This window comes from Bos javanicus, chromosome 25 (genome assembly GCF_032452875.1).
Source record: "Bos javanicus breed banteng chromosome 25, ARS-OSU_banteng_1.0, whole genome shotgun sequence".
NCBI classification, from domain to species: domain Eukaryota; kingdom Metazoa; phylum Chordata; class Mammalia; order Artiodactyla; family Bovidae; genus Bos; species Bos javanicus.
Genome location: NC_083892.1, coordinates 35,667,326 through 35,728,273, shown reverse-complemented (window position 1 = coordinate 35,728,273; position 60,948 = coordinate 35,667,326). Strand labels below are relative to the sequence as shown.

The window sequence follows — 60,948 nt, the reverse complement described above, 5'->3', positions numbered from 1 at the left end:
GTCCATAGTCCTTCTAGTTTCCTATGGAGGGCTATTTGGGTTGTTTCCAATTTCTACTGGAAGTGCAATAAACTGGATGGCAATAAACACTCTCATGAATGCCTTCTTAAAGTGCTTCTTGAACACAGAGATGGAAAGTTGGAATTACTGGGTCCTTGTACGTGCATTTAAAATTTTAATAGATGCCACCAAATTGCCTTTTGAAAGCAGCCCAACCCACTTACACTCCTGCCAGCCACATAAAAGTGTTTATTCTTCCCACTTTGCCCAACACTGGACAGAATCAAAGTTCCTAGTACTTGCTAATCTGCTAGGTCAAAAGTAGTCATTTTATTTGATTGTTTCCACTAGCCATTTGTGTTTCCTTTTCTGAGACCTGGACCAAGTCCTCAGATATTAAAATGACTTCTGATGAAATTTTGCACTGTTCCCTGGCTCTAGCAGTGGGGTCATAGCCCCAAGTCATGCTAACGGCAAGATGGAGAGGGGGAAGAGTGAGGGGCAGAGGGAGTGAAGAAGAACACGTTTTCCTCTCCCCCAAGGGCAAAGAAAGTGAAAAGTGGAAGTGAAGTCGCTCAGTCGTGTCTGACTCTGCGACCCCATAGACTGTAGTCTACCAGGCTCCTCCATCCATGGGATTTTCCAGGCAAGTGGGTTGCCATTTCCTTCTCCAGGGGATCTTCCTGACCCAGGGATCGAACCCAGGTCTCCTGCACTGCAGGCAGACACTTTACCATCTAAACCAATGGGAGTGAAACTAAGGAGAGGCCCCAGACTCCAGAGTCCAAGGTCTTGGCCAAGTGAGTTCTCTGTCCAGTTTTGCTAGTTCTTGGTGGAGGGCAGGGGAAGGGTAAGGAAGGGAAGTGTCCTAGGAACTGCTCTGAGTGGGCCAGGCATCCTGGGGTTGGGCCACCAGCAGCTCTTCCTGGTTGACACCCCCTGGGCTTGTCTTATCTTCTAGGTAGTCCACCCTCCCTGCAGCAACAGCAGATCCAGGGAGGAGGGGGGAAAGGGGGAAGGTGGAGCCCTGCAAAGGTGAAGCTATGTTCAGCCCCCATGCCCAGCAGGGCAGATAACTTCATCTGGTGCTGCTGTGCACACGTGCGGCCTCCCAGCTGCGATCCCCCTTGCTGGCACTGGCCCTGCTCCCAGCCTCCGCGGCGCCTCCGGACCCATGCAGCTGTTCAGGGTGCTGCGTCTCCTCTGGATGCTCAGGGCCTTCCTGGGGTCCACAGGTAAGGAGGCGCGGTGGGGGAGGGCTGCGGAGACCGTCCTGATGTCCCAGGGCAGAGTGTGTGTGTGTGTTTGGGGGGACTCTGAGGTCTAAGGAGCCTGAGGAGGGGTCCCTCAGAGCTCTCTGTGCGGGCAGAACCGAGGCGGGGGAGGGGAGGGAAGCTGGGTCCCAGGGGTGCTGCTCTCTCCCCTGGGACGGAGCAGGTTTGCAGGAGTCCGCGTGCATCAGTTGGATGGGATAACCTCTTTCTGGTCTTCCCAATTGGAGTCAGTTTTTGGAGCTCCCCTTGTCCTGTTGCTCCTGCTCCCCCAGCTCTGATGCTTCCTCCAGCGTGGATTCTCTCTCTCCCTTTGTGCGTGCCTGCTCAGTCACTTCAGTGTTGTCTGCCTCTTGGCGACCCCATGAACTGTAGCCCGTCGGGCTTCTCTGTCCATGGGATTTCGCAGGCAAGAATACTGGAGTGGGTTGCCATTTCCTTCTCCAGGGGATTTTCCCAACGCGGGGATTGAACCCATGCCTCCTGCGTCTCCTGCATTGCAGGCAGATTCTTTACCACTGAGTCCCCGGGGAAGCCCCATCCCTCCCTTTACTTCCGTCCATTCAGCCCTCCTGAGGGACCTGCGTCTGCCCTGGGAACCCCTCCTTTCTCTGGGGCATCTTCACTTTTGGTCACAGTGGCCCCTCCTCCAGCTCTGCCCCTGACTCTCCCACCCCGACCCAGCCCACGTTTCTGGACACAGCTGTCCTTGGCAGGGTGGTGGGGGGAGATCTTGATGGCTCCCAAGACGTTCTGAGTCTAGTTGAGGACATTAACCCCAGAGAGGGCAGGAGGTCTAGGTGTTTCCTGCTCGAAACTGCTGTGTCTGTCGGTCACCCTTAGCGTCTTGAGATCTTTGAGCCTCACTCTGGTGAGAGCGGTAACCTGTAAAATGGGGTTGAGGATACTGTATCTGTAGAGAGAAGGGCTCATGTTTGTAGACTAGTTAATCGAGATAGAATAGGTAATAGAAAATACATCTTTTTGGTACCTTTTTAAAAAGAATATTATTTATTTGGTTGAGCCGTGTCTTAGTTTCAGCTTGAGGGGTCTAGTTCCCTGACCCAGACCCCCTGCACTGGGAGCATGGAGCCTTAGTTACTGGCCCACCGGGGAAGTCTCAAAAACATATCTATGTTTGTTATTAACACTCACAGCTACACATTAAGGTCCCCCAGGACTCACGCCTGCCTGCCGAGGTATCTCTTTCTGGAAGTTTCCTTTTCTGTCCTGTCTCTCAGCCTGTGTGTGGTCCTCTCTCCTTGCCCCTCAAACTCAGTGAAGTCTGAGCTTCAGTCTCCATCTTCCCCTTTGGTGTTCTCTTGGCAACTTTCTGCTCTCCCTGGCAACCCTGTCTCCCAGAGTCCATGATGGGTCCCCATCCTCAGCCCAGGTTTGGCTGGGTTCTCTGTCTGTCTCTCCAAAGAGGAGAATCAACCCAGACAGCAGCGGGTCACAGGGAGAGGGGCAGAGGTGGGCCAGAAGGTGGGGCACAGAACCAGAAGGGCTGAAGACTCTGGGCAGCAGGAGAAGGTGGGAGGAAGGAGCAGAGTAAGGGGAACGTGGGTGTGTGAGGAGGAAGGGATGGGAGAGGCGATGGGAGGAGGCAGGACCTTTGCTGAACCTGCGTGCTCAGCACCGCCATTTCAGGACTGTGAGGTCAGTACTCAGACAAGGTGGCCAAGGAATCAAGGGTGTCTCCACTGAAACTTCCCATGGGGAGGCTGCCCTGGGGAGCAGACAGATGTTTTGGCCCTCATATATTTATTATGATTTTAAAACATATTTGTGTATTTGGCTCCGTCTGGTCTTAGTCGCGGCACATGTGATCTTTCAGTTGCGCCACGTGGGATCTTTAGTTGCGTCTTTCGAACTCTTAGTTGCGGCATGTAGGATCTAGTTCCCCAACCAGGGATCAAACCTGGTTCCCCTGCATTGGGAGCGTACAGCCTTAGCCACTGGATCACCAGGGAAGTCCCCAGATGTTGGCCTTTAGAACCTGGAAGGACCCCGGCCCCAAAGTGCTCTGATGGGGGAATAACTAGTGGCACTTCCTACCTTCTGTGACACGTACATGGAACATGGGGAAGTGAGTAAATATGTGGTGTTAAGGTGACGGGCCGACCTACCACTGAGTTCCTCTGTTCTACCGCCAATACAGGAACTTCAGCCACAGCCACATCCACCTCTAATGAGCTTTGGCGCACTGCTCTGAGGAATCCCCCACACTCCAAAGGCACAGCAAAGTGGCCACTGAACACCCCCCAAACTTCTCCCAGTCCTGATGCTAGGGAAAACATACCCAAGACTATCAGCACCTCCCCCCACTCGAAATCCCTGTCTGAAACATTGCTCAAATCACCCATCAATTCCAACCCCCCAACAAGCCCCACGTCCAAGTTTGTCTTCAAGGTTGAAACCACCCCACCTACCATGATCGTCTATATGGGCTCGACAGAGTGCACCAATCCAACGAGCCTCATAATCACCACCACTTACCCCACCACCACCTGCGTGAGCCAGACCCAAGTGTCCTTCCCCAGCTCTCACACCACCACACCTGGGACAGAGACACCACGGACAACCATCACCAGTACTTATGCCATGTCAACAACCAAGAGAGTCACCTCCGCCGTGACCAGTCCCCCCACAGTCACCACTGCAGGGAAAACTCCCACAACCACGGCCCCACCCTCCTCCTTTGTCCCAACCTCACACACAACCCCAGACACTCTGATCTCCTCTATGACTGGTACCACTAAAAGGGCTACCCCAGCTGCTGCAAGTGTCCACACAACTGTGTCTCCTACCCCGACAATCGTGCCTACCTCTGCTACTACCCCTTCTCTGACGACTAGGAACACCTTGATAACAACAGACAAAAGCTTCTCACCCGCCACCCATACTGTGAGCACTACTTCTCTTCCAGACATGGTCAGTACTTTTAAAACATCCACAGCCACCACTCCAGCACCCACTTCAACTGATATGTTAACAACACCTACAACACCAGTTGTCTCTACTGCCACTGAAGCAACCACGGGAATAGGTACACCAAACACAACTCCTGTGAGCACGATGGGCTCCGAGAAAACGACATTCATTCCAATGACTGACATTCCCACAGAAACTCTCACTGACTCAGTTACTTCAGTTTCTCCAGTCATGTCCTCAAGCAGCCCTGCCACATTTACCACATCCAAATCCAGCCCTGTGCCAACCAGCACTGATACACTCTTGACATCCACTACCAAGGGGCCACCCTCCACCACTGTGGCCATGACAGAAAAAGGTGAGACAAGGGACCCAACATCTCATGCTTCTTCCACCAGGAAAACCACATTTCTTACTACCACTGAGGTTTCTGCAGAATCTGTAACGACAGAGATTACTTCTGCAGCCCCAGTCACACGATCATATACTCTCACAAATACAGGCTTTTATCCAACTACTTCTACTTCAGTGACCACCAATACCTTGATATCCCCCTTAAGTAAGCATCAGTCTCCATCTGCTTCAACCAGAGACAGGAGCCCTTTCCTCACTCTGACTAACAGATTCCCTAATACCCACACGACTGCTCTCCTTTCAACACACAAGAGAAATTCCACTGGATCCACAACAGAAATCACCATTTCCACGGACATTGCAGAGCATGCCACCTCAACCAAAGACACTCTGCCCACTTCTTCCATGACAAAAACAAGTGAGATATTGAAAACCTACATGTTAACCGCACTCATGCAAACCGCAGCCCCGGCCACCTCCCTCACGGCCACTCTGCCCTCTGCCGCCGCCGCGCACACCACCGGGGCTGCCAGCACCCTCCTGGTGACCACACCCACGCCCACCGCACGGCCCAGCGCTCCGGCCCTCACCTCTTCCACCATCTACCCCGGCGCGAGCACCCTCACTTCCGCATTCACCTCACCCCTCCCGGCCTCCGCCGCGCCGCACACATCCACGACTCTCCCTCCCTCCTCGGTCGGGACGGGAGCCCCCAGCTCCGCGCCCGCCACCACCGAGGCCACATCCGCCGGGCCCGCGGCTCCATCCACCACCGCCACCTCCGCCGTGGCCCTCGGCTCCACACTCGCTCTGGCCAGCCCCTCAGCCACACCCACCCCCAGCCCCGCGGCCGCGCCCACGGCCGCGGCCACCCCCACCACCGGGATCATCTCCTCCGGCCCCACCACCCCCCGCACACACAGCACCTTCCCTGTCCAGGCCACCTCGGCCAGCACGCCGGCCGCCACCTCCATCTTCACCACTCCCCGCAGCACGGCGACTCCCTTCCGCTCCAGCGCCATTCCCGCCACATCGCTAGGCGCCTCCTCCCCGGCCCCCGGCAGCACCAGGGCCAGTACCACTCCGGCCGAGGGTGCCAGCCCACCTGCCCCGAGCGCCAGTGTGCCGCCCCCGCACCCCACCACCACGGGGACTCCTCCCAGTGACACCGCTAGCCAGCCTGTCGCCACGGGGGTGCCCTCTCCGCCGTCAGTCACATCCTCCGCCACGCCCAGCGGCACACTCTATGCTCCCGCGTCCACCACCTCCACTCCCGTGGCCACCAGTAGCCCCACCGCGTCCACGGGGGTGCCTCGCTCCCCTCCACCTGCCCCCAGCCCAGAGCCCGCCTCCGCCTCCACCCCGCACACCAGCCCTCTGCCCACCGACATGACCACACTCCCCACCACCCACACCACTGCCGGCCCCTCGCCTCCCGCCAGCACGCCCACCGGCTCCACCACGCAGCTCGCCACTCCCAGGGACACCGCAGCCCCGGCCACCTCCCTCACGGCCACTCTGCCCTCTGCCGCCGCCGCGCACACCACCGGGGCTGCCAGCACCCTGCTGGTGACCACACCCACGCCCACCGCACGGCCCAGCGCTCCGGCCCTCACCTCTTCCACCATCTACCCCGGCGCGAGCACCCTCACTTCCGCATTCACCTCACCCCTCCCGGCCTCCGCCGCGCCGCACACATCCACGACTCTCCCTCCCTCCTCGGTCGGGACGGGAGCCCCCAGCTCCGCGCCCGCCACCACCGAGGCCACATCCGCCGGGCCCGCGGCTCCATCCACCACCGCCACCTCCGCCGTGGCCCTCGGCTCCACGCTCGCTCTGGCCAGCCCCTCAGCCACACCCACCCCCAGCCCCGCGGCCGCGCCCACGGCCGCGGCCACCCCCACCACCGGGATCATCTCCTCCGGCCCCACCACCCCCCGCACACACAGCACCTTCCCTGTCCAGGCCACCTCGGCCAGCACGCCGGCCGCCACCTCCATCTTCACCACTCCCCGCAGCACGGCGCCTCCCTTCCGCTCCAGCGCCGTTCCCGCCACATCGCTAGGCGCCTCCTCCCCGGCCCCCGGCAGCACCAGGGCCAGTACCACTCCGGCCGAGGGTGCCAGCCCACCTGCCCCGAGCGCCAGTGTGCCGCCCCCGCACCCCACCACCACGGGGACTCCTCCCAGTGACACCGCTAGCCAGCCTGTCGCCACGGGGGTGCCCTCTCCGCCGTCAGTCACATCCTCCGCCACGCCCAGCAGCACACTCTATGCTCCCGCGTCCACCACCTCCACTCCCGTGGCCACCAGTAGCCCCACCGCGTCCACGGGGGTGCCTCGCTCCCCTCCACCTGCCCCCGGCACAGAGCCCGCCTCCGCCTCCGCCTCCACCCCGCACACCAGCCCTCTGCCCACCGACATGACCACACTCCCCACCACCCACACCACTGCCGGCCCCTCGCCTCCCGCCAGCACGCCCACCGGCTCCACCACGCAGCTCGCCACTCCCAGGGACACCGCGGCCCCGGCCACCTCCCTCACGGCCACTCGGCCCTCTGCCGCCGCCGCGCACACCACCGGGGCTGCTAGCACCCTCCTGGTGACCACACCCACGCCCACCGCACGGCCCAGCGCTCCGGCCCTCACCTCTTCCACCATCTACCCCGGCGGGAGCACCCTCACTTCCGCGTTCACCTCACCCCTCCCGGCCTCCGCCGCGCCGCACACATCCACGACTCTCCCTCCCTCCTCGGTCGGGACGGGAGCCCCCAGCTCCGCGCCCGCCACCACCGAGGCCACATCCGCCGGGCCCGCGGCTCCATCCACCACCGCCACCTCCGCCGTGGCCCTCGGCTCCACGCTCGCTCTGGCCAGCCCCTCAGCCACACCCACCCCCAGCCCCGCGGCCGCGCCCACGGCCGCGGCCACCCCCACCACCGGGATCATCTCCTCCGGCCCCACCACCCCCCGCACACACAGCACCTTCCCTGTCCAGGCAACCTCGGCCAGCACGCCGGCCGCCACCTCCATCTTCACCACTCCCCGCAGCACGGCGACTCCCTTCCGCTCCAGCGCCATTCCCGCCACATCGCTAGGCGCCTCCTCCCCGGCCCCCGGCAGCACCAGGGCCAGTACCACTCCGGCCGAGGGTGCCAGCCCACCTGCCCCGAGCGCCAGTGTGCCGCCCCCGCACCCCACCACCACGGGGACTCCTCCCAGTGACACCGCTAGCCAGCCTGTCGCCACGGGGGTGCCCTCTCCGCCGTCAGTCACATCCTCCGCCACGCCCAGCAGCACACTCTATGCTCCCGCGTCCACCACCTCCACTCCCGTGGCCACCAGTAGCCCCACCGCGTCCACGGGGGTGCCTCGCTCCCCTCCACCTGCCCCCGGCACAGAGCCCGCCTCCGCCTCCGCCTCCACCCCGCACACCAGCCCTCTGCCCACCGACATGACCACACTCCCCACCACCCACACCACTGCCGGCCCCTCGCCTCCCGCCAGCACGCCCACCGGCTCCACCACGCAGCTCGCCACTCCCAGGGACACCGCGGCCCCGGCCACCTCCCTCACGGCCACTCGGCCCTCTGCCGCCGCCGCGCACACCACCGGGGCTGCTAGCACCCTCCTGGTGACCACACCCACGCCCACCGCACGGCCCAGCGCTCCGGCCCTCACCTCTTCCACCATCTACCCCGGCGGGAGCACCCTCACTTCCGCGTTCACCTCACCCCTCCCGGCCTCCGCCGCGCCGCACACATCCACGACTCTCCCTCCCTCCTCGGTCGGGACGGGAGCCCCCAGCTCCGCGCCCGCCACCACCGAGGCCACATCCGCCGGGCCCGCGGCTCCATCCACCACCGCCACCTCCGCCGTGGCCCTCGGCTCCACGCTCGCTCTGGCCAGCCCCTCAGCCACACCCACCCCCAGCCCCGCGGCCGCGCCCACGGCCGCGGCCACCCCCACCACCGGGATCATCTCCTCCGGCCCCACCACCCCCCGCACACACAGCACCTTCCCTGTCCAGGCCACCTCGGCCAGCACGCCGGCCGCCACCTCCATCTTCACCACTCCCCGCAGCACGGCGACTCCCTTCCGCTCCAGCGCCATTCCCGCCACATCGCTAGGCGCCTCCTCCCCGGCCCCCGGCAGCACCAGGGCCAGTACCACTCCGGCCGAGGGTGCCAGCCCACCTGCCCCGAGCGCCAGTGTGCCGCCCCCGCACCCCACCACCACGGGGACTCCTCCCAGTGACACCGCTAGCCAGCCTGTCGCCACGGGGGTGCCCTCTCCGCCGTCAGTCACATCCTCCGCCACGCCCAGCGGCACACTCTATGCTCCCGCGTCCACCACCTCCACTCCCGTGGCCACCAGTAGCCCCACCGCGTCCACGGGGGTGCCTCGCTCCCCTCCACCTGCCCCCGGCACAGAGCCCGCCTCCGCCTCCGCCTCCACCCCGCACACCAGCCCTCTGCCCACCGACATGACCACACTCCCCACCACCCACACCACTGCCGGCCCCTCGCCTCCCGCCAGCACGCCCACCGGCTCCACCACGCAGCTCGCCACTCCCAGGGACACCGCGGCCCCGGCCACCTCCCTCACGGCCACTCGGCCCTCTGCCGCCGCCGCGCACACCACCGGGGCTGCTAGCACCCTCCTGGTGACCACACCCACGCCCACCGCACGGCCCAGCGCTCCGGCCCTCACCTCTTCCACCATCTACCCCGGCGGGAGCACCCTCACTTCCGCGTTCACCTCACCCCTCCCGGCCTCCGCCGCGCCGCACACATCCACGACTCTCCCTCCCTCCTCGGTCGGGACGGGAGCCCCCAGCTCCGCGCCCGCCACCACCGAGGCCACATCCGCCGGGCCCGCGGCTCCATCCACCACCGCCACCTCCGCCGTGGCCCTCGGCTCCACGCTCGCTCTGGCCAGCCCCTCAGCCACACCCACCCCCAGCCCCGCGGCCGCGCCCACGGCCGCGGCCACCCCCACCACCGGGATCATCTCCTCCGGCCCCACCACCCCCCGCACACACAGCACCTTCCCTGTCCAGGCCACCTCGGCCAGCACGCCGGCCGCCACCTCCATCTTCACCACTCCCCGCAGCACGGCGACTCCCTTCCGCTCCAGCGCCATTCCCGCCACATCGCTAGGCGCCTCCTCCCCGGCCCCCGGCAGCACCAGGGCCAGTACCACTCCGGCCGAGGGTGCCAGCCCACCTGCCCCGAGCGCCAGTGTGCCGCCCCCGCACCCCACCACCACGGGGACTCCTCCCAGTGACACCGCTAGCCAGCCTGTCGCCACGGGGGTGCCCTCTCCGCCGTCAGTCACATCCTCCGCCACGCCCAGCAGCACACTCTATGCTCCCGCGTCCACCACCTCCACTCCCGTGGCCACCAGTAGCCCCACCGCGTCCACGGGGGTGCCTCGCTCCCCTCCACCTGCCCCCGGCACAGAGCCCGCCTCCGCCTCCGCCTCCACCCCGCACACCAGCCCTCTGCCCACCGACATGACCACACTCCCCACCACCCACACCACTGCCGGCCCCTCGCCTCCCGCCAGCACGCCCACCGGCTCCACCACGCAGCTCGCCACTCCCAGGGACACCGCGGCCCCGGCCACCTCCCTCACGGCCACTCGGCCCTCTGCCGCCGCCGCGCACACCACCGGGGCTGCTAGCACCCTCCTGGTGACCACACCCACGCCCACCGCACGGCCCAGCGCTCCGGCCCTCACCTCTTCCACCATCTACCCCGGCGGGAGCACCCTCACTTCCGCGTTCACCTCACCCCTCCCGGCCTCCGCCGCGCCGCACACATCCACGACTCTCCCTCCCTCCTCGGTCGGGACGGGAGCCCCCAGCTCCGCGCCCGCCACCACCGAGGCCACATCCGCCGGGCCCGCGGCTCCATCCACCACCGCCACCTCCGCCGTGGCCCTCGGCTCCACGCTCGCTCTGGCCAGCCCCTCAGCCACACCCACCCCCAGCCCCGCGGCCGCGCCCACGGCCGCGGCCACCCCCACCACCGGGATCATCTCCTCCGGCCCCACCACCCCCCGCACACACAGCACCTTCCCTGTCCAGGCAACCTCGGCCAGCACGCCGGCCGCCACCTCCATCTTCACCACTCCCCGCAGCACGGCGACTCCCTTCCGCTCCAGCGCCATTCCCGCCACATCGCTAGGCGCCTCCTCCCCGGCCCCCGGCAGCACCAGGGCCAGTACCACTCCGGCCGAGGGTGCCAGCCCACCTGCCCCGAGCGCCAGTGTGCCGCCCCCGCACCCCACCACCACGGGGACTCCTCCCAGTGACACCGCTAGCCAGCCTGTCGCCACGGGGGTGCCCTCTCCGCCGTCAGTCACATCCTCCGCCACGCCCAGCAGCACACTCTATGCTCCCGCGTCCACCACCTCCACTCCCGTGGCCACCAGTAGCCCCACCGCGTCCACGGGGGTGCCTCGCTCCCCTCCACCTGCCCCCGGCACAGAGCCCGCCTCCGCCTCCGCCTCCACCCCGCACACCAGCCCTCTGCCCACCGACATGACCACACTCCCCACCACCCACACCACTGCCGGCCCCTCGCCTCCCGCCAGCACGCCCACCGGCTCCACCACGCAGCTCGCCACTCCCAGGGACACCGCGGCCCCGGCCACCTCCCTCACGGCCACTCGGCCCTCTGCCGCCGCCGCGCACACCACCGGGGCTGCTAGCACCCTCCTGGTGACCACACCCACGCCCACCGCACGGCCCAGCGCTCCGGCCCTCACCTCTTCCACCATCTACCCCGGCGGGAGCACCCTCACTTCCGCGTTCACCTCACCCCTCCCGGCCTCCGCCGCGCCGCACACATCCACGACTCTCCCTCCCTCCTCGGTCGGGACGGGAGCCCCCAGCTCCGCGCCCGCCACCACCGAGGCCACATCCGCCGGGCCCGCGGCTCCATCCACCACCGCCACCTCCGCCGTGGCCCTCGGCTCCACGCTCGCTCTGGCCAGCCCCTCAGCCACACCCACCCCCAGCCCCGCGGCCGCGCCCACGGCCGCGGCCACCCCCACCACCGGGATCATCTCCTCCGGCCCCACCACCCCCCGCACACACAGCACCTTCCCTGTCCAGGCAACCTCGGCCAGCACGCCGGCCGCCACCTCCATCTTCACCACTCCCCGCAGCACGGCGACTCCCTTCCGCTCCAGCGCCATTCCCGCCACATCGCTAGGCGCCTCCTCCCCGGCCCCCGGCAGCACCAGGGCCAGTACCACTCCGGCCGAGGGTGCCAGCCCACCTGCCCCGAGCGCCAGTGTGCCGCCCCCGCACCCCACCACCACGGGGACTCCTCCCAGTGACACCGCTAGCCAGCCTGTCGCCACGGGGGTGCCCTCTCCGCCGTCAGTCACATCCTCCGCCACGCCCAGCAGCACACTCTATGCTCCCGCGTCCACCACCTCCACTCCCGTGGCCACCAGTAGCCCCACCGCGTCCACGGGGGTGCCTCGCTCCCCTCCACCTGCCCCCGGCACAGAGCCCGCCTCCGCCTCCGCCTCCACCCCGCACACCAGCCCTCTGCCCACCGACATGACCACACTCCCCACCACCCACACCACTGCCGGCCCCTCGCCTCCCGCCAGCACGCCCACCGGCTCCACCACGCAGCTCGCCACTCCCAGGGACACCGCGGCCCCGGCCACCTCCCTCACGGCCACTCGGCCCTCTGCCGCCGCCGCGCACACCACCGGGGCTGCTAGCACCCTCCTGGTGACCACACCCACGCCCACCGCACGGCCCAGCGCTCCGGCCCTCACCTCTTCCACCATCTACCCCGGCGGGAGCACCCTCACTTCCGCGTTCACCTCACCCCTCCCGGCCTCCGCCGCGCCGCACACATCCACGACTCTCCCTCCCTCCTCGGTCGGGACGGGAGCCCCCAGCTCCGCACCCGCCACCACCGAGGCCACATCCGCCGGGCCCGCGGCTCCATCCACCACCGCCACCTCCGCCGTGGCCCTCGGCTCCACGCTCGCTCTGGCCAGCCCCTCAGCCACACCCACCCCCAGCCCCGCGGCCGCGCCCACGGCCGCGGCCACCCCCACCACCGGGATCATCTCCTCCGGCCCCACCACCCCCCGCACACACAGCACCTTCCCTGTCCAGGCCACCTCGGCCAGCACGCCGGCCGCCACCTCCATCTTCACCACTCCCCGCAGCACGGCGACTCCCTTCCGCTCCAGCGCCATTCCCGCCACATCGCTAGGCGCCTCCTCCCCGGCCCCCGGCAGCACCAGGGCCAGTACCACTCCGGCCGAGGGTGCCAGCCCACCTGCCCCGAGCGCCAGTGTGCCGCCCCCGCACCCCACCACCACGGGGACTCCTCCCAGTGACACCGCTAGCCAGCCTGTCGCCACGGGGGTGCCCTCTCCGCCGTCAGTCACATCCTCCGCCACGCCCAGCGGCACACTCTATGCTCCCGCGTCCACCACCTCCACTCCCGTGGCCACCAGTAGCCCCACCGCGTCCACGGGGGTGCCTCGCTCCCCTCCACCTGCCCCCGGCACAGAGCCCGCCTCCGCCTCCGCCTCCACCCCGCACACCAGCCCTCTGCCCACCGACATGACCACACTCCCCACCACCCACACCACTGCCGGCCCCTCGCCTCCCGCCAGCACGCCCACCGGCTCCACCACGCAGCTCGCCACTCCCAGGGACACCGCGGCCCCGGCCACCTCCCTCACGGCCACTCGGCCCTCTGCCGCCGCCGCGCACACCACCGGGGCTGCTAGCACCCTCCTGGTGACCACACCCACGCCCACCGCACGGCCCAGCGCTCCGGCCCTCACCTCTTCCACCATCTACCCCGGCGGGAGCACCCTCACTTCCGCGTTCACCTCACCCCTCCCGGCCTCCGCCGCGCCGCACACATCCACGACTCTCCCTCCCTCCTCGGTCGGGACGGGAGCCCCCAGCTCCGCGCCCGCCACCACCGAGGCCACATCCGCCGGGCCCGCGGCTCCATCCACCACCGCCACCTCCGCCGTGGCCCTCGGCTCCACGCTCGCTCTGGCCAGCCCCTCAGCCACACCCACCCCCAGCCCCGCGGCCGCGCCCACGGCCGCGGCCACCCCCACCACCGGGATCATCTCCTCCGGCCCCACCACCCCCCGCACACACAGCACCTTCCCTGTCCAGGCCACCTCGGCCAGCACGCCGGCCGCCACCTCCATCTTCACCACTCCCCGCAGCACGGCGACTCCCTTCCGCTCCAGCGCCATTCCCGCCACATCGCTAGGCGCCTCCTCCCCGGCCCCCGGCAGCACCAGGGCCAGTACCACTCCGGCCGAGGGTGCCAGCCCACCTGCCCCGAGCGCCAGTGTGCCGCCCCCGCACCCCACCACCACGGGGACTCCTCCCAGTGACACCGCTAGCCAGCCTGTCGCCACGGGGGTGCCCTCTCCGCCGTCAGTCACATCCTCCGCCACGCCCAGCGGCACACTCTATGCTCCCGCGTCCACCACCTCCACTCCCGTGGCCACCAGTAGCCCCACCGCGTCCACGGGGGTGCCTCGCTCCCCTCCACCTGCCCCCGGCACAGAGCCCGCCTCCGCCTCCGCCTCCACCCCGCACACCAGCCCTCTGCCCACCGACATGACCACACTCCCCACCACCCACACCACTGCCGGCCCCTCGCCTCCCGCCAGCACGCCCACCGGCTCCACCACGCAGCTCGCCACTCCCAGGGACACCGCGGCCCCGGCCACCTCCCTCACGGCCACTCGGCCCTCTGCCGCCGCCGCGCACACCACCGGGGCTGCTAGCACCCTCCTGGTGACCACACCCACGCCCACCGCACGGCCCAGCGCTCCGGCCCTCACCTCTTCCACCATCTACCCCGGCGGGAGCACCCTCACTTCCGCGTTCACCTCACCCCTCCCGGCCTCCGCCGCGCCGCACACATCCACGACTCTCCCTCCCTCCTCGGTCGGGACGGGAGCCCCCAGCTCCGCGCCCGCCACCACCGAGGCCACATCCGCCGGGCCCGCGGCTCCATCCACCACCGCCACCTCCGCCGTGGCCCTCGGCTCCACGCTCGCTCTGGCCAGCCCCTCAGCCACACCCACCCCCAGCCCCGCGGCCGCGCCCACGGCCGCGGCCACCCCCACCACCGGGATCATCTCCTCCGGCCCCACCACCCCCCGCACACACAGCACCTTCCCTGTCCAGGCCACCTCGGCCAGCACGCCGGCCGCCACCTCCATCTTCACCACTCCCCGCAGCACGGCGACTCCCTTCCGCTCCAGCGCCATTCCCGCCACATCGCTAGGCGCCTCCTCCCCGGCCCCCGGCAGCACCAGGGCCAGTACCACTCCGGCCGAGGGTGCCAGCCCACCTGCCCCGAGCGCCAGTGTGCCGCCCCCGCACCCCACCACCACGGGGACTCCTCCCAGTGACACCGCTAGCCAGCCTGTCGCCACGGGGGTGCCCTCTCCGCCGTCAGTCACATCCTCCGCCACGCCCAGCGGCACACTCTATGCTCCCGCGTCCACCACCTCCACTCCCGTGGCCACCAGTAGCCCCACCGCGTCCACGGGGGTGCCTCGCTCCCTCCACCTGCCCCCGGCACAGAGCCCGCCTCCGCCTCCGCCTCCACCCCGCACACCAGCCCTCTGCCCACCGACATGACCACACTCCCCACCACCCACACCACTGCCGGCCCCTCGCCTCCCGCCAGCACGCCCACCGGCTCCACCACGCAGCTCGCCACTCCCAGGGACACCGCGGCCCCGGCCACCTCCCTCACGGCCACTCGGCCCTCTGCCGCCGCCGCGCACACCACCGGGGCTGCTAGCACCCTCCTGGTGACCACACCCACGCCCACCGCACGGCCCAGCGCTCCGGCCCTCACCTCTTCCACCATCTACCCCGGCGGGAGCACCCTCACTTCCGCGTTCACCTCACCCCTCCCGGCCTCCGCCGCGCCGCACACATCCACGACTCTCCCTCCCTCCTCGGTCGGGACGGGAGCCCCCAGCTCCGCGCCCGCCACCACCGAGGCCACATCCGCCGGGCCCGCGGCTCCATCCACCACCGCCACCTCCGCCGTGGCCCTCGGCTCCACGCTCGCTCTGGCCAGCCCCTCAGCCACACCCACCCCCAGCCCCGCGGCCGCGCCCACGGCCGCGGCCACCCCCACCACCGGGATCATCTCCTCCGGCCCCACCACCCCCCGCACACACAGCACCTTCCCTGTCCAGGCCACCTCGGCCAGCACGCCGGCCGCCACCTCCATCTTCACCACTCCCCGCAGCACGGCGACTCCCTTCCGCTCCAGCGCCATTCCCGCCACATCGCTAGGCGCCTCCTCCCCGGCCCCCGGCAGCACCAGGGCCAGTACCACTCCGGCCGAGGGTGCCAGCCCACCTGCCCCGAGCGCCAGTGTGCCGCCCCCGCACCCCACCACCACGGGGACTCCTCCCAGTGACACCGCTAGCCAGCCTGTCGCCACGGGGGTGCCCTCTCCGCCGTCAGTCACATCCTCCGCCACGCCCAGCGGCACACTCTATGCTCCCGCGTCCACCACCTCCACTCCCGTGGCCACCAGTAGCCCCACCGCGTCCACGGGGGTGCCTCGCTCCCCTCCACCTGCCCCCGGCACAGAGCCCGCCTCCGCCTCCGCCTCCACCCCGCACACCAGCCCTCTGCCCACCGACATGACCACACTCCCCACCACCCACACCACTGCCGGCCCCTCGCCTCCCGCCAGCACGCCCACCGGCTCCACCACGCAGCTCGCCACTCCCAGGGACACCGCGGCCCCGGCCACCTCCCTCACGGCCACTCGGCCCTCTGCCGCCGCCGCGCACACCACCGGGGCTGCTAGCACCCTCCTGGTGACCACACCCACGCCCACCGCACGGCCCAGCGCTCCGGCCCTCACCTCTTCCACCATCTACCCCGGCGGGAGCACCCTCACTTCCGCATTCACCTCACCCCTCCCGGCCTCCGCCGCGCCGCACACATCCACGACTCTCCCTCCCTCCTCGGTCGGGACGGGAGCCCCCAGCTCCGCGCCCGCCACCACCGAGGCCACATCCGCCGGGCCCGCGGCTCCATCCACCACCGCCACCTCCGCCGTGGCCCTCGGCTCCACGCTCGCTCTGGCCAGCCCCTCAGCCACACCCACCCCCAGCCCCGCGGCCGCGCCCACGGCCGCGGCCACCCCCACCACCGGGATCATCTCCTCCGGCCCCACCACCCCCCGCACACACAGCACCTTCCCTGTCCAGGCAACCTCGGCCAGCACGCCGGCCGCCACCTCCATCTTCACCACTCCCCGCAGCACGGCGACTCCCTTCCGCTCCAGCGCCATTCCCGCCACATCGCTAGGCGCCTCCTCCCCGGCCCCCGGCAGCACCAGGGCCAGTACCACTCCGGCCGAGGGTGCCAGCCCACCTGCCCCGAGCGCCAGTGTGCCGCCCCCGCACCCCACCACCACGGGGACTCCTCCCAGTGACACCGCTAGCCAGCCTGTCGCCACGGGGGTGCCCTCTCCGCCGTCAGTCACATCCTCCGCCACGCCCAGCAGCACACTCTATGCTCCCGCGTCCACCACCTCCACTCCCGTGGCCACCAGTAGCCCCACCGCGTCCACGGGGGTGCCTCGCTCCCTCCACCTGCCCCCGGCACAGAGCCCGCCTCCGCCTCCGCCTCCACCCCGCACACCAGCCCTCTGCCCACCGACATGACCACACTCCCCACCACGCACACCACTGCCGGCCCCTCGCCTCCCGCCAGCACGCCCACCGGCTCCACCACGCAGCTCGCCACTCCCAGGGACACCGCGGCCCCGGCCACCTCCCTCACGGCCACTCGGCCCTCTGCCGCCGCCGCGCACACCACCGGGGCTGCTAGCACCCTCCTGGTGACCACACCCACGCCCACCGCACGGCCCAGCGCTCCGGCCCTCACCTCTTCCACCATCTACCCCGGCGGGAGCACCCTCACTTCCGCGTTCACCTCACCCCTCCCGGCCTCCGCCGCGCCGCACACATCCACGACTCTCCCTCCCTCCTCGGTCGGGACGGGAGCCCCCAGCTCCGCGCCCGCCACCACCGAGGCCACATCCGCCGGGCCCGCGGCTCCATCCACCACCGCCACCTCCGCCGTGGCCCTCGGCTCCACGCTCGCTCTGGCCAGCCCCTCAGCCACACCCACCCCCAGCCCCGCGGCCGCGCCCACGGCCGCGGCCACCCCCACCACCGGGATCATCTCCTCCGGCCCCACCACCCCCCGCACACACAGCACCTTCCCTGTCCAGGCCACCTCGGCCAGCACGCCGGCCGCCACCTCCATCTTCACCACTCCCCGCAGCACGGCGACTCCCTTCCGCTCCAGCGCCATTCCCGCCACATCGCTAGGCGCCTCCTCCCCGGCCCCCGGCAGCACCAGGGCCAGTACCACTCCGGCCGAGGGTGCCAGCCCACCTGCCCCGAGCGCCAGTGTGCCGCCCCCGCACCCCACCACCACGGGGACTCCTCCCAGTGACACCGCTAGCCAGCCTGTCGCCACGGGGGTGCCCTCTCCGCCGTCAGTCACATCCTCCGCCACGCCCAGCGGCACACTCTATGCTCCCGCGTCCACCACCTCCACTCCCGTGGCCACCAGTAGCCCCACCGCGTCCACGGGGGTGCCTCGCTCCCCTCCACCTGCCCCCGGCACAGAGCCCGCCTCCGCCTCCGCCTCCACCCCGCACACCAGCCCTCTGCCCACCGACATGACCACACTCCCCACCACCCACACCACTGCCGGCCCCTCGCCTCCCGCCAGCACGCCCACCGGCTCCACCACGCAGCTCGCCACTCCCAGGGACACCGCGGCCCCGGCCACCTCCCTCACGGCCACTCGGCCCTCTGCCGCCGCCGCGCACACCACCGGGGCTGCTAGCACCCTCCTGGTGACCACACCCACGCCCACCGCACGGCCCAGCGCTCCGGCCCTCACCTCTTCCACCATCTACCCCGGCGGGAGCACCCTCACTTCCGCGTTCACCTCACCCCTCCCGGCCTCCGCCGCGCCGCACACATCCACGACTCTCCCTCCCTCCTCGGTCGGGACGGGAGCCCCCAGCTCCGCGCCCGCCACCACCGAGGCCACATCCGCCGGGCCCGCGGCTCCATCCACCACCGCCACCTCCGCCGTGGCCCTCGGCTCCACGCTCGCTCTGGCCAGCCCCTCAGCCACACCCACCCCCAGCCCCGCGGCCGCGCCCACGGCCGCGGCCACCCCCACCACCGGGATCATCTCCTCCGGCCCCACCACCCCCCGCACACACAGCACCTTCCCTGTCCAGGCCACCTCGGCCAGCACGCCGGCCGCCACCTCCATCTTCACCACTCCCCGCAGCACGGCGACTCCCTTCCGCTCCAGCGCCATTCCCGCCACATCGCTAGGCGCCTCCTCCCCGGCCCCCGGCAGCACCAGGGCCAGTACCACTCCGGCCGAGGGTGCCAGCCCACCTGCCCCGAGCGCCAGTGTGCCGCCCCCGCACCCCACCACCACGGGGACTCCTCCCAGTGACACCGCTAGCCAGCCTGTCGCCACGGGGGTGCCCTCTCCGCCGTCAGTCACATCCTCCGCCACGCCCAGCGGCACACTCTATGCTCCCGCGTCCACCACCTCCACTCCCGTGGCCACCAGTAGCCCCACCGCGTCCACGGGGGTGCCTCGCTCCCCTCCACCTGCCCCCGGCACAGAGCCCGCCTCCGCCTCCGCCTCCACCCCGCACACCAGCCCTCTGCCCACCGACATGACCACACTCCCCACCACCCACACCACTGCCGGCCCCTCGCCTCCCGCCAGCACGCCCACCGGCTCCACCACGCAGCTCGCCACTCCCAGGGACACCGCGGCCCCGGCCACCTCCCTCACGGCCACTCGGCCCTCTGCCGCCGCCGCGCACACCACCGGGGCTGCTAGCACCCTCCTGGTGACCACACCCACGCCCACCGCACGGCCCAGCGCTCCGGCCCTCACCTCTTCCACCATCTACCCCGGCGGGAGCACCCTCACTTCCGCGTTCACCTCACCCCTCCCGGCCTCCGCCGCGCCGCACACATCCACGACTCTCCCTCCCTCCTCGGTCGGGACGGGAGCCCCCAGCTCCGCGCCCGCCACCACCGAGGCCACATCCGCCGGGCCCGCGGCTCCATCCACCACCGCCACCTCCGCCGTGGCCCTCGGCTCCACGCTCGCTCTGGCCAGCCCCTCAGCCACACCCACCCCCAGCCCCGCGGCCGCGCCCACGGCCGCGGCCACCCCCACCACCGGGATCATCTCCTCCGGCCCCACCACCCCCCGCACACACAGCACCTTCCCTGTCCAGGCCACCTCGGCCAGCACGCCGGCCGCCACCTCCATCTTCACCACTCCCCGCAGCACGGCGACTCCCTTCCGCTCCAGCGCCATTCCCGCCACATCGCTAGGCGCCTCCTCCCCGGCCCCCGGCAGCACCAGGGCCAGTACCACTCCGGCCGAGGGTGCCAGCCCACCTGCCCCGAGCGCCAGTGTGCCGCCCCCGCACCCCACCACCACGGGGACTCCTCCCAGTGACACCGCTAGCCAGCCTGTCGCCACGGGGGTGCCCTCTCCGCCGTCAGTCACATCCTCCGCCACGCCCAGCGGCACACTCTATGCTCCCGCGTCCACCACCTCCACTCCCGTGGCCACCAGTAGCCCCACCGCGTCCACGGGGGTGCCTCGCTCCCCTCCACCTGCCCCCGGCACAGAGCCCGCCTCCGCCTCCGCCTCCACCCCGCACACCAGCCCTCTGCCCACCGACATGACCACACTCCCCACCACCCACACCACTGCCGGCCCCTCGCCTCCCGCCAGCACGCCCACCGGCTCCACCACGCAGCTCGCCACTCCCAGGGACACCGCGGCCCCGGCCACCTCCCTCACGGCCACTCGGCCCTCTGCCGCCGCCGCGCACACCACCGGGGCTGCTAGCACCCTCCTGGTGACCACACCCACGCCCACCGCACGGCCCAGCGCTCCGGCCCTCACCTCTTCCACCATCTACCCCGGCGGGAGCACCCTCACTTCCGCGTTCACCTCACCCCTCCCGGCCTCCGCCGCGCCGCACACATCCACGACTCTCCCTCCCTCCTCGGTCGGGACGGGAGCCCCCAGCTCCGCGCCCGCCACCACCGAGGCCACATCCGCCGGGCCCGCGGCTCCATCCACCACCGCCACCTCCGCCGTGGCCCTCGGCTCCACGCTCGCTCTGGCCAGCCCCTCAGCCACACCCACCCCCAGCCCCGCGGCCGCGCCCACGGCCGCGGCCACCCCCACCACCGGGATCATCTCCTCCGGCCCCACCACCCCCCGCACACACAGCACCTTCCCTGTCCAGGCCACCTCGGCCAGCACGCCGGCCGCCACCTCCATCTTCACCACTCCCCGCAGCACGGCGACTCCCTTCCGCTCCAGCGCCATTCCCGCCACATCGCTAGGCGCCTCCTCCCCGGCCCCCGGCAGCACCAGGGCCAGTACCACTCCGGCCGAGGGTGCCAGCCCACCTGCCCCGAGCGCCAGTGTGCCGCCCCCGCACCCCACCACCACGGGGACTCCTCCCAGTGACACCGCTAGCCAGCCTGTCGCCACGGGGGTGCCCTCTCCGCCGTCAGTCACATCCTCCGCCACGCCCAGCGGCACACTCTATGCTCCCGCGTCCACCACCTCCACTCCCGTGGCCACCAGTAGCCCCACCGCGTCCACGGGGGTGCCTCGCTCCCCTCCACCTGCCCCCGGCACAGAGCCCGCCTCCGCCTCCGCCTCCACCCCGCACACCAGCCCTCTGCCCACCGACATGACCACACTCCCCACCACCCACACCACTGCCGGCCCCTCGCCTCCCGCCAGCACGCCCACCGGCTCCACCACGCAGCTCGCCACTCCCAGGGACACCGCGGCCCCGGCCACCTCCCTCACGGCCACTCGGCCCTCTGCCGCCGCCGCGCACACCACCGGGGCTGCTAGCACCCTCCTGGTGACCACACCCACGCCCACCGCACGGCCCAGCGCTCCGGCCCTCACCTCTTCCACCATCTACCCCGGCGGGAGCACCCTCACTTCCGCGTTCACCTCACCCCTCCCGGCCTCCGCCGCGCCGCACACATCCACGACTCTCCCTCCCTCCTCGGTCGGGACGGGAGCCCCCAGCTCCGCGCCCGCCACCACCGAGGCCACATCCGCCGGGCCCGCGGCTCCATCCACCACCGCCACCTCCGCCGTGGCCCTCGGCTCCACGCTCGCTCTGGCCAGCCCCTCAGCCACACCCACCCCCAGCCCCGCGGCCGCGCCCACGGCCGCGGCCACCCCCACCACCGGGATCATCTCCTCCGGCCCCACCACCCCCCGCACACACAGCACCTTCCCTGTCCAGGCAACCTCGGCCAGCACGCCGGCCGCCACCTCCATCTTCACCACTCCCCGCAGCACGGCGACTCCCTTCCGCTCCAGCGCCATTCCCGCCACATCGCTAGGCGCCTCCTCCCCGGCCCCCGGCAGCACCAGGGCCAGTACCACTCCGGCCGAGGGTGCCAGCCCACCTGCCCCGAGCGCCAGTGTGCCGCCCCCGCACCCCACCACCACGGGGACTCCTCCCAGTGACACCGCTAGCCAGCCTGTCGCCACGGGGGTGCCCTCTCCGCCGTCAGTCACATCCTCCGCCACGCCCAGCGGCACACTCTATGCTCCCGCGTCCACCACCTCCACTCCCGTGGCCACCAGTAGCCCCACCGCGTCCACGGGGGTGCCTCGCTCCCCTCCACCTGCCCCCGGCACAGAGCCCGCCTCCGCCTCCGCCTCCACCCCGCACACCAGCCCTCTGCCCACCGACATGACCACACTCCCCACCACCCACACCACTGCCGGCCCCTCGCCTCCCGCCAGCACGCCCACCGGCTCCACCACGCAGCTCGCCACTCCCAGGGACACCGCGGCCCCGGCCACCTCCCTCACGGCCACTCGGCCCTCTGCCGCCGCCGCGCACACCACCGGGGCTGCTAGCACCCTCCTGGTGACCACACCCACGCCCACCGCACGGCCCAGCGCTCCGGCCCTCACCTCTTCCACCATCTACCCCGGCGGGAGCACCCTCACTTCCGCGTTCACCTCACCCCTCCCGGCCTCCGCCGCGCCGCACACATCCACGACTCTCCCTCCCTCCTCGGTCGGGACGGGAGCCCCCAGCTCCGCGCCCGCCACCACCGAGGCCACATCCGCCGGGCCCGCGGCTCCATCCACCACCGCCACCTCCGCCGTGGCCCTCGGCTCCACGCTCGCTCTGGCCAGCCCCTCAGCCACACCCACCCCCAGCCCCGCGGCCGCGCCCACGGCCGCGGCCACCCCCACCACCGGGATCATCTCCTCCGGCCCCACCACCCCCCGCACACACAGCACCTTCCCTGTCCAGGCCACCTCGGCCAGCACGCCGGCCGCCACCTCCATCTTCACCACTCCCCGCAGCACGGCGACTCCCTTCCGCTCCAGCGCCATTCCCGCCACATCGCTAGGCGCCTCCTCCCCGGCCCCCGGCAGCACCAGGGCCAGTACCACTCCGGCCGAGGGTGCCAGCCCACCTGCCCCGAGCGCCAGTGTGCCGCCCCCGCACCCCACCACCACGGGGACTCCTCCCAGTGACACCGCTAGCCAGCCTGTCGCCACGGGGGTGCCCTCTCCGCCGTCAGTCACATCCTCCGCCACGCCCAGCGGCACACTCTATGCTCCCGCGTCCACCACCTCCACTCCCGTGGCCACCAGTAGCCCCACCGCGTCCACGGGGGTGCCTCGCTCCCCTCCACCTGCCCCCGGCACAGAGCCCGCCTCCGCCTCCGCCTCCACCCCGCACACCAGCCCTCTGCCCACCGACATGACCACACTCCCCACCACCCACACCACTGCCGGCCCCTCGCCTCCCGCCAGCACGCCCACCGGCTCCACCACGCAGCTCGCCACTCCCAGGGACACCGCGGCCCCGGCCACCTCCCTCACGGCCACTCGGCCCTCTGCCGCCGCCGCGCACACCACCGGGGCTGCTAGCACCCTCCTGGTGACCACACCCACGCCCACCGCACGGCCCAGCGCTCCGGCCCTCACCTCTTCCACCATCTACCCCGGCGGGAGCACCCTCACTTCCGCGTTCACCTCACCCCTCCCGGCCTCCGCCGCGCCGCACACATCCACGACTCTCCCTCCCTCCTCGGTCGGGACGGGAGCCCCCAGCTCCGCGCCCGCCACCACCGAGGCCACATCCGCCGGGCCCGCGGCTCCATCCACCACCGCCACCTCCGCCGTGGCCCTCGGCTCCACGCTCGCTCTGGCCAGCCCCTCAGCCACACCCACCCCCAGCCCCGCGGCCGCGCCCACGGCCGCGGCCACCCCCACCACCGGGATCATCTCCTCCGGCCCCACCACCCCCCGCACACACAGCACCTTCCCTGTCCAGGCCACCTCGGCCAGCACGCCGGCCGCCACCTCCATCTTCACCACTCCCCGCAGCACGGCGACTCCCTTCCGCTCCAGCGCCATTCCCGCCACATCGCTAGGCGCCTCCTCCCCGGCCCCCGGCAGCACCAGGGCCAGTACCACTCCGGCCGAGGGTGCCAGCCCACCTGCCCCGAGCGCCAGTGTGCCGCCCCCGCACCCCACCACCACGGGGACTCCTCCCAGTGACACCGCTAGCCAGCCTGTCGCCACGGGGGTGCCCTCTCCGCCGTCAGTCACATCCTCCGCCACGCCCAGCGGCACACTCTATGCTCCCGCGTCCACCACCTCCACTCCCGTGGCCACCAGTAGCCCCACCGCGTCCACGGGGGTGCCTCGCTCCCCTCCACCTGCCCCCGGCACAGAGCCCGCCTCCGCCTCCGCCTCCACCCCGCACACCAGCCCTCTGCCCACCGACATGACCACACTCCCCACCACCCACACCACTGCCGGCCCCTCGCCTCCCGCCAGCACGCCCACCGGCTCCACCACGCAGCTCGCCACTCCCAGGGACACCGCGGCCCCGGCCACCTCCCTCACGGCCACTCGGCCCTCTGCCGCCGCCGCGCACACCACCGGGGCTGCTAGCACCCTCCTGGTGACCACACCCACGCCCACCGCACGGCCCAGCGCTCCGGCCCTCACCTCTTCCACCATCTACCCCGGCGGGAGCACCCTCACTTCCGCGTTCACCTCACCCCTCCCGGCCTCCGCCGCGCCGCACACATCCACGACTCTCCCTCCCTCCTCGGTCGGGACGGGAGCCCCCAGCTCCGCGCCCGCCACCACCGAGGCCACATCCGCCGGGCCCGCGGCTCCATCCACCACCGCCACCTCCGCCGTGGCCCTCGGCTCCACGCTCGCTCTGGCCAGCCCCTCAGCCACACCCACCCCCAGCCCCGCGGCCGCGCCCACGGCCGCGGCCACCCCCACCACCGGGATCATCTCCTCCGGCCCCACCACCCCCCGCACACACAGCACCTTCCCTGTCCAGGCCACCTCGGCCAGCACGCCGGCCGCCACCTCCATCTTCACCACTCCCCGCAGCACGGCGACTCCCTTCCGCTCCAGCGCCATTCCCGCCACATCGCTAGGCGCCTCCTCCCCGGCCCCCGGCAGCACCAGGGCCAGTACCACTCCGGCCGAGGGTGCCAGCCCACCTGCCCCGAGCGCCAGTGTGCCGCCCCCGCACCCCACCACCACGGGGACTCCTCCCAGTGACACCGCTAGCCAGCCTGTCGCCACGGGGGTGCCCTCTCCGCCGTCAGTCACATCCTCCGCCACGCCCAGCGGCACACTCTATGCTCCCGCGTCCACCACCTCCACTCCCGTGGCCACCAGTAGCCCCACCGCGTCCACGGGGGTGCCTCGCTCCCCTCCACCTGCCCCCGGCACAGAGCCCGCCTCCGCCTCCGCCTCCACCCCGCACACCAGCCCTCTGCCCACCGACATGACCACACTCCCCACCACCCACACCACTGCCGGCCCCTCGCCTCCCGCCAGCACGCCCACCGGCTCCACCACGCAGCTCGCCACTCCCAGGGACACCGCGGCCCCGGCCACCTCCCTCACGGCCACTCGGCCCTCTGCCGCCGCCGCGCACACCACCGGGGCTGCTAGCACCCTCCTGGTGACCACACCCACGCCCACCGCACGGCCCAGCGCTCCGGCCCTCACCTCTTCCACCATCTACCCCGGCGGGAGCACCCTCACTTCCGCGTTCACCTCACCCCTCCCGGCCTCCGCCGCGCCGCACACATCCACGACTCTCCCTCCCTCCTCGGTCGGGACGGGAGCCCCCAGCTCCGCGCCCGCCACCACCGAGGCCACATCCGCCGGGCCCGCGGCTCCATCCACCACCGCCACCTCCGCCGTGGCCCTCGGCTCCACGCTCGCTCTGGCCAGCCCCTCAGCCACACCCACCCCCAGCCCCGCGGCCGCGCCCACGGCCGCGGCCACCCCCACCACCGGGATCATCTCCTCCGGCCCCACCACCCCCCGCACACACAGCACCTTCCCTGTCCAGGCCACCTCGGCCAGCACGCCGGCCGCCACCTCCATCTTCACCACTCCCCGCAGCACGGCGACTCCCTTCCGCTCCAGCGCCATTCCCGCCACATCGCTAGGCGCCTCCTCCCCGGCCCCCGGCAGCACCAGGGCCAGTACCACTCCGGCCGAGGGTGCCAGCCCACCTGCCCCGAGCGCCAGTGTGCCGCCCCCGCACCCCACCACCACGGGGACTCCTCCCAGTGACACCGCTAGCCAGCCTGTCGCCACGGGGGTGCCCTCTCCGCCGTCAGTCACATCCTCCGCCACGCCCAGCGGCACACTCTATGCTCCCGCGTCCACCACCTCCACTCCCGTGGCCACCAGTAGCCCCACCGCGTCCACGGGGGTGCCTCGCTCCCCTCCACCTGCCCCCGGCACAGAGCCCGCCTCCGCCTCCGCCTCCACCCCGCACACCAGCCCTCTGCCCACCGACATGACCACACTCCCCACCACCCACACCACTGCCGGCCCCTCGCCTCCCGCCAGCACGCCCACCGGCTCCACCACGCAGCTCGCCACTCCCAGGGACACCGCGGCCCCGGCCACCTCCCTCACGGCCACTCGGCCCTCTGCCGCCGCCGCGCACACCACCGGGGCTGCTAGCACCCTCCTGGTGACCACACCCACGCCCACCGCACGGCCCAGCGCTCCGGCCCTCACCTCTTCCACCATCTACCCCGGCGGGAGCACCCTCACTTCCGCGTTCACCTCACCCCTCCCGGCCTCCGCCGCGCCGCACACATCCACGACTCTCCCTCCCTCCTCGGTCGGGACGGGAGCCCCCAGCTCCGCGCCCGCCACCACCGAGGCCACATCCGCCGGGCCCGCGGCTCCATCCACCACCGCCACCTCCGCCGTGGCCCTCGGCTCCACGCTCGCTCTGGCCAGCCCCTCAGCCACACCCACCCCCAGCCCCGCGGCCGCGCCCACGGCCGCGGCCACCCCCACCACCGGGATCATCTCCTCCGGCCCCACCACCCCCCGCACACACAGCACCTTCCCTGTCCAGGCCACCTCGGCCAGCACGCCGGCCGCCACCTCCATCTTCACCACTCCCCGCAGCACGGCGACTCCCTTCCGCTCCAGCGCCATTCCCGCCACATCGCTAGGCGCCTCCTCCCCGGCCCCCGGCAGCACCAGGGCCAGTACCACTCCGGCCGAGGGTGCCAGCCCACCTGCCCCGAGCGCCAGTGTGCCGCCCCCGCACCCCACCACCACGGGGACTCCTCCCAGTGACACCGCTAGCCAGCCTGTCGCCACGGGGGTGCCCTCTCCGCCGTCAGTCACATCCTCCGCCACGCCCAGCGGCACACTCTATGCTCCCGCGTCCACCACCTCCACTCCCGTGGCCACCAGTAGCCCCACCGCGTCCACGGGGGTGCCTCGCTCCCCTCCACCTGCCCCCGGCACAGAGCCCGCCTCCGCCTCCGCCTCCACCCCGCACACCAGCCCTCTGCCCACCGACATGACCACACTCCCCACCACCCACACCACTGCCGGCCCCTCGCCTCCCGCCAGCACGCCCACCGGCTCCACCACGCAGCTCGCCACTCCCAGGGACACCGCGGCCCCGGCCACCTCCCTCACGGCCACTCGGCCCTCTGCCGCCGCCGCGCACACCACCGGGGCTGCTAGCACCCTCCTGGTGACCACACCCACGCCCACCGCACGGCCCAGCGCTCCGGCCCTCACCTCTTCCACCATCTACCCCGGCGGGAGCACCCTCACTTCCGCATTCACCTCACCCCTCCCGGCCTCCGCCGCGCCGCACACATCCACGACTCTCCCTCCCTCCTCGGTCGGGACGGGAGCCCCCAGCTCCGCGCCCGCCACCACCGAGGCCACATCCGCCGGGCCCGCGGCTCCATCCACCACCGCCACCTCCGCCGTGGCCCTCGGCTCCACGCTCGCTCTGGCCAGCCCCTCAGCCACACCCACCCCCAGCCCCGCGGCCGCGCCCACGGCCGCGGCCACCCCCACCACCGGGATCATCTCCTCCGGCCCCACCACCCCCCGCACACACAGCACCTTCCCTGTCCAGGCAACCTCGGCCAGCACGCCGGCCGCCACCTCCATCTTCACCACTCCCCGCAGCACGGCGACTCCCTTCCGCTCCAGCGCCATTCCCGCCACATCGCTAGGCGCCTCCTCCCCGGCCCCCGGCAGCACCAGGGCCAGTACCACTCCGGCCGAGGGTGCCAGCCCACCTGCCCCGAGCGCCAGTGTGCCGCCCCCGCACCCCACCACCACGGGGACTCCTCCCAGTGACACCGCTAGCCAGCCTGTCGCCACGGGGGTGCCCTCTCCGCCGTCAGTCACATCCTCCGCCACGCCCAGCAGCACACTCTATGCTCCCGCGTCCACCACCTCCACTCCCGTGGCCACCAGTAGCCCCACCGCGTCCACGGGGGTGCCTCGCTCCCCTCCACCTGCCCCCGGCACAGAGCCCGCCTCCGCCTCCGCCTCCACCCCGCACACCAGCCCTCTGCCCACCGACATGACCACACTCCCCACCACCCACACCACTGCCGGCCCCTCGCCTCCCGCCAGCACGCCCACCGGCTCCACCACGCAGCTCGCCACTCCCAGGGACACCGCGGCCCCGGCCACCTCCCTCACGGCCACTCGGCCCTCTGCCGCCGCCGCGCACACCACCGGGGCTGCTAGCACCCTCCTGGTGACCACACCCACGCCCACCGCACGGCCCAGCGCTCCGGCCCTCACCTCTTCCACCATCTACCCCGGCGGGAGCACCCTCACTTCCGCGTTCACCTCACCCCTCCCGGCCTCCGCCGCGCCGCACACATCCACGACTCTCCCTCCCTCCTCGATCGGGACGGGAGCCCCCAGCTCCGCGCCCGCCACCACCGAGGCCACATCCGCCGGGCCCGCGGCTCCATCCACCACCGCCACCTCCGCCGTGGCCCTCGGCTCCACGCTCGCTCTGGCCAGCCCCTCAGCCACACCCACCCCCAGCCCCGCGGCCGCGCCCACGGCCGCGGCCACCCCCACCACCGGGATCATCTCCTCCGGCCCCACCACCCCCCGCACACACAGCACCTTCCCTGTCCAGGCCACCTCGGCCAGCACGCCGGCCGCCACCTCCATCTTCACCACTCCCCGCAGCACGGCGACTCCCTTCCGCTCCAGCGCCATTCCCGCCACATCGCTAGGCGCCTCCTCCCCGGCCCCCGGCAGCACCAGGGCCAGTACCACTCCGGCCGAGGGTGCCAGCCCACCTGCCCCGAGCGCCAGTGTGCCGCCCCCGCACCCCACCACCACGGGGACTCCTCCCAGTGACACCGCTAGCCAGCCTGTCGCCACGGGGGTGCCCTCTCCGCCGTCAGTCACATCCTCCGCCACGCCCAGCAGCACACTCTATGCTCCCGCGTCCACCACCTCCACTCCCGTGGCCACCAGTAGCCCCACCGCGTCCACGGGGGTGCCTCGCTCCCCTCCACCTGCCCCCGGCACAGAGCCCGCCTCCGCCTCCGCCTCCACCCCGCACACCAGCCCTCTGCCCACCGACATGACCACACTCCCCACCACGCACACCACTGCCGGCCCCTCGCCTCCCGCCAGCACGCCCACCGGCTCCACCACGCAGCTCGCCACTCCCAGGGACACCGCGGCCCCGGCCACCTCCCTCACGGCCACTCGGCCCTCTGCCGCCGCCGCGCACACCACCGGGGCTGCTAGCACCCTCCTGGTGACCACACCCACGCCCACCGCACGGCCCAGCGCTCCGGCCCTCACCTCTTCCACCATCTACCCCGGCGGGAGCACCCTCACTTCCGCGTTCACCTCACCCCTCCCGGCCTCCGCCGCGCCGCACACATCCACGACTCTCCCTCCCTCCTCGGTCGGGACGGGAGCCCCCAGCTCCGCGCCCGCCACCACCGAGGCCACATCCGCCGGGCCCGCGGCTCCATCCACCACCGCCACCTCCGCCGTGGCCCTCGGCTCCACGCTCGCTCTGGCCAGCCCCTCAGCCACACCCACCCCCAGCCCCGCGGCCGCGCCCACGGCCGCGGCCACCCCCACCACCGGGATCATCTCCTCCGGCCCCACCACCCCCCGCACACACAGCACCTTCCCTGTCCAGGCCACCTCGGCCAGCACGCCGGCCGCCACCTCCATCTTCACCACTCCCCGCAGCACGGCGACTCCCTTCCGCTCCAGCGCCATTCCCGCCACATCGCTAGGCGCCTCCTCCCCGGCCCCCGGCAGCACCAGGGCCAGTACCACTCCGGCCGAGGGTGCCAGCCCACCTGCCCCGAGCGCCAGTGTGCCGCCCCCGCACCCCACCACCACGGGGACTCCTCCCAGTGACACCGCTAGCCAGCCTGTCGCCACGGGGGTGCCCTCTCCGCCGTCAGTCACATCCTCCGCCACGCCCAGCGGCACACTCTATGCTCCCGCGTCCACCACCTCCACTCCCGTGGCCACCAGTAGCCCCACCGCGTCCACGGGGGTGCCTCGCTCCCCTCCACCTGCCCCCGGCACAGAGCCCGCCTCCGCCTCCGCCTCCACCCCGCACACCAGCCCTCTGCCCACCGACATGACCACACTCCCCACCACCCACACCACTGCCGGCCCCTCGCCTCCCGCCAGCACGCCCACCGGCTCCACCACGCAGCTCGCCACTCCCAGGGACACCGCGGCCCCGGCCACCTCCCTCACGGCCACTCGGCCCTCTGCCGCCGCCGCGCACACCACCGGGGCTGCTAGCACCCTCCTGGTGACCACACCCACGCCCACCGCACGGCCCAGCGCTCCGGCCCTCACCTCTTCCACCATCTACCCCGGCGGGAGCACCCTCACTTCCGCGTTCACCTCACCCCTCCCGGCCTCCGCCGCGCCGCACACATCCACGACTCTCCCTCCCTCCTCGGTCGGGACGGGAGCCCCCAGCTCCGCGCCCGCCACCACCGAGGCCACATCCGCCGGGCCCGCGGCTCCATCCACCACCGCCACCTCCGCCGTGGCCCTCGGCTCCACGCTCGCTCTGGCCAGCCCCTCAGCCACACCCACCCCCAGCCCCGCGGCCGCGCCCACGGCCGCGGCCACCCCCACCACCGGGATCATCTCCTCCGGCCCCACCACCCCCCGCACACACAGCACCTTCCCTGTCCAGGCCACCTCGGCCAGCACGCCGGCCGCCACCTCCATCTTCACCACTCCCCGCAGCACGGCGACTCCCTTCCGCTCCAGCGCCATTCCCGCCACATCGCTAGGCGCCTCCTCCCCGGCCCCCGGCAGCACCAGGGCCAGTACCACTCCGGCCGAGGGTGCCAGCCCACCTGCCCCGAGCGCCAGTGTGCCGCCCCCGCACCCCACCACCACGGGGACTCCTCCCAGTGACACCGCTAGCCAGCCTGTCGCCACGGGGGTGCCCTCTCCGCCGTCAGTCACATCCTCCGCCACGCCCAGCGGCACACTCTATGCTCCCGCGTCCACCACCTCCACTCCCGTGGCCACCAGTAGCCCCACCGCGTCCACGGGGGTGCCTCGCTCCCCTCCACCTGCCCCCGGCACAGAGCCCGCCTCCGCCTCCGCCTCCACCCCGCACACCAGCCCTCTGCCCACCGACATGACCACACTCCCCACCACCCACACCACTGCCGGCCCCTCGCCTCCCGCCAGCACGCCCACCGGCTCCACCACGCAGCTCGCCACTCCCAGGGACACCGCGGCCCCGGCCACCTCCCTCACGGCCACTCGGCCCTCTGCCGCCGCCGCGCACACCACCGGGGCTGCTAGCACCCTCCTGGTGACCACACCCACGCCCACCGCACGGCCCAGCGCTCCGGCCCTCACCTCTTCCACCATCTACCCCGGCGGGAGCACCCTCACTTCCGCGTTCACCTCACCCCTCCCGGCCTCCGCCGCGCCGCACACATCCACGACTCTCCCTCCCTCCTCGGTCGGGACGGGAGCCCCCAGCTCCGCGCCCGCCACCACCGAGGCCACATCCGCCGGGCCCGCGGCTCCATCCACCACCGCCACCTCCGCCGTGGCCCTCGGCTCCACGCTCGCTCTGGCCAGCCCCTCAGCCACACCCACCCCCAGCCCCGCGGCCGCGCCCACGGCCGCGGCCACCCCCACCACCGGGATCATCTCCTCCGGCCCCACCACCCCCCGCACACACAGCACCTTCCCTGTCCAGGCCACCTCGGCCAGCACGCCGGCCGCCACCTCCATCTTCACCACTCCCCGCAGCACGGCGACTCCCTTCCGCTCCAGCGCCATTCCCGCCACATCGCTAGGCGCCTCCTCCCCGGCCCCCGGCAGCACCAGGGCCAGTACCACTCCGGCCGAGGGTGCCAGCCCACCTGCCCCGAGCGCCAGTGTGCCGCCCCCGCACCCCACCACCACGGGGACTCCTCCCAGTGACACCGCTAGCCAGCCTGTCGCCACGGGGGTGCCCTCTCCGCCGTCAGTCACATCCTCCGCCACGCCCAGCGGCACACTCTATGCTCCCGCGTCCACCACCTCCACTCCCGTGGCCACCAGTAGCCCCACCGCGTCCACGGGGGTGCCTCGCTCCCTCCACCTGCCCCCGGCACAGAGCCCGCCTCCGCCTCCGCCTCCACCCCGCACACCAGCCCTCTGCCCACCGACATGACCACACTCCCCACCACGCACACCACTGCCGGCCCCTCGCCTCCCGCCAGCACGCCCACCGGCTCCACCACGCAGCTCGCCACTCCCAGGGACACCGCGGCCCCGGCCACCTCCCTCACGGCCACTCGGCCCTCTGCCGCCGCCGCGCACACCACCGGGGCTGCTAGCACCCTCCTGGTGACCACACCCACGCCCACCGCACGGCCCAGCGCTCCGGCCCTCACCTCTTCCACCATCTACCCCGGCGGGAGCACCCTCACTTCCGCGTTCACCTCACCCCTCCCGGCCTCCGCCGCGCCGCACACATCCACGACTCTCCCTCCCTCCTCGGTCGGGACGGGAGCCCCCAGCTCCGCGCCCGCCACCACCGAGGCCACATCCGCCGGGCCCGCGGCTCCATCCACCACCGCCACCTCCGCCGTGGCCCTCGGCTCCACGCTCGCTCTGGCCAGCCCCTCAGCCACACCCACCCCCAGCCCCGCGGCCGCGCCCACGGCCGCGGCCACCCCCACCACCGGGATCATCTCCTCCGGCCCCACCACCCCCCGCACACACAGCACCTTCCCTGTCCAGGCCACCTCGGCCAGCACGCCGGCCGCCACCTCCATCTTCACCACTCCCCGCAGCACGGCGACTCCCTTCCGCTCCAGCGCCATTCCCGCCACATCGCTAGGCGCCTCCTCCCCGGCCCCCGGCAGCACCAGGGCCAGTACCACTCCGGCCGAGGGTGCCAGCCCACCTGCCCCGAGCGCCAGTGTGCCGCCCCCGCACCCCACCACCACGGGGACTCCTCCCAGTGACACCGCTAGCCAGCCTGTCGCCACGGGGGTGCCCTCTCCGCCGTCAGTCACATCCTCCGCCACGCCCAGCGGCACACTCTATGCTCCCGCGTCCACCACCTCCACTCCCGTGGCCACCAGTAGCCCCACCGCGTCCACGGGGGTGCCTCGCTCCCCTCCACCTGCCCCCGGCACAGAGCCCGCCTCCGCCTCCGCCTCCACCCCGCACACCAGCCCTCTGCCCACCGACATGACCACACTCCCCACCACCCACACCACTGCCGGCCCCTCGCCTCCCGCCAGCACGCCCACCGGCTCCACCACGCAGCTCGCCACTCCCAGGGACACCGCGGCCCCGGCCACCTCCCTCACGGCCACTCGGCCCTCTGCCGCCGCCGCGCACACCACCGGGGCTGCTAGCACCCTCCTGGTGACCACACCCACGCCCACCGCACGGCCCAGCGCTCCGGCCCTCACCTCTTCCACCATCTACCCCGGCGGGAGCACCCTCACTTCCGCGTTCACCTCACCCCTCCCGGCCTCCGCCGCGCCGCACACATCCACGACTCTCCCTCCCTCCTCGGTCGGGACGGGAGCCCCCAGCTCCGCGCCCGCCACCACCGAGGCCACATCCGCCGGGCCCGCGGCTCCATCCACCACCGCCACCTCCGCCGTGGCCCTCGGCTCCACGCTCGCTCTGGCCAGCCCCTCAGCCACACCCACCCCCAGCCCCGCGGCCGCGCCCACGGCCGCGGCCACCCCCACCACCGGGATCATCTCCTCCGGCCCCACCACCCCCCGCACACACAGCACCTTCCCTGTCCAGGCAACCTCGGCCAGCACGCCGGCCGCCACCTCCATCTTCACCACTCCCCGCAGCACGGCGACTCCCTTCCGCTCCAGCGCCATTCCCGCCACATCGCTAGGCGCCTCCTCCCCGGCCCCCGGCAGCACCAGGGCCAGTACCACTCCGGCCGAGGGTGCCAGCCCACCTGCCCCGAGCGCCAGTGTGCCGCCCCCGCACCCCACCACCACGGGGACTCCTCCCAGTGACACCGCTAGCCAGCCTGTCGCCACGGGGGTGCCCTCTCCGCCGTCAGTCACATCCTCCGCCACGCCCAGCGGCACACTCTATGCTCCCGCGTCCACCACCTCCACTCCCGTGGCCACCAGTAGCCCCACCGCGTCCACGGGGGTGCCTCGCTCCCCTCCACCTGCCCCCGGCACAGAGCCCGCCTCCGCCTCCGCCTCCACCCCGCACACCAGCCCTCTGCCCACCGACATGACCACACTCCCCACCACCCACACCACTGCCGGCCCCTCGCCTCCCGCCAGCACGCCCACCGGCTCCACCACGCAGCTCGCCACTCCCAGGGACACCGCGGCCCCGGCCACCTCCCTCACGGCCACTCGGCCCTCTGCCGCCGCCGCGCACACCACCGGGGCTGCTAGCACCCTCCTGGTGACCACACCCACGCCCACCGCACGGCCCAGCGCTCCGGCCCTCACCTCTTCCACCATCTACCCCGGCGGGAGCACCCTCACTTCCGCGTTCACCTCACCCCTCCCGGCCTCCGCCGCGCCGCACACATCCACGACTCTCCCTCCCTCCTCGGTCGGGACGGGAGCCCCCAGCTCCGCGCCCGCCACCACCGAGGCCACATCCGCCGGGCCCGCGGCTCCATCCACCACCGCCACCTCCGCCGTGGCCCTCGGCTCCACGCTCGCTCTGGCCAGCCCCTCAGCCACACCCACCCCCAGCCCCGCGGCCGCGCCCACGGCCGCGGCCACCCCCACCACCGGGATCATCTCCTCCGGCCCCACCACCCCCCGCACACACAGCACCTTCCCTGTCCAGGCCACCTCGGCCAGCACGCCGGCCGCCACCTCCATCTTCACCACTCCCCGCAGCACGGCGACTCCCTTCCGCTCCAGCGCCATTCCCGCCACATCGCTAGGCGCCTCCTCCCCGGCCCCCGGCAGCACCAGGGCCAGTACCACTCCGGCCGAGGGTGCCAGCCCACCTGCCCCGAGCGCCAGTGTGCCGCCCCCGCACCCCACCACCACGGGGACTCCTCCCAGTGACACCGCTAGCCAGCCTGTCGCCACGGGGGTGCCCTCTCCGCCGTCAGTCACATCCTCCGCCACGCCCAGCGGCACACTCTATGCTCCCGCGTCCACCACCTCCACTCCCGTGGCCACCAGTAGCCCCACCGCGTCCACGGGGGTGCCTCGCTCCCCTCCACCTGCCCCCGGCACAGAGCCCGCCTCCGCCTCCGCCTCCACCCCGCACACCAGCCCTCTGCCCACCGACATGACCACACTCCCCACCACCCACACCACTGCCGGCCCCTCGCCTCCCGCCAGCACGCCCACCGGCTCCACCACGCAGCTCGCCACTCCCAGGGACACCGCGGCCCCGGCCACCTCCCTCACGGCCACTCGGCCCTCTGCCGCCGCCGCGCACACCACCGGGGCTGCTAGCACCCTCCTGGTGACCACACCCACGCCCACCGCACGGCCCAGCGCTCCGGCCCTCACCTCTTCCACCATCTACCCCGGCGGGAGCACCCTCACTTCCGCGTTCACCTCACCCCTCCCGGCCTCCGCCGCGCCGCACACATCCACGACTCTCCCTCCCTCCTCGGTCGGGACGGGAGCCCCCAGCTCCGCGCCCGCCACCACCGAGGCCACATCCGCCGGGCCCGCGGCTCCATCCACCACCGCCACCTCCGCCGTGGCCCTCGGCTCCACGCTCGCTCTGGCCAGCCCCTCAGCCACACCCACCCCCAGCCCCGCGGCCGCGCCCACGGCCGCGGCCACCCCCACCACCGGGATCATCTCCTCCGGCCCCACCACCCCCCGCACACACAGCACCTTCCCTGTCCAGGCCACCTCGGCCAGCACGCCGGCCGCCACCTCCATCTTCACCACTCCCCGCAGCACGGCGACTCCCTTCCGCTCCAGCGCCATTCCCGCCACATCGCTAGGCGCCTCCTCCCCGGCCCCCGGCAGCACCAGGGCCAGTACCACTCCGGCCGAGGGTGCCAGCCCACCTGCCCCGAGCGCCAGTGTGCCGCCCCCGCACCCCACCACCACGGGGACTCCTCCCAGTGACACCGCTAGCCAGCCTGTCGCCACGGGGGTGCCCTCTCCGCCGTCAGTCACATCCTCCGCCACGCCCAGCGGCACACTCTATGCTCCCGCGTCCACCACCTCCACTCCCGTGGCCACCAGTAGCCCCACCGCGTCCACGGGGGTGCCTCGCTCCCCTCCACCTGCCCCCGGCACAGAGCCCGCCTCCGCCTCCGCCTCCACCCCGCACACCAGCCCTCTGCCCACCGACATGACCACACTCCCCACCACCCACACCACTGCCGGCCCCTCGCCTCCCGCCAGCACGCCCACCGGCTCCACCACGCAGCTCGCCACTCCCAGGGACACCGCGGCCCCGGCCACCTCCCTCACGGCCACTCGGCCCTCTGCCGCCGCCGCGCACACCACCGGGGCTGCTAGCACCCTCCTGGTGACCACACCCACGCCCACCGCACGGCCCAGCGCTCCGGCCCTCACCTCTTCCACCATCTACCCCGGCGGGAGCACCCTCACTTCCGCGTTCACCTCACCCCTCCCGGCCTCCGCCGCGCCGCACACATCCACGACTCTCCCTCCCTCCTCGGTCGGGACGGGAGCCCCCAGCTCCGCGCCCGCCACCACCGAGGCCACATCCGCCGGGCCCGCGGCTCCATCCACCACCGCCACCTCCGCCGTGGCCCTCGGCTCCACGCTCGCTCTGGCCAGCCCCTCAGCCACACCCACCCCCAGCCCCGCGGCCGCGCCCACGGCCGCGGCCACCCCCACCACCGGGATCATCTCCTCCGGCCCCACCACCCCCCGCACACACAGCACCTTCCCTGTCCAGGCCACCTCGGCCAGCACGCCGGCCGCCACCTCCATCTTCACCACTCCCCGCAGCACGGCGACTCCCTTCCGCTCCAGCGCCATTCCCGCCACATCGCTAGGCGCCTCCTCCCCGGCCCCCGGCAGCACCAGGGCCAGTACCACTCCGGCCGAGGGTGCCAGCCCACCTGCCCCGAGCGCCAGTGTGCCGCCCCCGCACCCCACCACCACGGGGACTCCTCCCAGTGACACCGCTAGCCAGCCTGTCGCCACGGGGGTGCCCTCTCCGCCGTCAGTCACATCCTCCGCCACGCCCAGCGGCACACTCTATGCTCCCGCGTCCACCACCTCCACTCCCGTGGCCACCAGTAGCCCCACCGCGTCCACGGGGGTGCCTCGCTCCCCTCCACCTGCCCCCGGCACAGAGCCCGCCTCCGCCTCCGCCTCCACCCCGCACACCAGCCCTCTGCCCACCGACATGACCACACTCCCCACCACCCACACCACTGCCGGCCCCTCGCCTCCCGCCAGCACGCCCACCGGCTCCACCACGCAGCTCGCCACTCCCAGGGACACCGCGGCCCCGGCCACCTCCCTCACGGCCACTCGGCCCTCTGCCGCCGCCGCGCACACCACCGGGGCTGCTAGCACCCTCCTGGTGACCACACCCACGCCCACCGCACGGCCCAGCGCTCCGGCCCTCACCTCTTCCACCATCTACCCCGGCGGGAGCACCCTCACTTCCGCGTTCACCTCACCCCTCCCGGCCTCCGCCGCGCCGCACACATCCACGACTCTCCCTCCCTCCTCGGTCGGGACGGGAGCCCCCAGCTCCGCGCCCGCCACCACCGAGGCCACATCCGCCGGGCCCGCGGCTCCATCCACCACCGCCACCTCCGCCGTGGCCCTCGGCTCCACGCTCGCTCTGGCCAGCCCCTCAGCCACACCCACCCCCAGCCCCGCGGCCGCGCCCACGGCCGCGGCCACCCCCACCACCGGGATCATCTCCTCCGGCCCCACCACCCCCCGCACACACAGCACCTTCCCTGTCCAGGCCACCTCGGCCAGCACGCCGGCCGCCACCTCCATCTTCACCACTCCCCGCAGCACCGCGACTCCCTTCCGCTCCAGCGCCATTCCCGCCACATCGCTAGGCGCCTCCTCCCCGGCCCCCGGCAGCACCAGGGCCAGTACCACTCCGGCCGAGGGTGCCAGCCCACCTGCCCCGAGCGCCAGTGTGCCGCCCCCGCACCCCACCACCACGGGGACTCCTCCCAGTGACACCGCTAGCCAGCCTGTCGCCACGGGGGTGCCCTCTCCGCCGTCAGTCACATCCTCCGCCACGCCCAGCGGCACACTCTATGCTCCCGCGTCCACCACCTCCACTCCCGTGGCCACCAGTAGCCCCACCGCGTCCACGGGGGTGCCTCGCTCCCCTCCACCTGCCCCCGGCACAGAGCCCGCCTCCGCCTCCGCCTCCACCCCGCACACCAGCCCTCTGCCCACCGACATGACCACACTCCCCACCACCCACACCACTGCCGGCCCCTCGCCTCCCGCCAGCACGCCCACCGGCTCCACCACGCAGCTCGCCACTCCCAGGGACACCGCGGCCCCGGCCACCTCCCTCACGGCCACTCGGCCCTCTGCCGCCGCCGCGCACACCACCGGGGCTGCTAGCACCCTCCTGGTGACCACACCCACGCCCACCGCACGGCCCAGCGCTCCGGCCCTCACCTCTTCCACCATCTACCCCGGCGGGAGCACCCTCACTTCCGCGTTCACCTCACCCCTCCCGGCCTCCGCCGCGCCGCACACATCCACGACTCTCCCTCCCTCCTCGGTCGGGACGGGAGCCCCCAGCTCCGCGCCCGCCACCACCGAGGCCACATCCGCCGGGCCCGCGGCTCCATCCACCACCGCCACCTCCGCCGTGGCCCTCGGCTCCACGCTCGCTCTGGCCAGCCCCTCAGCCACACCCACCCCCAGCCCCGCGGCCGCGCCCACGGCCGCGGCCACCCCCACCACCGGGATCATCTCCTCCGGCCCCACCACCCCCCGCACACACAGCACCTTCCCTGTCCAGGCAACCTGGGCCAGCACGCCGGCCGCCACCTCCATCTTCACCACTCCCCGCAGCACGGCGACTCCCTTCCGCTCCAGCGCCATTCCCGCCACATCGCTAGGCGCCTCCTCCCCGGCCCCCGGCAGCACCAGGGCCAGTACCACTCCGGCCGAGGGTGCCAGCCCACCTGCCCCGAGCGCCAGTGTGCCGCCCCCGCACCCCACCACCACGGGGACTCCTCCCAGTGACACCGCTAGCCAGCCTGTCGCCACGGGGGTGCCCTCTCCGCCGTCAGTCACATCCTCCGCCACGCCCAGCGGCACACTCTATGCTCCCGCGTCCACCACCTCCACTCCCGTGGCCACCAGTAGCCCCACCGCGTCCACGGGGGTGCCTCGCTCCCCTCCACCTGCCCCCGGCACAGAGCCCGCCTCCGCCTCCGCCTCCACCCCGCACACCAGCCCTCTGCCCACCGACATGACCACACTCCCCACCACCCACACCACTGCCGGCCCCTCGCCTCCCGCCAGCACGCCCACCGGCTCCACCACGCAGCTCGCCACTCCCAGGGACACCGCGGCCCCGGCCACCTCCCTCACGGCCACTCGGCCCTCTGCCGCCGCCGCGCACACCACCGGGGCTGCTAGCACCCTCCTGGTGACCACACCCACGCCCACCGCACGGCCCAGCGCTCCGGCCCTCACCTCTTCCACCATCTACCCCGGCGGGAGCACCCTCACTTCCGCGTTCACCTCACCCCTCCCGGCCTCCGCCGCGCCGCACACATCCACGACTCTCCCTCCCTCCTCGGTCGGGACGGGAGCCCCCAGCTCCGCGCCCGCCACCACCGAGGCCACATCCGCCGGGCCCGCGGCTCCATCCACCACCGCCACCTCCGCCGTGGCCCTCGGCTCCACGCTCGCTCTGGCCAGCCCCTCAGCCACACCCACCCCCAGCCCCGCGGCCGCGCCCACGGCCGCGGCCACCCCCACCACCGGGATCATCTCCTCCGGCCCCACCACCCCCCGCACACACAGCACCTTCCCTGTCCAGGCCACCTCGGCCAGCACGCCGGCCGCCACCTCCATCTTCACCACTCCCCGCAGCACGGCGACTCCCTTCCGCTCCAGCGCCATTCCCGCCACATCGCTAGGCGCCTCCTCCCCGGCCCCCGGCAGCACCAGGGCCAGTACCACTCCGGCCGAGGGTGCCAGCCCACCTGCCCCGAGCGCCAGTGTGCCGCCCCCGCACCCCACCACCACGGGGACTCCTCCCAGTGACACCGCTAGCCAGCCTGTCGCCACGGGGGTGCCCTCTCCGCCGTCAGTCACATCCTCCGCCACGCCCAGCGGCACACTCTATGCTCCCGCGTCCACCACCTCCACTCCCGTGGCCACCAGTAGCCCCACCGCGTCCACGGGGGTGCCTCGCTCCCCTCCACCTGCCCCCGGCACAGAGCCCGCCTCCGCCTCCGCCTCCACCCCGCACACCAGCCCTCTGCCCACCGACATGACCACACTCCCCACCACCCACACCACTGCCGGCCCCTCGCCTCCCGCCAGCACGCCCACCGGCTCCACCACGCAGCTCGCCACTCCCAGGGACACCGCGGCCCCGGCCACCTCCCTCACGGCCACTCGGCCCTCTGCCGCCGCCGCGCACACCACCGGGGCTGCTAGCACCCTCCTGGTGACCACACCCACGCCCACCGCACGGCCCAGCGCTCCGGCCCTCACCTCTTCCACCATCTACCCCGGCGGGAGCACCCTCACTTCCGCGTTCACCTCACCCCTCCCGGCCTCCGCCGCGCCGCACACATCCACGACTCTCCCTCCCTCCTCGGTCGGGACGGGAGCCCCCAGCTCCGCGCCCGCCACCACCGAGGCCACATCCGCCGGGCCCGCGGCTCCATCCACCACCGCCACCTCCGCCGTGGCCCTCGGCTCCACGCTCGCTCTGGCCAGCCCCTCAGCCACACCCACCCCCAGCCCCGCGGCCGCGCCCACGGCCGCGGCCACCCCCACCACCGGGATCATCTCCTCCGGCCCCACCACCCCCCGCACACACAGCACCTTCCCTGTCCAGGCCACCTCGGCCAGCACGCCGGCCGCCACCTCCATCTTCACCACTCCCCGCAGCACGGCGACTCCCTTCCGCTCCAGCGCCATTCCCGCCACATCGCTAGGCGCCTCCTCCCCGGCCCCCGGCAGCACCAGGGCCAGTACCACTCCGGCCGAGGGTGCCAGCCCACCTGCCCCGAGCGCCAGTGTGCCGCCCCCGCACCCCACCACCACGGGGACTCCTCCCAGTGACACCGCTAGCCAGCCTGTCGCCACGGGGGTGCCCTCTCCGCCGTCAGTCACATCCTCCGCCACGCCCAGCGGCACACTCTATGCTCCCGCGTCCACCACCTCCACTCCCGTGGCCACCAGTAGCCCCACCGCGTCCACGGGGGTGCCTCGCTCCCCTCCACCTGCCCCCGGCACAGAGCCCGCCTCCGCCTCCGCCTCCACCCCGCACACCAGCCCTCTGCCCACCGACATGACCACACTCCCCACCACCCACACCACTGCCGGCCCCTCGCCTCCCGCCAGCACGCCCACCGGCTCCACCACGCAGCTCGCCACTCCCAGGGACACCGCGGCCCCGGCCACCTCCCTCACGGCCACTCGGCCCTCTGCCGCCGCCGCGCACACCACCGGGGCTGCTAGCACCCTCCTGGTGACCACACCCACGCCCACCGCACGGCCCAGCGCTCCGGCCCTCACCTCTTCCACCATCTACCCCGGCGGGAGCACCCTCACTTCCGCGTTCACCTCACCCCTCCCGGCCTCCGCCGCGCCGCACACATCCACGACTCTCCCTCCCTCCTCGGTCGGGACGGGAGCCCCCAGCTCCGCGCCCGCCACCACCGAGGCCACATCCGCCGGGCCCGCGGCTCCATCCACCACCGCCACCTCCGCCGTGGCCCTCGGCTCCACGCTCGCTCTGGCCAGCCCCTCAGCCACACCCACCCCCAGCCCCGCGGCCGCGCCCACGGCCGCGGCCACCCCCACCACCGGGATCATCTCCTCCGGCCCCACCACCCCCCGCACACACAGCACCTTCCCTGTCCAGGCCACCTCGGCCAGCACGCCGGCCGCCACCTCCATCTTCACCACTCCCCGCAGCACGGCGACTCCCTTCCGCTCCAGCGCCATTCCCGCCACATCGCTAGGCGCCTCCTCCCCGGCCCCCGGCAGCACCAGGGCCAGTACCACTCCGGCCGAGGGTGCCAGCCCACCTGCCCCGAGCGCCAGTGTGCCGCCCCCGCACCCCACCACCACGGGGACTCCTCCCAGTGACACCGCTAGCCAGCCTGTCGCCACGGGGGTGCCCTCTCCGCCGTCAGTCACATCCTCCGCCACGCCCAGCAGCACACTCTATGCTCCCGCGTCCACCACCTCCACTCCCGTGGCCACCAGTAGCCCCACCGCGTCCACGGGGGTGCCTCGCTCCCCTCCACCTGCCCCCGGCACAGAGCCCGCCTCCGCCTCCGCCTCCACCCCGCACAGCAGCCCTCTGCCCACCGACATGACCACACTCCCCACCACCCACACCACTGCCGGCCCCTCGCCTCCCGCCAGCACGCCCACCGGCTCCACCACGCAGCTCGCCACTCCCAGGGACACCGCGGCCCTGGCCACCTCCCTCACGGCCACTCGGCCCTCTGCCGCCGCCGCGCACACCACCGGGGCTGCTAGCACCCTCCTGGTGACCACACCCACGCCCACCGCACGGCCCAGCGCTCCGGCCCTCACCTCTTCCACCATCTACCCCGGCGGGAGCACCCTCACTTCCGCGTTCACCTCACCCCTCCCGGCCTCCGCCGCGCCGCACACATCCACGACTCTCCCTCCCTCCTCGGTCGGGACGGGAGCCCCCAGCTCCGCGCCCGCCACCACCGAGGCCACATCTGCCGGGCCCGCAGCTCCATCCACCACCGCCACCTCCGCCGTGGCCCTCGGCTCCACGCTCGCTCTGGCCAGCCCCTCAGCCACACCCACCCCCAGCCCCGCGGCCGCGCCCACGGCCGCGGCCACCCCCACCACCGGGATCATCTCCTCCGGCCCCACCACCCCCCGCACACACAGCACCTTCCCTGTCCAGGCAACCTCGGCCAGCACGCCGGCCGCCACCTCCATCTTCACCACTCCCCGCAGCACGGCGACTCCCTTCCGCTCCAGCGCCATTCCCGCCACATCGCTAGGCGCCTCCTCCCCGGCCCCCGGCAGCACCAGGGCCAGTACCACTCCGGCCGAGGGTGCCAGCCCACCTGCCCCGAGCGCCAGTGTGCCGCCCCCGCACCCCACCACCACGGGGACTCCTCCCAGTGACACCGCTAGCCAGCCTGTCGCCACGGGGGTGCCCTCTCCGCCGTCAGTCACATCCTCCGCCACGCCCAGCAGCACACTCTATGCTCCCGCGTCCACCACCTCCACTCCCGTGGCCACCAGTAGCCCCACCGCGTCCACGGGGGTGCCTCGCTCCCCTCCACCTGCCCCCGGCACAGAGCCCGCCTCCGCCTCCGCCTCCACCCCGCACACCAGCCCTCTGCCCACCGACATGACCACACTCCCCACCACCCACACCACTGCCGGCCCCTCGCCTCCCGCCAGCACGCCCACCGGCTCCACCACGCAGCTCGCCACTCCCAGGGACACCGCGGCCCCGGCCACCTCCCTCACGGCCACTCGGCCCTCTGCCGCCGCCGCGCACACCACCGGGGCTGCTAGCACCCTCCTGGTGACCACACCCACGCCCACCGCACGGCCCAGCGCTCCGGCCCTCACCTCTTCCACCATCTACCCCGGCGGGAGCACCCTCACTTCCGCGTTCACCTCACCCCTCCCGGCCTCCGCCGCGCCGCACACATCCACGACTCTCCCTCCCTCCTCGGTCGGGACGGGAGCCCCCAGCTCCGCGCCCGCCACCACCGAGGCCACATCCGCCGGGCCCGCGGCTCCATCCACCACCGCCACCTCCGCCGTGGCCCTCGGCTCCACGCTCGCTCTGGCCAGCCCCTCAGCCACACCCACCCCCAGCCCCGCGGCCGCGCCCACGGCCGCGGCCACCCCCACCACCGGGATCATCTCCTCCGGCCCCACCACCCCCCGCACACACAGCACCTTCCCTGTCCAGGCCACCTCGGCCAGCACGCCGGCCGCCACCTCCATCTTCACCACTCCCCGCAGCACGGCGACTCCCTTCCGCTCCAGCGCCATTCCCGCCACATCGCTAGGCGCCTCCTCCCCGGCCCCCGGCAGCACCAGGGCCAGTACCACTCCGGCCGAGGGTGCCAGCCCACCTGCCCCGAGCGCCAGTGTGCCGCCCCCGCACCCCACCACCACGGGGACTCCTCCCAGTGACACCGCTAGCCAGCCTGTCGCCACGGGGGTGCCCTCTCCGCCGTCAGTCACATCCTCCGCCACGCCCAGCAGCACACTCTATGCTCCCGCGTCCACCACCTCCACTCCCGTGGCCACCAGTAGCCCCACCGCGTCCACGGGGGTGCCTCGCTCCCCTCCACCTGCCCCCGGCACAGAGCCCGCCTCCGCCTCCGCCTCCACCCCGCACACCAGCCCTCTGCCCACCGACATGACCACACTCCCCACCACCCACACCACTGCCGGCCCCTCGCCTCCCGCCAGCACGCCCACCGGCTCCACCACGCAGCTCGCCACTCCCAGGGACACCGCGGCCCCGGCCACCTCCCTCACGGCCACTCGGCCCTCTGCCGCCGCCGCGCACACCACCGGGGCTGCTAGCACCCTCCTGGTGACCACACCCACGCCCACCGCACGGCCCAGCGCTCCGGCCCTCACCTCTTCCACCATCTACCCCGGCGGGAGCACCCTCACTTCCGCGTTCACCTCACCCCTCCCGGCCTCCGCCGCGCCGCACACATCCACGACTCTCCCTCCCTCCTCGGTCGGGACGGGAGCCCCCAGCTCCGCGCCCGCCACCACCGAGGCCACATCCGCCGGGCCCGCGGCTCCATCCACCACCGCCACCTCCGCCGTGGCCCTCGGCTCCACGCTCGCTCTGGCCAGCCCCTCAGCCACACCCACCCCCAGCCCCGCGGCCGCGCCCACGGCCGCGGCCACCCCCACCACCGGGATCATCTCCTCCGGCCCCACCACCCCCCGCACACACAGCACCTTCCCTGTCCAGGCCACCTCGGCCAGCACGCCGGCCGCCACCTCCATCTTCACCACTCCCCGCAGCACGGCGACTCCCTTCCGCTCCAGCGCCATTCCCGCCACATCGCTAGGCGCCTCCTCCCCGGCCCCCGGCAGCACCAGGGCCAGTACCACTCCGGCCGAGGGTGCCAGCCCACCTGCCCCGAGCGCCAGTGTGCCGCCCCCGCACCCCACCACCACGGGGACTCCTCCCAGTGACACCGCTAGCCAGCCTGTCGCCACGGGGGTGCCCTCTCCGCCGTCAGTCACATCCTCCGCCACGCCCAGCGGCACACTCTATGCTCCCGCGTCCACCACCTCCACTCCCGTGGCCACCAGTAGCCCCACCGCGTCCACGGGGGTGCCTCGCTCCCCTCCACCTGCCCCCGGCACAGAGCCCGCCTCCGCCTCCGCCTCCACCCCGCACACCAGCCCTCTGCCCACCGACATGACCACACTCCCCACCACCCACACCACTGCCGGCCCCTCGCCTCCCGCCAGCACGCCCACCGGCTCCACCACGCAGCTCGCCACTCCCAGGGACACCGCGGCCCCGGCCACCTCCCTCACGGCCACTCGGCCCTCTGCCGCCGCCGCGCACACCACCGGGGCTGCTAGCACCCTCCTGGTGACCACACCCACGCCCACCGCACGGCCCAGCGCTCCGGCCCTCACCTCTTCCACCATCTACCCCGGCGGGAGCACCCTCACTTCCGCGTTCACCTCACCCCTCCCGGCCTCCGCCGCGCCGCACACATCCACGACTCTCCCTCCCTCCTCGGTCGGGACGGGAGCCCCCAGCTCCGCGCCCGCCACCACCGAGGCCACATCCGCCGGGCCCGCGGCTCCATCCACCACCGCCACCTCCGCCGTGGCCCTCGGCTCCACGCTCGCTCTGGCCAGCCCCTCAGCCACACCCACCCCCAGCCCCGCGGCCGCGCCCACGGCCGCGGCCACCCCCACCACCGGGATCATCTCCTCCGGCCCCACCACCCCCCGCACACACAGCACCTTCCCTGTCCAGGCAACCTGGGCCAGCACGCCGGCCGCCACCTCCATCTTCACCACTCCCCGCAGCACGGCGACTCCCTTCCGCTCCAGCGCCATTCCCGCCACATCGCTAGGCGCCTCCTCCCCGGCCCCCGGCAGCACCAGGGCCAGTACCACTCCGGCCGAGGGTGCCAGCCCACCTGCCCCGAGCGCCAGTGTGCCGCCCCCGCACCCCACCACCACGGGGACTCCTCCCAGTGACACCGCTAGCCAGCCTGTCGCCACGGGGGTGCCCTCTCCGCCGTCAGTCACATCCTCCGCCACGCCCAGCGGCACACTCTATGCTCCCGCGTCCACCACCTCCACTCCCGTGGCCACCAGTAGCCCCACCGCGTCCACGGGGGTGCCTCGCTCCCCTCCACCTGCCCCCGGCACAGAGCCCGCCTCCGCCTCCGCCTCCACCCCGCACACCAGCCCTCTGCCCACCGACATGACCACACTCCCCACCACCCACACCACTGCCGGCCCCTCGCCTCCCGCCAGCACGCCCACCGGCTCCACCACGCAGCTCGCCACTCCCAGGGACACCGCGGCCCCGGCCACCTCCCTCACGGCCACTCGGCCCTCTGCCGCCGCCGCGCACACCACCGGGGCTGCTAGCACCCTCCTGGTGACCACACCCACGCCCACCGCACGGCCCAGCGCTCCGGCCCTCACCTCTTCCACCATCTACCCCGGCGGGAGCACCCTCACTTCCGCGTTCACCTCACCCCTCCCGGCCTCCGCCGCGCCGCACACATCCACGACTCTCCCTCCCTCCTCGGTCGGGACGGGAGCCCCCAGCTCCGCGCCCGCCACCACCGAGGCCACATCCGCCGGGCCCGCGGCTCCATCCACCACCGCCACCTCCGCCGTGGCCCTCGGCTCCACGCTCGCTCTGGCCAGCCCCTCAGCCACACCCACCCCCAGCCCCGCGGCCGCGCCCACGGCCGCGGCCACCCCCACCACCGGGATCATCTCCTCCGGCCCCACCACCCCCCGCACACACAGCACCTTCCCTGTCCAGGCCACCTCGGCCAGCACGCCGGCCGCCACCTCCATCTTCACCACTCCCCGCAGCACGGCGACTCCCTTCCGCTCCAGCGCCATTCCCGCCACATCGCTAGGCGCCTCCTCCCCGGCCCCCGGCAGCACCAGGGCCAGTACCACTCCGGCCGAGGGTGCCAGCCCACCTGCCCCGAGCGCCAGTGTGCCGCCCCCCGCACCCCACCACCACGGGGACTCCTCCCAGTGACACCGCTAGCCAGCCTGTCGCCACGGGGGTGCCCTCTCCGCCGTCAGTCACATCCTCCGCCACGCCCAGCAGCACACTCTATGCTCCCGCGTCCACCACCTCCACTCCCGTGGCCACCAGTAGCCCCACCGCGTCCACGGGGGTGCCTCGCTCCCCTCCACCTGCCCCCGGCACAGAGCCCGCCTCCGCCTCCGCCTCCACCCCGCACACCAGCCCTCTGCCCACCGACATGACCACACTCCCCACCACCCACACCACTGCCGGCCCCTCGCCTCCCGCCAGCACGCCCACCGGCTCCACCACGCAGCTCGCCACTCCCAGGGACACCGCGGCCCCGGCCACCTCCCTCACGGCCACTCGGCCCTCTGCCGCCGCCGCGCACACCACCGGGGCTGCTAGCACCCTCCTGGTGACCACACCCACGCCCACCGCACGGCCCAGCGCTCCGGCCCTCACCTCTTCCACCATCTACCCCGGCGGGAGCACCCTCACTTCCGCGTTCACCTCACCCCCTCCCGGCCTCCGCCGCGCCGCACACATCCACGACTCTCCCTCCCTCCTCGGTCGGGACGGGAGCCCCCAGCTCCGCGCCCGCCACCACCGAGGCCACATCCGCCGGGCCCGCGGCTCCATCCACCACCGCCACCTCCGCCGTGGCCCTCGGCTCCACGCTCGCTCTGGCCAGCCCCTCAGCCACACCCACCCCCAGCCCCGCGGCCGCGCCCACGGCCGCGGCCACCCCCACCACCGGGATCATCTCCTCCGGCCCCACCACCCCCCGCACACACAGCACCTTCCCTGTCCAGGCCACCTCGGCCAGCACGCCGGCCGCCACCTCCATCTTCACCACTCCCCGCAGCACGGCGACTCCCTTCCGCTCCAGCGCCATTCCCGCCACATCGCTAGGCGCCTCCTCCCCGGCCCCCGGCAGCACCAGGGCCAGTACCACTCCGGCCGAGGGTGCCAGCCCACCTGCCCCGAGCGCCAGTGTGCCGCCCCCGCACCCCACCACCACGGGGACTCCTCCCAGTGACACCGCTAGCCAGCCTGTCGCCACGGGGGTGCCCTCTCCGCCGTCAGTCACATCCTCCGCCACGCCCAGCAGCACACTCTATGCTCCCGCGTCCACCACCTCCACTCCCGTGGCCACCAGTAGCCCCACCGCGTCCACGGGGGTGCCTCGCTCCCCTCCACCTGCCCCCAGCCCAGAGCCCGCCCCGCCTCCGCCTCCACCCCGCACACCAGCCCTCTGCCCACCGACATGACCACACTCCCCACCACCCACACCACTGCCGGCCCCTCGCCTCCCGCCAGCACGCCCACCGGCTCCACCACGCAGCTCGCCACTCCCAGGGACACCGCGGCCCCGGCCACCTCCCTCACGGCCACTCGGCCCTCTGCCGCCGCCGCGCACACCACCGGGGCTGCTAGCACCCTCCTGGTGACCACACCCACGCCCACCGCACGGCCCAGCGCTCCGGCCCTCACCTCTTCCACCATCTACCCCGGCGGGAGCACCCTCACTTCCGCGTTCACCTCACCCCTCCCGGCCTCCGCCGCGCCGCACACATCCACGACTCTCCCTCCCTCCTCGGTCGGGACGGGAGCCCCCAGCTCCGCGCCCGCCACCACCGAGGCCACATCCGCCGGGCCCGCGGCTCCATCCACCACCGCCACCTCCGCCGTGGCCCTCGGCTCCACGCTCGCTCTGGCCAGCCCCTCAGCCACACCCACCCCCAGCCCCGCGGCCGCGCCCACGGCCGCGGCCACCCCCACCACCGGGATCATCTCCTCCGGCCCCACCACCCCCCGCACACACAGCACCTTCCCTGTCCAGGCAACCTCGGCCAGCACGCCGGCCGCCACCTCCATCTTCACCACTCCCCGCAGCACGGCGACTCCCTTCCGCTCCAGCGCCATTCCCGCCACATCGCTAGGCGCCTCCTCCCCGGCCCCCGGCAGCACCAGGGCCAGTACCACTCCGGCCGAGGGTGCCAGCCCACCTGCCCCGAGCGCCAGTGTGCCGCCCCCGCACCCCACCACCACGGGGACTCCTCCCAGTGACACCGCTAGCCAGCCTGTCGCCACGGGGGTGCCCTCTCCGCCGTCAGTCACATCCTCCGCCACGCCCAGCAGCACACTCTATGCTCCCGCGTCCACCACCTCCACTCCCGTGGCCACCAGTAGCCCCACCGCGTCCACGGGGGTGCCTCGCTCCCCTCCACCTGCCCCCGGCACAGAGCCCGCCTCCGCCTCCGCCTCCACCCCGCACACCAGCCCTCTGCCCACCGACATGACCACACTCCCCACCACCCACACCACTGCCGGCCCCTCGCCTCCCGCCAGCACGCCCACCGGCTCCACCACGCAGCTCGCCACTCCCAGGGACACCGCGGCCCCGGCCACCTCCCTCACGGCCACTCGGCCCTCTGCCGCCGCCGCGCACACCACCGGGGCTGCTAGCACCCTCCTGGTGACCACACCCACGCCCACCGCACGGCCCAGCGCTCCGGCCCTCACCTCTTCCACCATCTACCCCGGCGGGAGCACCCTCACTTCCGCGTTCACCTCACCCCTCCCGGCCTCCGCCGCGCCGCACACATCCACGACTCTCCCTCCCTCCTCGGTCGGGACGGGAGCCCCCAGCTCCGCGCCCGCCACCACCGAGGCCACATCCGCCGGGCCCGCGGCTCCATCCACCACCGCCACCTCCGCCGTGGCCCTCGGCTCCACACTCGCTCTGGCCAGCCCCTCAGCCACACCCACCCCCAGCCCCGCGGCCGCGCCCACGGCCGCGGCCACCCCCACCACCGGGATCATCTCCTCCGGCCCCACCACCCCCCGCACACACAGCACCTTCCCTGTCCAGGCAACCTCGGCCAGCACGCCGGCCGCCACCTCCATCTTCACCACTCCCCGCAGCACGGCGCCTCCCTTCCGCTCCAGCGCCGTTCCCGCCACATCGCTAGGCGCCTCCTCCCCGGCCCCCGGCAGCACCAGGGCCAGTGCCACTCCGGCCGAGGGTGCCAGCCCACCCGCCCCGAGCGCCAGTGTGCCGCCCCCGCACCCCACCACCACGGGGACTCCTCCCAGTGACACCGCTAGCCAGCCTGTCGCCACGGGGGTGCCCTCTCCGCCGTCAGTCACATCCTCCGCCACGCCCAGCAGCACACTCTATGCTCCCGCGTCCACCACCTCCACTCCCGTGGCCACCAGTAGCCCCACCGCGTCCACGGGGGTGCCTCGCTCCCCTCCACCTGCCCCCAGCCCAGAGCCCGCCTCCGCCTCCACCCCGCACACCAGCCCTCTGCCCACCGACATGACCACACTCCCCACCACCCACACCACTGCCGGCCCCTCGCCTCCCGCCAGCACGCCCACCGGCTCCACCACGCAGCTCGCCACTCCCAGGGACACCGCAGCCCCGGCCACCTCCCTCACGGCCACTCTGCCCTCTGCCGCCGCCGCGCACACCACCGGGGCTGCCAGCACCCTGCTGGTGACCACACCCACGCCCACCGCACGGCCCAGCGCTCCGGCCCTCACCTCTTCCACCATCTACCCCGGCGCGAGCACCCTCACTTCCGCATTCACCTCACCCCTCCCGGCCTCCGCCGCGCCGCACACATCCACGACTCTCCCTCCCTCCTCGGTCGGGACGGGAGCCCCCAGCTCCGCGCCCGCCACCACCGAGGCCACATCCGCCGGGCCCGCGGCTCCATCCACCACCGCCACCTCCGCCGTGGCCCTCGGCTCCACACTCGCTCTGGCCAGCCCCTCAGCCACACCCACCCCCAGCCCCGCGGCCGCGGCCTCGGCCACGCCCACGGCCGCGGCCACCCCCACCACCGGGATCATCTCCTCCGGCCCCACCACCCCCCGCACACACAGCACCTTCCCTGTCCAGGCCACCTCGGCCAGCACGCCGGCCGCCACCTCCATCTTCACCACTCCCCGCAGCACGGCGCCTCCCTTCCGCTCCAGCGCCGTTCCCGCCACATCGCTAGGCGCCTCCTCCCCGGCCCCCGGCAGCACCAGGGCCAGTGCCACTCCGGCCGAGGGTGCCAGCCCACCCGCCCCGAGCGCCAGTGTGCCGCCCCCGCACCCCACCACCACGGGGACTCCTCCCAGTGACACCGCTAGCCAGCCTGTCGCCACGGGGGTGCCCTCTCCGCCGTCAGTCACATCCTCCGCCACGCCCAGCAGCACACTCTATGCTCCCGCGTCCACCACCTCCACTCCCGTGGCCACCAGTAGCCCCACCGCGTCCACGGGGGTGCCTCGCTCCCCTCCACCTGCCCCCAGCCCAGAGCCCGCCTCCGCCTCCGCCTCCACCCCGCACACCAGCCCTCTGCCCACCGACATGACCACACTCCCCACCACCCACACCACTGCCGGCCCCTCGCCTCCCGCCAGCACGCCCACCGGCTCCACCACGCAGCTCGCCACTCCCAGGGACACCGCAGCCCCGGCCACCTCCCTCACGGCCACTCTGCCCTCTGCCGCCGCCGCGCACACCACCGGGGCTGCCAGCACCCTCCTGGTGACCACACCCACGCCCACCGCACGGCCCAGCGCTCCGGCCCTCACCTCTTCCACCATCTACCCCGGCGGGAGCACCCTCACTTCCGCGTTCACCTCACCCCTCCCGGCCTCCGCCGCGCCGCACACATCCACGACTCTCCCTCCCTCCTCGGTCGGGACGGGAGCCCCCAGCTCCGCGCCCGCCACCACCGAGGCCACATCCGCCGGGCCCGCGGCTCCATCCACCACCGCCACCTCCGCCGTGGCCCTCGGCTCCACGCTCGCTCTGGCCAGCCCCTCAGCCACACCCACCCCCAGCCCCGCGGCCGCGCCCACGGCCGCGGCCACCCCCACCACCGGGATCATCTCCTCCGGCCCCACCACCCCCCGCACACACAGCACCTTCCCTGTCCAGGCAACCTCGGCCAGCACGCCGGCCGCCACCTCCATCTTCACCACTCCCCGCAGCACGGCGACTCCCTTCCGCTCCAGCGCCATTCCCGCCACATCGCTAGGCGCCTCCTCCCCGGCCCCCGGCAGCACCAGGGCCAGTACCACTCCGGCCGAGGGTGCCAGCCCACCTGCCCCGAGCGCCAGTGTGCCACCCCCGCACCCCACCACCACGGGGACTCCTCCCAGTGACACCGCTAGCCAGCCTGTCGCCACGGGGGTGCCCTCTCCGCCGTCAGTCACATCCTCCGCCACGCCCAGCAGCACACTCTATGCTCCCGCGTCCACCACCTCCACTCCCGTGGCCACCAGTAGCCCCACCGCGTCCACGGGGGTGCCTCGCTCCCCTCCACCTGCCCCCGGCACAGAGCCCGCCTCCGCCTCCGCCTCCACCCCGCACACCAGCCCTCTGCCCACCGACATGACCACACTCCCCACCACCCACACCACTGCCGGCCCCTCGCCTCCCGCCAGCACGCCCACCGGCTCCACCACGCAGCTCGCCACTCCCAGGGACACCGCGGCCCCGGCCACCTCCCTCACGGCCACTCGGCCCTCTGCCGCCGCCGCGCACACCACCGGGGCTGCTAGCACCCTCCTGGTGACCACACCCACGCCCACCGCACGGCCCAGCGCTCCGGCCCTCACCTCTTCCACCATCTACCCCGGCGGGAGCACCCTCACTTCCGCGTTCACCTCACCCCTCCCGGCCTCCGCCGCGCCGCACACATCCACGACTCTCCCTCCCTCCTCGGTCGGGACGGGAGCCCCCAGCTCCGCGCCCGCCACCACCGAGGCCACATCCGCCGGGCCCGCGGCTCCATCCACCACCGCCACCTCCGCCGTGGCCCTCGGCTCCACGCTCGCTCTGGCCAGCCCCTCAGCCACACCCACCCCCAGCCCCGCGGCCGCGCCCACGGCCGCGGCCACCCCCACCACCGGGATCATCTCCTCCGGCCCCACCACCCCCCGCACACACAGCACCTTCCCTGTCCAGGCAACCTCGGCCAGCACGCCGGCCGCCACCTCCATCTTCACCACTCCCCGCAGCACGGCGACTCCCTTCCGCTCCAGCGCCATTCCCGCCACATCGCTAGGCGCCTCCTCCCCGGCCCCCGGCAGCACCAGGGCCAGTACCACTCCGGCCGAGGGTGCCAGCCCACCTGCCCCGAGCGCCAGTGTGCCGCCCCCGCACCCCACCACCACGGGGACTCCTCCCAGTGACACCGCTAGCCAGCCTGTCGCCACGGGGGTGCCCTCTCCGCCGTCAGTCACATCCTCCGCCACGCCCAGCAGCACACTCTATGCTCCCGCGTCCACCACCTCCACTCCCGTGGCCACCAGTAGCCCCACCGCGTCCACGGGGGTGCCTCGCTCCCCTCCACCTGCCCCCGGCACAGAGCCCGCCTCCGCCTCCGCCTCCACCCCGCACACCAGCCCTCTGCCCACCGACATGACCACACTCCCCACCACCCACACCACTGCCGGCCCCTCGCCTCCCGCCAGCACGCCCACCGGCTCCACCACGCAGCTCGCCACTCCCAGGGACACCGCGGCCCCGGCCACCTCCCTCACGGCCACTCGGCCCTCTGCCGCCGCCGCGCACACCACCGGGGCTGCTAGCACCCTCCTGGTGACCACACCCACGCCCACCGCACGGCCCAGCGCTCCGGCCCTCACCTCTTCCACCATCTACCCCGGCGGGAGCACCCTCACTTCCGCGTTCACCTCACCCCTCCCGGCCTCCGCCGCGCCGCACACATCCACGACTCTCCCTCCCTCCTCGGTCGGGACGGGAGCCCCCAGCTCCGCGCCCGCCACCACCGAGGCCACATCCGCCGGGCCCGCGGCTCCATCCACCACCGCCACCTCCGCCGTGGCCCTCGGCTCCACGCTCGCTCTGGCCAGCCCCTCAGCCACACCCACCCCCAGCCCCGCGGCCTCGCCCACGGCCGCGGCCACCCCCACCACCGGGATCATCTCCTCCGGCCCCACCACCCCCCGCACACACATCACCTTCCCTGTCCAGGCAACCTCGGCCAGCACGCCGGCCGCCACCTCCATCTTCACCACTCCCCGCAGCACGGCGACTCCCTTCCGCTCCAGCGCCATTCCCGCCACATCGCTAGGCGCCTCCTCCCCGGCCCCCGGCAGCACCAGGGCCAGTACCACTCCGGCCGAGGGTGCCAGCCCACCTGCCCCGAGCGCCAGTGTGCCGCCCCCGCACCCCACCACCACGGGGACTCCTCCCAGTGACACCGCTAGCCAGCCTGTCGCCACGGGGGTGCCCTCTCCGCCGTCAGTCACATCCTCCGCCACGCCCAGCAGCACACTCTATGCTCCCGCGTCCACCACCTCCACTCCCGTGGCCACCAGTAGCCCCACCGCGTCCACGGGGGTGCCTCGCTCCCCTCCACCTGCCCCCGGCACAGAGCCCGCCTCCGCCTCCGCCTCCACCCCGCACACCAGCCCTCTGCCCACCGACATGACCACACTCCCCACCACCCACACCACTGCCGGCCCCTCGCCTCCCGCCAGCACGCCCACCGGCTCCACCACGCAGCTCGCCACTCCCAGGGACACCGCGGCCCCGGCCACCTCCCTCACGGCCACTCTGCCCTCTGCCGCCGCCGCGCACACCACCGGGGCTGCCAGCACCCTGCTGGTGACCACACCCACGCCCACCGCACGGCCCAGCGCTCCGGCCCTCACCTCTTCCACCATCTACCCCGGCGCGAGCACCCTCACTTCCGCATTCACCTCACCCCTCCCGGCCTCCGCCGCGCCGCACACATCCACGACTCTCCCTCCCTCCTCGGTCGGGACGGGAGCCCCCAGCTCCGCGCCCGCCACCACCGAGGCCACATCCGCCGGGCCCGCGGCTCCATCCACCACCGCCACCTCCGCCGTGGCCCTCGGCTCCACACTCGCTCTGGCCAGCCCCTCAGCCACACCCACCCCCAGCCCCGCGGCCGCGCCCACGGCCGCGGCCACCCCCACCACCGGGATCATCTCCTCCGGCCCCACCACCCCCCGCACACACAGCACCTTCCCTGTCCAGGCAACCTCGGCCAGCACGCCGGCCGCCACCTCCATCTTCACCACTCCCCGCAGCACGGCGCCTCCCTTCCGCTCCAGCGCCGTTCCCGCCACATCGCTAGGCGCCTCCTCCCCGGCCCCCGGCAGCACCAGGGCCAGTGCCACTCCGGCCGAGGGTGCCAGCCCACCCGCCCCGAGCGCCAGTGTGCCGCCCCCGCACCCCACCACCACGGGGACTCCTCCCAGTGACACCGCTAGCCAGCCTGTCGCCACGGGGGTGCCCTCTCCGCCGTCAGTCACATCCTCCGCCACGCCCAGCAGCACACTCTATGCTCCCGCGTCCACCACCTCCACTCCCGTGGCCACCAGTAGCCCCACCGCGTCCACGGGGGTGCCTCGCTCCCCTCCACCTGCCCCCAGCCCAGAGCCCGCCTCCGCCTCCACCCCGCACACCAGCCCTCTGCCCACCGACATGACCACACTCCCCACCACCCACACCACTGCCGGCCCCTCGCCTCCCGCCAGATATACCTGGTTATTGTCCACTAGTTTACCTTCGTTCACTCCTACCCCAACCACAGATCCAGGCTCCAGTTCCACCAGCAATAGAAATGGCCTCTCTACATTTACATCCAATATCCTCTCTCCCTACGGCACTTGTCTTCGTTCACCTCCTGGCCGTTCTGTCATCACTTCCTGGACAGCAATCACCAGTCTGACAGACACTCCAAATTTAACCACCTCAATCACAGCCCCTCTGCCCTTGCCCTCCACTGCAGAATCCACCCAGTCTGATAGCACACCCTTGGTGACCACAGTCATCCCCACAAAAGAGCAAAGTGCTCTGCACATCACCTCTTCAACCACCGTGTCTCCTGGGAACATTGCCAGGTCTGCTTCCACTGAATCTGTGTGTAGCTCCACTATTGTGCCGACATCCACGACTGTACCTGCCTCCTCTGACAGTATAGAAGTGTCTACCTTGTTACCAGCCTCCACCCAGTCCACATTCATGAATTCTGCTGGTTCCTCCACCTCCAAGACCGACCTCAGCTTGACACTTTCCCTGTCTGGCACCTCCCCCCCCACCACTCATAATATCCCATCTTCTCCCCCTACCCATAATACACGAACAACCTCTAATATCGTGACAACCTTGTCCATTATGCCCAGTGAGACATCTGTGTTCCCTAACATCCAAAGTACAGCAACTCCGTTACTCTCTACCAGCATTCCAGTTCCATCTTTAGGTCATTCTCTCATGCCTAGCAGCAATACCTGGACCACTCAGGCAGACAATACCACCTCACATAAAATTAGCATGTCTAATTCAATGCAGGACCCCGCTGAAACCACTTTGGCACCCACCACCACTGATCTACACCTGTATCAGTCCAGTTCCTTGGGACTGTCCTCCACTGTAGCTTCTATAGGAACAGCCATGATGAGGGACACAACCCTGCTTGCTTCGTCCACTTTGAGAACCACAGTTACTCCTATCAGTACCCTTTCTGTAGAGTCTCTGACAACAGATATTACTTCTATTTCTCCCATCACATCCTCAGCCACTCAAACAAGTACAGCCCATTTTCAGACATCTCCAGTCTCTATGCCAGTGACCAGTAGTACCTTGACAGCATCCAGTTCGCCTGTATCATTTCCATCTTTCCCAACCACAGAACCAGTACGCACTGAAGCCACAGCCTCCACCCCTCTGTTTACCCCACCCACGATCCCTGCCACCCAGTCCATGTCCACCCCTCCATCTCCGACTGGGACGTTAACCACAACCAGAACTGAGGTCACCACTCCCACGCATACATCTCCCCCTGCCACCTTGATCACAGCACCATCTAGCACTCCCTCAACCACAGAAGTTGCCAAGACTGGGACCACAAACATGGCAACAACACCCACCTCCATAACAGCTCTCGGTACTTCAGGTGTTTCTCCCTCTTCAGCTTTCCCTATATTGAGTACTTCTACTAATGCGATAAGTACCCCTTTTGGTACCATCATCTCCTCTTCAACACCTGCAATAATGTCATCTTCCATTAGCCCAAGTTCAGAGGTCTCTACAACAAGTAGTTCTTTTTCTACCTCCTCTCATATGTCCAGTGCAGAGAACACAGGCCCTTCCTCTCTCACTGCTTTTCCCACCTTTTCATCAATTGAAACGACAAAAACTTCTTCCACCGTGACTTCCCTAATGACATCTCCTACCCAGACGACCACCATGCTGACTCTGTCTTCCACCACCCCGTGTCCAGAATCCATATCAGTTACAATAGTGTCTGCTTCTCCCACTACACCATGTGTCGAAGTGAGTCCAAATGCTGAAGTTACCTCTATGCCCACTGTCCCATTATCAGTTTTTACCTCTACTACTGAGATGGTCACCTCTCCCAATTCCACAAGTATGACAACTCTGTTCCCTGATAAACTGGGTACTTCTCCTCCCATGCTGGATACTAACCCCTCCAACAAGACTGCTGCTCTTAGTTCTATCAACATTGGAAGAATTCCCATCAACATGGTTTTCCCGAGCAAACTAAGGCCTAATAGTGGGACCTGGATCAATTCCAACTTTGTAAATACTCGGCCTGTGCCTGGCCTCATTACCTCCCCACGCATCGTGAAACGTCGAGGGAGATCTTCATCTTCCATGATGGCTACACGCAAGTTGACACCTCAAAGCCTACCGATCACCAGAGTTTCACAGATACTGGTGGACACCAAGACTCTCTCTACGAATACATCTCGCTGGACAACTTTGACCACTACTCAGATGACCACACAGTCTAGGTTTATCAGCAGCCCAGGTTGGATCTCCTGCCTATTTTTTATCCCTTCTCATTCCCTTACTGAATTCCATGAGCATGGTCAGTCCTGGCCTGAACTTCCCTTTTCACTTGCTACCCAGGCATTTGTGACAATGGTGGCACCTGGACGCAGGGCCAGTGCTTCTGTCCCCGAACTTTCTATGGCTCCCACTGCGAGTTGGCTGCCAGAGAGATATATCTGGGTGAGTTGCTTTTTGCACTTTCTCTTGGGAGGTGTCACTTTAATGAGACCAATCATTTTGCCAAATCTCTTTATCCCTGTTTTCTCCCTCATGCTCTCTTCTACCCCATACCATGCCTATCCTCCACTCTTACCTCCAGGACGTTACTGGGGCCACTCTCTTTTCCTAGGACCTCCTCCCAGTCTGTGTTGCTAATTTCTGCTGTATCAAATTACCACAAACTCAGCAGATGAACCATGCAAATTTATTACTGTAGAATTTTGTAGATTAGAAGTCCAACCTGAGTCTTGCAGGGCTAAAATCAAGGTGTTGGCTAGGGCTGGGTTCTTTTTGGTAGCCCTAGGGGAGAATCAATTTCTTTGCCCTTTCCACATTCTCCAGCCTCCTACATTTCTTCCTCAAGGCCCCCTGGCTACATCTTTGATGCCAGCCACATTGCATGTCTGTTCCTTTTTTCCATACTTAACATCATCCCCTGAGTGGTTCTCATTTCTTCTGAGTCCCTCTTCCCCTGCTAAGGACTCTTGTGATTACACTGGGCTCAATCATATATTCCACGTTAGTTTTCCCATATTAAAGTCAGCTGATTAGTACCCTTAATTCTTTCTGCCACTTTAGCTCCTCCTTGTCATGTAGCATAATATATTTCCAGGTTCTGGGGATTAGACATAGACATCTTTGGGGCCACTATTCTTCTTCCCACTGGGACAGACTAGAGAAAGACTACAGAACTGACTGTGGGACATCCCACTTCCAGTATTTCTCACATCTCAGGACAACACATCCCAGAAATCCTACCTTCTTCCTTCTGCTATTCAGTCAGTCCTCAGGGAACATGGAGAGGGGCAGTGGGAGCAGCTTCTGGGTTAGGGTGGTGGTGGTGATGTCAGACAGGAATGGACGTTGAAGTGACCAGAGCAGGGCATGTTGTGTACAGATATGGTGGACAGTGAAGTGGGCATGGAGGTGTCTGTCAACCAGGAGTTTTCCCTGGACCTCGATGACAACAGTTCTAAGGTCTACCGGGATTTCACGAACACCTTCCGGGATCAGGTGAGGAGGAAGGGGTGGGGGAATTCAAAACTCAAATGACCTTGGAGTGGAGCTTGGGCCTGGGGGTGCCCTCTGATTGGAGGTTCAGATGTGAGCCAGGATCCTTCGCATTTCAGATAAAGAAGATTTACCAAAATGTGCAGGGGTTCAAGGAGGTGCAGATCCTTTCTCTGAGGTAGGACCCCTTTCTGGGGCTGTGGAGGCAAGTGTCAAGTGTGTGTGGTGGTGGGTGGGGAGCACAAAGAAGGGCCAAAGAAGCCATCCCTTGCTTTTGGAATCATTCAATGTCATAAAGAGAGGGATGGACGGAGGAGGCAAGAAAACTACTCCATGGAGGGTGTTTGGGGATCACTTTCAGGATTCATTCCTCTGTAGGAGGGATGTCTCCCCTCTCCTTGAAGCATGCTGGATGCAGAATGATTGGGATCTACAGGGAGGTGGTGCCTGAGGCTTGGTCCCTGGTGTCTGAACCATAGCTGGTCTCTCTGGTTGGCAACTGGTCTAGTGGATGGGTCAGCAAGAGGGAGGCAGAGAGCCCAGAAGGGCCTGGTTTGATTATGGCTTGAGGGAACACAAATAGAATGTCAATCATTCCTTGTCCCGCCTACCCAGGCTAGCAGCCCCTTCTGGACATAATCCGTCTGGAATCCCATCTCATTGCCTCTGCCCCTTCCTGCCAACACCTGCATAGCTGTGGCTGGTCTGGAAATGCCCTTCTACAGTTGTATGGTGGCTTGGGCCTGGGCCCCTTTTAAGGCTCTCTGCACCCCACCCCTGCCCCCAGGAATGGCAGCATCGTGGTGGAATATCTAGTCCTGCTGGAGTTAC

At 71.1% G+C, this 60,948-nt stretch overlaps 3 protein-coding genes across 3 annotated transcripts in view; all 3 read left to right on the top strand.

The window, feature by feature from the left end:
- Nucleotides 1-490: 490 nt before the first annotated feature.
- LOC133238303 (mucin-2-like) lies at nucleotides 491-32,780 on the top strand (the record flags this gene model as incomplete). Its single annotated transcript, XM_061401232.1, has 11 exons — nucleotides 491-1,235; nucleotides 3,433-5,384; nucleotides 6,027-6,281; nucleotides 20,356-20,487; nucleotides 20,992-21,519; nucleotides 24,478-24,615; nucleotides 26,530-26,679; nucleotides 27,580-27,711; nucleotides 29,641-29,685; nucleotides 30,670-30,807; nucleotides 32,736-32,780. Coding segments are annotated over exons 1-11 (3,576 nt in total), but the record flags the coding sequence as incomplete, so codon positions are not given.
- Nucleotides 32,781-35,724: 2,944 nt separating this feature from the next.
- On the top strand, nucleotides 35,725-38,613 carry LOC133238302 (mucin-2-like). Its single transcript, XM_061401231.1, has 3 exons — nucleotides 35,725-35,734; nucleotides 36,469-36,999; nucleotides 38,567-38,613. Exons 1-3 carry the CDS (start codon nucleotides 35,725-35,727, stop codon nucleotides 38,611-38,613), a joined length of 588 nt encoding a protein of 195 aa, XP_061257215.1.
- Nucleotides 38,614-42,287: 3,674 nt separating this feature from the next.
- Nucleotides 42,288-60,948, top strand: part of MUC3A (mucin 3A, cell surface associated) — a gene marked incomplete at its 5' end in the record, with an annotated part of 22,121 nt that continues 3,460 nt past the window's right edge. Inside the window, 14 exons of the mRNA XM_061401230.1 lie at nucleotides 42,288-42,338; nucleotides 43,176-43,520; nucleotides 44,727-45,095; nucleotides 47,986-48,527; nucleotides 50,952-51,681; nucleotides 51,990-52,090; nucleotides 52,161-52,272; nucleotides 53,980-54,390; nucleotides 55,567-55,950; nucleotides 56,218-58,864; nucleotides 58,966-59,067; nucleotides 60,005-60,120; nucleotides 60,237-60,295; nucleotides 60,905-60,948. The exon at nucleotides 60,905-60,948 is cut by the window's right edge and continues 105 nt beyond it. Coding sequence (XP_061257214.1) covers nucleotides 42,288-42,338; nucleotides 43,176-43,520; nucleotides 44,727-45,095; nucleotides 47,986-48,527; nucleotides 50,952-51,681; nucleotides 51,990-52,090; nucleotides 52,161-52,272; nucleotides 53,980-54,390; nucleotides 55,567-55,950; nucleotides 56,218-58,864; nucleotides 58,966-59,067; nucleotides 60,005-60,120; nucleotides 60,237-60,295; nucleotides 60,905-60,948 — 6,013 coding nt within the window. The remainder of the gene's footprint in view (nucleotides 42,339-43,175; nucleotides 43,521-44,726; nucleotides 45,096-47,985; nucleotides 48,528-50,951; nucleotides 51,682-51,989; nucleotides 52,091-52,160; nucleotides 52,273-53,979; nucleotides 54,391-55,566; nucleotides 55,951-56,217; nucleotides 58,865-58,965; nucleotides 59,068-60,004; nucleotides 60,121-60,236; nucleotides 60,296-60,904) is intronic.

Coding starts and splice junctions, on each gene's coding strand:
- LOC133238302 (XM_061401231.1), top strand. Junction 37,000..38,566: donor GCAGCTCGCCACTCCCAGGG/ACACCGCGGCCC, acceptor CACTCCCCGCAG/CACCGCGACTCCCTTCCGCT.